At 35.3% G+C, this 72,089-nt stretch overlaps 2 protein-coding genes across 3 annotated transcripts; one reads left to right on the top strand and one right to left on the bottom strand.

The window, feature by feature from the left end:
- Nucleotides 1-14,434: 14,434 nt before the first annotated feature.
- Nucleotides 14,435-40,990, bottom strand: Arl4 (ADP ribosylation factor-like 4). Of its 2 annotated transcripts, none has more exons than XM_069835651.1 (2): nt 40,198-40,990; nt 14,435-38,930 (listed from the first exon to the last, which is right to left on the bottom strand). In XM_069835651.1, exon 2 carries the CDS (start codon nt 38,895-38,897, stop codon nt 38,241-38,243), a length of 657 nt encoding a protein of 218 aa, XP_069691752.1. In that variant the 5' UTR covers nt 38,898-38,930; nt 40,198-40,990; the 3' UTR covers nt 14,435-38,240. The 2 variants fall into 2 exon arrangements, with proteins under 2 accessions (XP_069691752.1, XP_069691763.1); XM_069835662.1 differs by having other exon boundaries at nt 40,203-40,980.
- A 20,782-nt stretch (nt 40,991-61,772) lies between these two features.
- Nucleotides 61,773-71,543, top strand: LOC138706396 (putative nuclease HARBI1). Its single transcript, XM_069835641.1, has 2 exons — nt 61,773-63,082; nt 69,828-71,543. The coding sequence occupies exon 1, from the start codon at nt 61,960-61,962 to the stop codon at nt 63,079-63,081; it is 1,122 nt and encodes a 373-aa protein (XP_069691742.1). The 5' UTR covers nt 61,773-61,959; the 3' UTR covers nt 63,082; nt 69,828-71,543.
- Nucleotides 71,544-72,089: the final 546 nt, after the last annotated feature.

Raw genomic sequence — 72,089 nt, 5'->3', positions numbered from 1 at the left:
CAATTGTACCTTGCTTATGAATCCGCTTGACGTAATAGATGTAGCTACCAGAAGAAACTACTCGATCAGCTGTACGTTTGGGAACGAAGACGCGCTGCCTGGTAATGACATTCTGTATTGTCTTAGATGGATGCTTTATTTCACTCTGAGAGTTTTTGTTTCAACGGGGAATGAAATTCGAAATTAGGTTAGAGTAGAACTAGTATTTCGTGGTGGTAACCTCTCGGACTATTGTCGGAGTACTGAATTTCACCTTGTAAGTGCCTTATCTCAGAAATGAGATCTAGTAACTCTACAAGACTAGAAGAATCCCAGAAATATATACATTTCCCACATGTAGGATCATTGGAAAAATCATTCCTACAAAATTATGTTTAGTATTTGAATTTTATGTGAATATATTTTATACTAGCCGTAACCGTGCGCTCCGCTGCACCCGTTAGAAATAAATATAAAGTAATTACATAATTAAAATAGGACATTTGATCCAGGGAACATTCGTATTTGATAGAAGGATAAATCGTTTAATATGTTACTTAATTTAAATAGCATCCAAATAATTAAAATGCGATCATTTTGGTCCAGAGACACTCATTTGGTGCAATGACAATTCCTTTAACATGTTTCTTAATTTTTATTACATGCAACCATAGTTTAATGAAGATTGACATCATTTAGATTTAATGTGTATATTGTATTTTACTTGTTATAGGTTTCCATTGAATTATGGTAATAACTTAATTTTAACCCTTGTTTTCTACGTATTCAGTAAATGGCGATTGGCCCACTATGGGTCTGAATCCTTCAAATAACTTAAATTATATTATATAATATTACATATTACATTATATTATATTATATTATATTATATTATATTATATTATATTATATTATATTATATTATATTATATTATATTATATTATATTATATTATATTATATTATATTATATTATATCAGAAGTTACTGTAATAACATTATAGCATTATATCCATCTAGAGAAACTACACTTTCGAATGGTGAAATAATAATTAATTATACAAATCGGTTAATTTAGCTTCCGATATTACTTCATACAAACACAGAAACATTCTCTGTAGGCTATCTTTCATAGCTTTCGATTATTGCTGTCCAAGGCCCCTTATAGACGAAGTCATTTGTTTTTTAATTCATTACACGGCCTTAGATGGCAGTTATTTTAATTTTAAAACTCATTTACCTCATTAAATATCAGTCCTACCAAAATTTTTCAAGGAATAAAACTTATCGCAAATTATGTTTAAAGAAACTTTTGTCATGTAACATTTTTCACAAAATCAATAATAAGCGCGATATTTCGATTTATTTAATTCAGGCCCCCTTATAACCCCCCTTTCAAATAATGTATTTTGAATGCCATATAGCCTAAAATCTAAGTTACAACGAACTTAATTTATATTCCAATTTTCATCGAAATCCGTTCAGCCATTATCGCGTGAAAAGGTAACAAACATGCAGACAGACAGACATAAAAACAAAAATTTCAAAAAAGCGATTTTCGGTTTCAGGGTGGTTAATTATATATGTTAGGACCAATTATTTTTGGAAAATCGAAAATTACCAGAAAAATTTCGGCTACAGATTTATTAATAGTATATATTTTGCATAGATATCCGTAGAGATGTACTGTAGAATTGGCATTAGCTCTCTAATAATACGACTCATAAAAAAAGTAAACAGCTTCATATTTTGTTGTTGAAGTATCCTACATTCGTGTTTTGTTTGTAAACGAAAGAAGGTTATTGACATGGTTACACTCATATTTACGTGAAGCATCAGTTGACTACGTTCATAGCAAGGCGCAATGTGTTATGAAGGTTATTAACACCCCAGGTCTCCGTGCATGTTCGTTTAGTTCCCAGTTTTTCTTCGTGGCGGCATGACGTCTGCTGTCACTTGGCACTTCAGATAAATTTTGACGTAAGCGAAAAGCGCTACAATTTTTTTTCGTGGAAATCTCTCATTAACGGATATGGTTTTTTACGTGTCACATTAATGTTTCTCGTCACTCTTCTGATCCATCGTTGTCAGCAACCTTAGTGACCGCGAACTTCGTCTAACGGAAACCACGCGACCGACAGGAACCGAACGATTCATGGAAGGATGAGAAAATAACATTTAGCGTATAATTACAGACTAGACTAAAATAAATATGCAGACATCCTTCAAGAACGCAAAAACTTTGAGTTATGGACCATAGCCCTATATCTACATACTTTATTTGAAACAACGAGTCAAAGTCAGAATAGGAAAAGAAATGTCTGAAGAAGCGAGATAGGGAGAGCAGTACAAGGATGCCCTTTATCACCTACCAGAGTGCTACAATGGAGCTAAATCGCCCGCTTGAACTCGATCGAGTGTCGCACCCTCGAGTGAGATACGATCGGTCGTGATACGCTCGTAATAAATAGAAGCACAGTACAAGGTCATCTCACCGACATGTCTTATCTTGTATGGAAGGCGACAGATAAGATACACATATGTTTTGCTCACACGGTAAAAATAAGGCTTTATTTTCTGCGTTTATGACAAACGTTTAATGGAACAGTCAATGGAACGTACCAAAACAGGAACATGAAGTTATAAATAAAATAGTATGAAAAACTTCGATTATACAGTTATTATTGCTAATTAATAATTGTTCAATATTTGATTTACCACATATATAATATAATAGGTCCATACATAGTGTTCCGCCTATATACTGCGACAATGTAGAAACGTTTTACAAAATATTATTGATATAGCAGTAGATTAATAACAATATTAGTACAGAGATAACGTCACAGAAAATATAATAAAACGAATACTCATGCTGCACAACTGTTACAGACGCAAATATTGATAAACTAATTATTAAATATTATTATTAATATTATTATTATTACTATTATTAATAGAAAACTTCTTACAGTTCTTGCATTATCGTGATTGTGTTCTCCGTTTATAATGATTACATTTACATCCAATAACATCTATCAGATAAGGCAAAAACAAAATCACTCCTGTGTGGGGGGGGGGAAGAAAAAAAACATTTACCTATAACATTTATATTACATTTTAAAGCAAGTTTTGTAGTTGTACTATGGAGAGGTTAGTTAAACACTGCAAAGTTTTGAGATGATAAACGTCTATGATGTTACTACACAGTTCGTCACTGTAACAAGAACGAATGTCTAACGCTCGGCTTATACCGTTCGAGGATTTATCGCTCGTGATAATTTTACCCATCATGCATGTGCGCTACCTATCGGATTATGCTATGAACTACTTGGCGCTCGAGCGAAAACGTCCGATGGAGACCACTGTGACACCTACCCCTGTTCAACATCTACTTGCAGAATTTGGTGAAGAACAGTTTTCAGAACATGGGAGGGGTGATAGTAGAAGGAAGGAGAATAAACAGCATAAGACTTGCTGATGACGCGTTGTTAGCAGAAGAGAAGACGATACTAAGGAATATGCTACTGGAGCTAAATAACAGTTGTGAGCAGTATGAAATGAAGATAAATGCAAAGACGAAAAATAAAGACGGTAGATAGTCCCCAACATTACAAGTCTAATAATTATGAAACTGAGGTTCAAGTTAACAAAGAACGAAGATAACAATCGAAGTCATCAATGAATGAATGAACCAATCATTCAATCAATCAATTCCAATCAGACGTCAATAAACATGTTTCAGTACCCGCCATTAATATTTTCAAATGTCTCAGTATGTAAATATTTTGTTTATCTATTCCTTATCTTTTTTCATTTTCAAAACATGTTTTAAGTATTTTACGATTCTGTTAAGGTGCGTCTACACGATTCAACTTTTCTTCCAACTTTACGCATTCAAGCAATAAATGCAAGATTGGTATTTAATATTAAGTAATATATATCTACGTAGTGAAGATGACGTTTAAAACGGCATACTATGTAGACACAAAAATCTTCATGTGTCTTAATTGAACGTACGTTTCAAACTTAATTCATTCAATATCCTTCCCAGACTGCATGAGTACGCGCAGGGAAAAATGAACCGTGTAGATCAGCGGTGACCAAAGCGGGTGTCGTGATTACATCGTGTAATCAGAGACATTCAAACGGGTACGAGGAGTTTCCTGTACATTGCTGTGTGTTTCATTCACGTACTGAAGGCAAGCAGTGGCGGTAACATGTCGCTCTACAAACTCTGTCTCTACAAGCAGTAAGAGGTGATTTCGTAAAGAATGAGGAGAAATTTTTTGTTGTTATGTCGAACAAAATGTAATATGTTTACTTTGCTCAACGGTTCAATTAGAAGTATATAGAAACATTAATTGCCACGCTGAATAATGTATTATTATTATTATTATTATTATTATTATTATTATTATTATTATTATTATTATTACTTACTTACTTACTTACTTACAAATGGCTTCTAAGGAACCCGAAGGTTCATTGCCGCCCTCACATAAGCCCGCCATCGGTCCCTATCCTGTGTAAGATTAATCCAGTCTCTATCATCATACCCCACCTCCCTCAAATCCATTTTAATATTATCCTCCCATCTACGTCTCGGCCTCCCTAAAGGTCTTTTTCCCTCCGGTCTCCCAACTAACACTCTATATGCATTTCTGGATTCGCCCATACGTGCTACATGCCCTGCCCATCTCAAACGTCTGGATTTAATGTTCCTAATTATGTCAGGTGAAGAATACAATGCGTGCAGTTCTGTGTTGTGTAACTTTCTCCATTCTCCTGTAACTTCATCCCGCTTAGCCCCAAATATTTTCCTAAATACCTTATTCTCATACACCCTTAACCTATGTTCCTCTCTCAGAGTGAGAGTCCAAGTTTCACAATCATATAGAAGAACCGGTAATATAACTGTTTTATAAATTCTAACTTTCAGACTTTTGGACAGCAGACTGGATGATAAGAGCTTCTCAACCGAATAATAACACGCATTTCCCATATTTATTCTGCGTTTAATTTCCTCCCGAGTGTCATTTATATTTGTTACTGTTGCTCTAAGATATTTGAATTTTTCCACCTCTTAGAAGGATAAATCTCCAATTTTTATATTTCTATTTCGTACAATATTCTGGTCACGAGACATAATCATATACTTTGTCTTTTCGAGATTTACTTCCAAACCGATCGCTTTACTTGCTTCAAGTAAAATTTCCGTGTTTTCCCTAATCGTTTGTGTATTTTCTCCTAACATATTCACGTCATCCGCATAGAAACAGCCGTGGCGAAGAAGAGTTCGTGCGCCGAGCCACTGTGTAACCTGCAACGTGCATAGCACCTGTGGAGGAAGGCTGACACCCGAAGGGGAAATGAAGCAACTGTCTGACTCAGTAACGGATTTTCATTTTCCTTACGTCCAGCATTTAAATATAATTTTATATAGTACAAGGCTACAAACTAATGTTTCGTACGTACAACGAAAAGAGAAATGTACAAGAAAACATAGGCCACATTATCACGACCTGAAATTGTCTTCAGAATGTCTCTGCGACAGAGTTTCAGAATCAGGAATTATGTCATTTACTGCCAGACGTAGTTGATCACGAAGGTGTTTGTCTGTCAGTCGTGATCTACATTTGGTTTTCACTATTTTCAATATTGAAAATAATTTTTCACAAACGTAAGTTGTAGCGAACATGGCTTCAACAGAGCAAGCGAAAGAACGAAGCTTCGGATACTTATTTTTTGCCAAAGATTTGAAAAGTTCAATATCTGTCAAGTCCTTACATCTAGCTTTCATTGCAACATCACATTGTAAATCTATGAGTTCAAATTGAAGATCTAACCGCATCATTCGTATATCTACTGAAAAAGGGTCGACATACAGAGATGATGATGATGATGATAATAATAATAATAATAATAATAATAATAATAATAATAATAATAATAATAATAACAATTACCTTTCAATGTTTCATAATGTGGGTGACATGTAGTATAATGCCGTTTTATGCTCGACCATTCCGAAATGTACTAATTATACATCTGGAAGCAGTCCTTTAATGCATGTCATTAAAGTACACCTACTCATTAAAGTACAGGTCTTCAGCCAATGATAACTCAGCTCACATGTGTTGAGCCAATGACAAGTCAGCTTTGTACTATTATAAAACAGCACGTATTGATTATTCTCGGATATGCAATCGAAAGAGAATTAGCGAAAAGTCACTGAGGCTGGAAATCCAATACTGTCGCAGAAGGTTATGTTCTGTTACTATAATAATTAGCGTTAATTGTAAATAATATTCAAATAAATTCAATTTGTCATCTCGTTTTTTCAATGTCGAATTCAATAATCAAGGTTATAATATTACAATATTATCAAGTTTAACGGAACTACGTCAAGGTCAATGACATTATTGTTCCTCGGAAAAAATCAATACTTTCGCGTTTGCGCACATCTCACAATTCACGACCTAGAACAAGGTCACTTCCGATCTTGTCAGTTACAAATAAAATGTATAATCTGAATACCGGTAATTTCAAGTTAGAAATATGGTCGAGCATAAAAAGTCGTATGAAACTCGCCTATAATGGTAATTAAGAAGCTCGTATGAAAATTATGAAACTCGCTTGCGCTCGTTTCATAAATATCCATACTCAATTCTTAATTACTATCATTATAGGCTCGTTGCATAATGTACTTTTATGTTATACAACCGTTTGCTCGTAATACTTGTGAACAAATCATACTTTTAATATTCTCACCATATTGGCAGCAAAAAAATGCGTCCTCCCATCCTACTTGAAACTTTCGTTTTTGTAGATGTACAGTACATGTATTGGAGAGAGACATTGCGACGATACGCCACTCGCAGGTCAGTGGCAAATACAAATGGAACGGAGTTTGACTCCAGTGAGTGAGAGGGTGGGGTTTGTGGGAGGTAGAAATGCACAGGTATCACTGCGAGCCACAATGTGCTCGTGAGTCGCATTTTCGCCGCGGCTGCCCTAGAAGGATAAAATTATTAGGTTTTATCTCAATTTTAATCTTCTTAATGTTTAGATGAGGGTAAGTATTTATTACCTATTCGTTTAATAATATTGTAGAAAAACTGATTCAATATTACGTGCCAACGAACTGTTAAACGTCAGGAAGAGAAAGATGAGATAAATAAATGTAAGGATGTCAGCTACCTAATAGGGTTTTAAATATATCGTGCTCTAAAGCCTTTTAATAGAACAGAATTTCTCAAAAGAGTAATGATTAAAATAACTTAAATAACTTGTCCATAAGAAGTTTTTAATTTTGAAAACCACGAGGAAGGTTAAAAAAAAGAAGCAAGAAAAATTGTATATTATTCACTGGCTCTTGATGACAGCAGTGACATTACTGATACAGCAAAGCTTGAGATTTTTATTCGCGGGATAGATCAAGATGTTAGTACAGGAACCACCACTGGTTGTAGTTTTCATGCCAACTACCTTTCCTCCGTCTCCTTACTTCAGCCGCGGCGAAAATGCGACTCACGGGCACATTGTGGCTCGCAGTGCATTTCCCTTGCTTCCTACCTACAACCCCCACCCTCTCACTCACTGGAGTCAAACTCCGTTCCATGTACAGTGAGTCACTGAATTATTCGGACATGAATGGCATAAGTGCACTAAGGACATTTGTCTCTTTACACATAACCTTTGAAAGGAAAAATATAATTCTTTACTCTTCTCACACATATACAATCATATCTTAATGAAACATATACGTTAATAGTTATAAACAGAAACAAAATTCACAATCAATTGAAACTTAAGTCATTCTTTGGTTAACAAAATTATTCGGACACAGGGCATCTTTCTAAATAAAATTAGTTATGTATCTGTATAAAAAATATTCAATACCTGGCTGGCTTCCCTTTGATTTTTATAACTTCTGCTAATCATTCAGACATACTCTGCACCAATTTTCTTGTGTAAACCTTGCACAGGTTTCGCAATTCTTTCTGAAGCCTCTCCTTAAGAAGTTGTTTTCATTTTATTGGAGGTTTCCTCACGTGTTTTTCCAACCTGTCCCATAAATGTTCAATCACATTCATGTCTGGAGACTGCGGAGGAGGATGGAGTACCTCGGGGCAGTGGTACAGCGACCAGAGTTGTACAATATAGGACGTATGCTTGTAGTCACTATCTTGGTAGAATGCGAACCGGTCATGAATCCCCATTTTTTCCGCACTTTGTTGTAGATTATCCTTCAGGAGTAGAAAGTATGAATACTTGTCTATTTTTCCGTCAATGAATACTAGATTTCCAACTCCGCTTGCGGACATACACCCCCATACCATTGCACTGCCGACATCATGCTTAACTGTTGCTTGCATATTTTGCTCTCTAAGCTCTTCATTGGGTCATCGCCATACTGTAATCTGGCCATCTGATTCGCTGATATTAAATTTACTCTCGTCTGAAAGGATAATTCGATTCCACCAATCCTGATCCTCTTCTAGGTACTTTTTGCGAACAGTAGTCTTTTACTCTCGTTTATTTTGTTGATGTAGGGCTGGTTCCTTGCCACCCGGCCATGAAAATTGTTTCTCCTGAGGACTTTTCTAACAGTCTCGGGATGGACTAGCTTCCCAATTCTTCATTGACCTCAGAAGCAATTCTTGGAGCACTTAATCTAGGATTATTTTTACCTTCCTTACTATTATTGCTTCTTCTCTCATGGAAAATGTCCTTGGACGTCCTGAGTGAAGATACGATTCACGTCTGTCTTCATCTCTGAATATAGCTAAACAATATCCGCCACTGTGCTTTTCTTCATCTGTAGTATATCAGCTATGTATCGATAAGATTTTCCCCTTGCATGGTGGAAGACCACTGACTGACGCTGCTCGAACATACTGTCTTTTCCTCTACGCCCCATTTGTTTCTGTCCACTACACAATACTGAGCTACTGAAGGCACACACTGTTGCTGACTATTCGTGTACCTGACTACATTATTCTATAGATTGCAGATAACTTACCTGTGGTCTCTGATTGGTGTCCGAAAAAATATGTTGATGTCACATTGTGGCGTATATGGGTTCGAATCCCATTACTGCTTCCTAATCAAAGTAAAAATATACATTAAACCCACTATGTATTATCTTTGAAAAGTAAACTTTCCAACAGTTCACTTAAAATTCTTTATTAATACTTTTTACACATGTGGCCATATTATTTAGTAATATATGGGCATTGTCCGAATAATTTAGTGATTCACTGTATATTTGTCTCTGACCTGCGAGTGGCGTATCGTCGCAATGTCTCTTTCGAAACCATGTACCTGTATAAAAACGAAAGTTTCAAGTAGGATGGGAGGACGCATTTTTTGCTGACAATATGATGAGAATATTAAATGTATGATTTGTTCACAAGTATTACTAGGAAAATGGTTGTATAACATAAAACGGCATTATAAGTTACTACATGTTACTGATGAAACATTAAAAGGTTAAGTGTTGTTGTTGTTGTTATCATCATCATCATCATCATCATCATCATCATCGCTGTACGTCGATCCTTTTTCAGCAGATGTACGAATAATGCGGTTAGATCTTCAATTTAAATTCACATATTTACAATGTGATGTTAAATGAAAGCTAGATATAAGGACTTGACAAATGTTGAACTTTTCAAATCTTTGGCAAAAAAATAAATATTTGAAGCTTCGTTCTTTCGCTTGCTCTGTTGAAGTCATGTTCGCTACAACTTACGTTTGTGAAAAATTATTTTAAACAATGAAAATAGTAAAAATCAAATTTAGATCACGACTGACAGACAAATACCTTCGTGATCAACTACGACTGGCAGTAAGCGACATAATTCCTGATTTTGAAACTCTGCCGCAGAGACATTCTGAAGACAATTAATTTTAGGTTGTGATAATGTGTCCTATGTTTTTTTGTTCATTTCTTTCTTCGTTACACATACTAAACATTAGTTTGTAACCTTGTACTGTATATAATTTTATTTAAGCGCTTGACGTAAGGAAAATTAAAAACCGTTAATGTCAGACAGTTGCTTCAATTCCCCTTCGGGTGTCCGCCTCCCTCCATAGGTGCTATGCACGTTGCAGCTTACACAGTGGCTCGGCGCACGATAGCATTTTCGCCACCGCTGCCTGACTTCATAGGCTGTCTGTTGCATATAATCACTGGAGTTCGAGTTTTGGTCACCGCTGGTGTAGATTCAGCGTTAGGAATGGTTCCACTTTCAATTATTTTTATAGAATTTCGTTATTTATTTTCTGGCTGGAATAATCATAGTCGTTTAGAACAGTGTATCCACTCTTATTCTTACGGTATTTTTACCGCTAGCATGCATGTATTGCTGCTTCCTGGAGAAAGCGAGAAGGAACTGTTAATTGCTGATGAATCTACAGCACAGTAGGTTCCCAAACAAATTCGTGGTTTATAAACTGTTGAAAAACGAGCAAGAAAACCTAACTACCCCTTTCGTTGTATTTCTTAGAAGCCCGTTTGATTCTCATTCCCTCACCCCTCGCGCGTGTGGGTTTGGTCCACGATTATTGGAAATCTGTAACAGCCGTGCATAAACTGGGAACGAGTTGCAAGGACTTGGCTGTTATGTATCCGTGAAAAGTTCTTAGTAAGGTGTACGCCTAAAGTTATGTCATTCACAAATGAAGGTCTAAGTAATTCCATCTTAATGAAAAGTGAAGGAAGGGACGTATTTGTAAGGGGGAAGGTACGCCATTGGCCTGAAAAAATTTAGTGGAATTAATTTTTTTCATATCTGAGCTACTATAAAAACTACATTAACAAAACTTTTCATGTTTAATACGCATACATTACACTTTATAAAACGCCTATTCAGAATATTAAAATAGCTAATAATTACCTGTAAAAATAATAACAAATCTGTATATTTTTTACAATCGTAAAGCATTTACATATTCGGAATATGTATAAGAACTTTCTTGTGTTAAGTATTATTAACGTACCTTGTTAACATGTTTCGACCTATTTTCGGTCATCTTCGGAACTGGTCGCTGTTGGCCTTGACGCCTCTTGTTTCATGTGTGGGTGCGTTCGTAGTGTAGAGTCAAAGAGTGTATGTGTTTTGAAATTGAGTTGTGTGTTGAGAATGTCGTTGGGGTGTGTTTTCGTGTGTCTGTATATTTCATATTGTTCTAGTGTGTTGAGTTTCTGGCTTTTTGGTTGGATGTGCAGTATTTCCATGTCTGTGTTGATGTCTCTGTAGGTGTGGTTGGCATTTGTGATGTGTTCTGCATATGTGGAGATGTTTTGTAATTTTGTTATGGCTGTGATTTGTTCTTTGTAACGTGTTTGAAATGATCTGCCTGTCTGTCCTATGTAGATGTTGTTGCAGGTGTTACATTTTAGTTTGTATACGCCTGTGTGACTGTATTTGTTTGTTTGTGTTGTTTGTGTGTTGAGATGTTTTTGTAGAGTGTTGTTTTTTTCTATATGCGATGTTGTAGTTTAGTTTCTTGAATGAGGTTGCAATGTAATGTGTTTTTGTTTTCGTATGTTAGTGTGATGTATTTTTTGTGTTCTTGTGTTTGTGTTGTATTCTTCTGTTTTTTTGTGGTTTTGTTTTGTCTTACATATTATGTTGTCTATTATGTTGTGATACAGTGTTAGACGTTGTGTAATCAAGATATATAATCAAGACAATACAAGGCATTTACATAATAAAATATACTATTAATTAAATATCTGCATGATTCTTTTCCTGGAATGTTTTAAAGACCTACTTCAACAACACAGTCTAGGATTTTTTTTTTTTTGCCTATTCCTTCAAGAAACAGTTTTTTTCTTAATCGTTACCTTCAATATTCTATTTTCTAAAATGTTTGATTAAGGCTCAAGTATACTTTTTCCCTACCTCTTCACTTGAATTGAAAGAAATAGTTCGGAAAAATCGCCACTCACCGAAAAAAAAAAATTATAAATAACGGACTACTTGTAGAAAAATAGAACATAACACCTAAAAAAAGTTAGATACCGCCCAACATTGAAACAAAACAGCTAAAAATCCCGTCAAAGGCTAGATTACATTTCTTCCGGCTGTTTTTAAGCTAAATCTAGCCGAAAAACAGCTAAATTGGCAATACCGCATATTCAGAGTTATGCCTGCCATATGAGAGTGCGTGCGTCAGAGAGCTGTAAAATAGCGCTTACAACCGGTTTACGTAGATTCGACCGGTTAGAGAACAGCCGTCCGGGCAGTCGACCGAATATTCGATTTTCAACCGGTTACCCCTTATGTTTTGCAGGTAGAAGAACACCAGGCGCACTTCATCATACATGAAATCGACATTTTCTGAGTACACAAACGGAGTAACAATTGAGGGAAATTTACTTTGTCTTGTTAAAAAATGAGTTTGCTTGATATAGGTCTACAATTATTGATTGGACACTTTAATACACTTATCTTCATAACTAATCTATGAATGAACAAATGGACACCGGTAACAACAAAGGAACTAAATATACCTAATGCAGAATATGAAATCCGGTACGTAAAGAAATGCAAGAATAAAATAAATTACAATTACTTACTAAAGAGAAGAGCAAATAAGTACACAGGCCTACATTCTAGTGTAATATTTACATTTTAAACTCAAAATTCATACCTCTAAAACAGTAATTGTTAATATAGGCTATAATGGCTTTTAATTACTCTAAAGAGCTGCATTATTATTTCATTAATAAATCATGTTTTAAGAAGATAGAGTGTTATTAACAAAAAGAAAAGTACTTTGAAGCTCAAATGCTTGTACTTTCACGAAGCATGTTGTTGCCCTTGAAGGTAGCCACCTGTAATACCTGGACTGGATGAATGAATCAATCAATGAATTTACGAATGAATCAATGAATTTATGAATGAATCAATGAATTAATCAATCACTGAATCAATCAATCCATACGTGAATGAATCAATGAATCGATGGATGGATGAATGGATGATGAACGAATCGATGGATGATTGATTGAATGTACTGAGAGATGAAGAATTATCAATTAAATGGTAGGCCTACACGATGATAAACGCGTCCTTGCAAGGGCTCTTGTAACTTCTACATGGCTCAATGTGGCCTGTCTTTGCCGTCCACCCACAAAGAATGAGGAACAACTCGAATGTTCGATAAACCGACCCTTAGACACTCCGCGAGATGGGAGAGTTTTGCTTACTGGCTATAGCATCAGGCGTTCAATTGCAATAGGCCTATACATTTATATATTTAACCGGTTGTGCAGGATTCTAGCGTGAGCAACTCAATGAGACGTCGAAGATAGACATTTCGTACTGTTACACTAACACACTGCCTAATCCCAAATAATGTTTATTTGATATCTTCCGAACATTTTTTTTAATGAACAATCCAGAAAATTTATTTTTTAGACACCCTATATATTGCAGTATTTAAGCAGATCAATGCTCAGCAAGACGATATGTGAGTAGTAAATACTACGCTACTTTTATAAATCCACTTTCTATTGGAAAAACATATTTTAAAATTGTTTATGCTCGACCATGCCGAAATGTAGTAGTTATACACCTGGAAGCAGCCCTTTAATGCACCTCATTAAAGTACACCTATTCATTAAAGTTCAGGTGTTCCACCAATCAGAAAACACCATTGTAGCAATATGAAAGCGCAAGTATCGATTATTCTCGGATATGCAATCGAAAGACAACTAGCGAAACGTCACGGAGGCTGGAAATCCAATACTGTCGCAGAAGGTTATATTCTGTTACTATAATAATTAGCGTTAATTGTAAATAATATTCAAATAAATTCTATTTGTCATCTCGTTTTTCAATGTCTAAATCAATTTCGAGGTTATATCAAGATTAATGTTTATTTTACTCTCTAGATTATATCAAGGTCAATGACATTTGTTTCTCGGAAAAAATCAATACTTTCGCGTCTGCGCACATCTCACAATTTACGAGATATTGCACAAGGTCAGTTCCGCTCCCCAGTCAGATAAGAATAACATGAATACTTATGAATAATTTCAAGTTATAAATATGGTCGAGCATAAAAAGTCGTATGAAACTTGTCTATAATGGTAATTAAGACGCTCGTATGAAAATTATTAAACTCGCTTGCGCTCGTTTCATAAACATACTCGCGTCTTAATTACTACCATTATAGGCTCGTTGCATAATGTACTATTAAAGTTTTACTTCAAACAAATGTCTTCGTAGGATGAAATACGTTAAAATATGGTATTCTTTTTCAGAAATACAAAACGATCATTCGAGTAGTCTAATAGTCTAGGGTAAGAACATGGATTTTTTTCTAGCAACATTATGAGATTTTAAGTTTTCCATACTCAGCAATCTGTTGAATATTTCATGCGTGAGGTTAGGACAGGAAGGACATTGGAGGAATGTATAAATACACCATAAGACCTTTTAAATAAGGCGTATATTATTTTATATAAAATTCACTGTACAGGAATTCAACATTACACAATTCTGTAACATTGCAACAATATAAGTAGTACGATGCGGAAACTGATAATAATATAATATGGTTACATTCGATCGAATTAGGTAAGGATAACAATGCACTTTTTCTATTCGATAACTCACTTAGAGGCGCGTGGTCACACATACATAGCGATTAATCTAAATATGGCCTTCTGTAGAAAATATCCACGCATTTCATTTGGTGGCGACGCAAGAACGATATTAGTTCCACCTATCAAAGACGTGATAAAATATAAACTTTTCTTTAGTTTATACAATTTTCACTCTATACATTGCGTTTCTTTCCTAGATCATATATGTAACAGATAGGTCGGCCTTATAGGCTTTGACGTTAACAAGTTTTGTCAGGTTTACTACAATGCCATCTAGTTGTTACATAAGGAGTCACGTCATAATTCCCATTTGAATTGCATTAGCGACTGTACTGCCATCTCGTGTTCGTATACGGCGGACGGGTGGCGATCCTGGCGGTTGTTCTTTTCAAACTGCTGCCGATTTTAACATAGCGATGAGTTATCTGTTACATTTATGATCTAGGGTTTCTTTGTCACTGCTAAAGCAGACCGTCCACACATCTATGCTGTCAATGGAGAGCTGAAGATGGCACAGATGGACGTCAGTATGCACAAAGAAACGCTCTGAACAGTATCACGTTATATATAGTACGTTTATATAAGGTATTCTTTATAATTTCTTAGATCGCAAATGTATTAAGAGAAAATCATTATTTTTAATCCTATCTCATTAATTTCAATTTATGATCCAAGAAATCAATTCAGCATGATAAAATAGCAAACTTTGTTACCTACTTTAGTGAGTGCCTTTTTAATAAAGAATGGTTCATTTCTCAGTCTTAATCAGAAATGGAAATTGGATTACAAGAGTTCCAAACTTAAATACAATATGTCTGATCAGAAATCTATGTACACAAAGGGTAACTCTTTGATCAATACATAAAACAACACACTAACATTGACTGTATAAACCCCAGTCTCACAATGTCCGTTTCTTCTTTCATATAGTTTCCAATAATGTATTTAGAAATTCATGCACGTTACTCAAAAATATGTCTTTCTGTGTGAAAATCAGACTCTTGCGCACAGACCAAAATACAAACATCGAACTTATATTTACATGTGGTTTTATTCTTTGAACGGTTGTATAATATAATATTTCACTTGTACAGTTCTCGATTTTCTTTTAAAATGTGGAATGTGACTAGAGATGTTGTTACAAATTGAATCGAAGTGAATAATTAAAACCAATATGAAGTGAGCAGAGGAAGTACAAGTATAAAGTGACAAAGTGATACAATAAATGTGTACTGCCTGGAACTACGTAGTATGTTTAATATGTAAGGAGCGGATTTCTATGTAATTAAATATTATTTCTGCGTGTGATAAAACACAATTAACAAAGTTAAAAATTCCGAACATGAAGTTTCAAGTTTAAAACCCGAAAAACACATATTTTCACAAAAAAATTATGTAAATACATATTTTCAGGAAATCTATTATAAACACATAAATCTTGGAGTTTTTTACTTAAATTATTTTTTTACAAGAACTTTTAAACATTTTAAAACTAAATCAATTATGTCACTCAGAAGTACGTTATCTTTTTGAGAATTCTTGGTTGCTTCCTGTTTCTAAGCGCTGTGTGGTGTATCCGTGATCCACTTTTGTAATAGTATCGCCTCAAGTTCTGAGAACTGCTAGGCAGCATATCAGTGTTATTATTAGAGAATAAATTAACAAGGACAAGGAGGAGAGATCTTGCAACACATAATTAGGAATGTTTATTGTTGCTGAAGATGATTTCATTCCACGCTTTGTTTGTGAAACACAACAGATAAGAGCTCGGATATGAACATTATTTAATTTAAACAAATCTCTCGCCTCTCGCTCATGTCCATCAAGTAAGGCAATACGTCTTGTTGTGATTCCCTGTTATCGGGCTTCGTCAAGATATACTGAAAGATGGTTGTTTAAAAAACGATTTGGCTTTCCTATTAGCCAATCTAAGCTTTTTGTCTGACGCCATAAAACAACTCGAAACATCCAAAAACCTGTTGTCTGAAACAGAGAGGTGCGTGCCATGGAAATTAAAGTAGACTCTCTACCAGGTTCAGAAACACAATTAGTAAGGGACAAATTTCAGAATGTGTTTGGGGAAAAACAGTGGATATAAAAAAATGTGTAAAGTTGCTCAAGTATTGGAGGGTGTCCCTGTAGGTGAAATTGACGGTGTTTGTGTTTGTGACATTCCTCTCTTTAAATGTGCACATCTGTTGTCCTGTGATGTGGAAAGATCGTTTTCACAGTATAAGTCGTTGTTCAGAGATAATCGGCATGCATTTGTGATGGAGAATTTGGAGATGACTTTGTTGTTCACTGCAATTCTCGGCCAATTACTAGCACACAAGTGTGGCTGGTGAGTACCGAGTAACATTTGTTTTTCCAAGCTAAGTAAGGTATTTTTGTCATATTTATATATATTTTTTATTTTTAGCAAATATTTTCGTACTTTTTAGCACATAAAAAATAAATATATTTAAATTTTTAGCACATAAAAGTCCGCTCCCTATTAATATGAATTATGGTTTCATCCTTTTGTCACAAATACATGCTATTCATAGTTAATTTCTTTAATGAGATAATGTTACTATCCACTTGCACTGGGGTAAAGAGAAATTTTTGAGACTGCACGACCGAAGTAATTGGATTACGAGAGCAGAGTTTCTTCTGAATATGAGATGAAACTGAATAAGTAGACATGAATGTGATACAGGACAAATAAGAATGAAGCATGTTTTTAGTAACAGATAACTCAAGGCGTACATGCATCACGATAATCCATTGCTGTTTCACTTTTGATTCATAGTAACAGCATAAGGACACATTCCGCCACATTAAATCAATGCTCACAATCTAGTAAAAGACAAACGAAATTAAAATCACGACTGTTGTTCATAGGTTCGTTCAAATGCTTATCGTATAACCACAACTACTGTGTTTAAAAGACACTTGACCAATGACGATGCGTGTCTCACGTCATCGCCAGTAACATATTTAAATCGGCGACATGTGATTTATCACGGACAGCCACTGGATTTATTGACGTAATCGTCAGTGACACCACAATTGTGACGTGTACAGGAAATTGAGTACCAAAATGAACTCTTATAAACACGAAATACGAACTTACACCCATTAAAATAATCCAGCGACCGTGATATCTCCACAGCGAAAAGGACTTACAAACTAGATGCACAACAATCTGTCAATCACAGACAATTCCAGAGATGTAACACACATTACAATATAGCACATAAACTTTCAGTCAGGTGTGTAAAACAATACATAGTCTTCTCACAAATTATAATTAAACATTACAATTCATATAATACCTGCTTATTAGCTTTCCTGGGGCCTGTTTCACAATCTTTGTAAATTGTAAACTTCTGTTTCATAATCTTTGTTTGTAATGTTGAACTTTACACAGGAAATCAAATCTTTACAAACTACATTTTGCTCACTTCACAAGTATTCTGTTTCACAATGAAGGGAAATTTTACAAACGTGTAAACTTTAAAGTTACCGTAAAGTGGGGTGACTTTGAACGCCGAGGTGACTTTGAACAGTAATTTAGCGCCTTTCTAAATTAAATGCTGTACCCAATTGCGAAAAAACTGAACTAATTTATTGACAACTTAAACAGATTTTTCGCAATTGGGTACCGCATTTAATTTAGAAAGGCGCTAAATTACTGTTCAAAGTCATCTCAGCGTTCAAAGTCACCCCACTTTACGGTACCACATTTTTCTACAATACCTCTGAGATGTGTAAAGTTTGATACTGTAACAAAAGATATGAATAAATACAATAAGGAAATACTTATTAAATTAATGTTTGAGTAACTGGATAATATTAAGAATTAAACTAACAAAGTTTTGATGTTATTAAGGAGTTCTAATGACTCAAACGAAGATATTGAATTTAGGCCTAATCAAACGAAGACGTATACGTAAAATTCTCCGGCCAAGAAATAATAACACGTTCGTATCATTGTATGAATTTAATGGAAGGTTTCGAATGAGTCCCGCGCTATACTTCATAATACCGCGTAAGTATTTATATATGAAGACTGTATTTAATAAATACTCGCACTTAAAAAAAAGAAGTTCCCTGCACCAAAAATAAATAATTCAATAATGCAATAACGACACTACTTACGCGGTATTCTGAAGTCGTTTCGAGTCCCGTTTCGCTGGAATCTCTCCTACAAGATATGGGACAACATATCCAACATCCAAAAGGGAAAAGTGATGCCCTAACCTCAAAGCGAGAACTATATTGTTTTTGCATTGGTTGCATACTAGCTGTCAGTTCTGTGCGTTAGCAGATAAGCATGGAATTTCTAAGATATCAGTGTGCAAAAGTGCCCACAGGGTAGTTGATGTTGTTAAAAGAGTTAAATTTGAGACAGGATTTTTGATCACCAAAATGTTATTTACTATAGCACAGAATGTTTATGCTGCTGCTGGGATCACTAATGTTTGTGAGGTTATGGATGCAAATTGATGGATCAACACAAAAAATGAACCTGATTTTGTGGTTAGACAACGTAATTATTTTATCAATTGCATATTTATACGCGGACCAAATCTGTTATTTACTTATTTGACTGAATTTGGTGCTAACTTTGGTAATTTAAGTAATAGGCGTATTGGTCTACTCGGCCAATCACATCACATGAAACTCCATTGTCGCCAATATAAAAAAACCTAAATACTTTTAATCTTTTTAACAATACTTTACATTTTCTGTTGGTGAAATATGAATCAGCAAGCTTAGAATAATACACTCAGGGACAAAAAAAAACGGACACTTTAATATTTGCTGCTACTTTGCAAAACATTATCTTCTCATACAATATTATGGTAGCCATCTGTTGTTATGGAGACGTGTATACATTGTTGATTGTTTTTTGTTTTATAAACAAGCCATTACAACCAAATATTCCAATTTTGCTCTCAGAGTCTCAGTTATAACAATTTTGTCTCAAACATTTTGTGCTTCATTATCGTTATCATTCGTTATTTCTTTATTTTTACATTTTCTGAGTTTAAGTGGAGTTGTAACATTTCTCTTAAAACAAGATGCGACCTGAAGATATGGCTCGAGCTGTAGCCCTTTACGATGATGGACGCAGTGTACGTTACATTGCAAATGTTATGAATATGGCTAGAAGCATAACCCATGATGCCATAAAACGGTATAGAGAGACCCTAGAATATACCAGAAGACCAGGTTCGGGTCGTCCAAGAGCTACAAATCCAAATGAAGACAGGTATATGGTGTTGAGAGTTCTTAGGGAGCGCAACCTGCCAGCTACTAGTGTAGCCCAGCAATTTGTTAACATGCATGGACGCCCAATTTCGGCCAAAACAGTTAGAAGGAGGTTGAAAGCAAGTGGACTGATATCAAGTAGACCTGCAACTGGTCCCAGACTTCTCAGGATGCATCGAGTTGAACGACTGCGTTTTGCAAATGATCACAGGGATTGGAGAAATGGACAGTGGAGCTATGTTCTGTTCACCGATGAGTCCCGCTTCAATCTGTGCTCACCTGATGGACGTAAAAGAGTTTGGAGAAGGAGGGGACAACGATTTTCACAGTGTTGCATTTCCGAAAATGTGCAGTATGGAGGTGGTGGAGTGATGGTTTGGGCAGGAGTGTGGACGGATGCTCGTACAGAGTTGGTTTTTGTTGAAAATGGAAGACTAACAGCTGATAGGTATATAAATGAATGTTTGGCTGATCATGTTGTGCCATTTGGCCAATTTGTAGGCGATAATTTTGTTTTAATGCATGATAATGCACGGCCGCATATTGCCCATGCAGTCGGAGATTATCTCCAAGAAGTGGGAATCCATGTTCTTCCATGGCCAGCAAGGAGTCCAGACATGAATCCAATTGAACACGTGTGGGACATGCTGGGACGGTGTGTTAAGAATAGACGATCGAGACCAGAATCGTTACAAGAGTTGAGGCGAGCACTTGGCGAAGAATGGGAACTTATACCTCAAGAAGACATTGCTAACCAAATTGAGAGCATGCCAAGACGTATGGATGCAGTTATTCAAGCCAAGGGGGTAATACCCGTTACTAAAAAGAGTTTTTAATGTTTAAGGCACCATAAAATGAAAAAACAGTTAGACCAAACGATGCCATAGTTATACGCCCTTTGTAATTTTTTGTAAATTTTCTCATCAGAGATTTTTTTTCAAATGCTGTCGTATAAGGTGCTAAATGGAACATTATTTTGTTTAAATGGGTTTTGTTTCATTTTGAAATAATTGGCAACAAAATACAAGCAAATATAGAAGTGTCTGGTTTTTTTTTTTGTCCCTGAGTGTATATTTCAGTACAAAATATAAACATATGTATCGATAGTGGTAAAAATACAGCGACTTTAGCTCTGCTCCTTAGCGATTTTTGTAAACTATCGTTGGCGATATTGTGTAACCAATAATGCTTATTTGTAAATTTCTTTAGCTGATTTTGTAAAGTTCGTCAAACTTTACAAACTAATAAGATAGCATTGTGAAAACACAATTTACAAGCATTTGTAATCTTTTACTTGTTATTTGTAAATTGTTAATTTGTAAGGATTGTGAAACGGACCCCTGGTCTATTAACCTTCGCGATTTTACATTTCCAACAACGAAACTTATCAACTTCACTTTAAATACTAAACAGGTTCAACACTAACAATAGAACTGTAACGCTTCAACAACAGTGGCATCATCGTGTTGTTAAGAGTTCATGTGGTTTATTGTGCGCTTACATACATTTAACAAACCGACAATATAATTTTAATAGGAAATTAAATATACACATCGTTTGTTCGCCTGTCATATCAAGTCCCTATAAAAATGTAGTAATGTTCATTGATTGGTCCACTCAGCTGATAATCTTCACTGCTAGGGCGGCTGAACTGTCCTCTCGTCATGATGTATTAGTATGTGACACGTTAAAAAAAACCATCGCTTACAATAAACAACTCTATATTTATATCATCAATGATTGCTTGACATCAAGATGCTGGGACGACACGTGCAGTGATATTGCTCTCAAGGAGTTGTCACTTCTTTCTGTTTTAATCTTATTCTTTGCAAAATGCATACAACACTGACATCACAGTCATTTATAAGAAGTGGCAACGCCGAAATACTTATATAAATACAATAATCATAATTTGAGTAGTTTAATATCAAAGACGGACATCTGTCTCTCCATAGTTTTGATCTAGATCACAGTGTTCTTTGTAGTATTTTAAAACAATTTATTTTTATAAATGTAGTGTATATAGTTTCACCATAACTGAAAAAAGCATGAAAAAATGTACAAGAATGCACATTATCTAAATTTCATCTGAAGGTCAGATGTCCGTCTTTGATATTAAGCTACTCATTTCATAATACACCCACTTCAGTTATTGTATGTATTTCTTGCACTCCTTGAAAATTCTATCGGAGTTTGTAAAGACTCATTCACAATCAAAATTAAACATAACATAAGCGTTGACTTAAGAATGTAAACGTTAGGTAAAATCAAGAAGTCATACCATCATTCACGATGGGAACATAAACATAACAGCCAACATACTTGGTAACCATGGAAACATAACAACGACGCCATTTCCTCATATTCTGTCATATACTTCAGCGCTCCACGATTGTGTTCTGTTTGCAAATCACGTAAGCATAAGCATGAAAGTTTGGAGTTTGCAAACTTTCACGTTAACGTCTTACGGTAATGTTAATGTCAATGTTTATGTGAATCATTGTGAATGATCCCATTTGAAGAGTCCACTGCAAGAATGATGGATGTAATTTGGAATACATTTTGCAGGAGAAGCAATTGGAAGTTTGAAATGCTTAGCGCTCAAAGCTTAACTGTGATTTTCCGATCATTACTGGACAATGACTATCAGTGTTAATGCCATATAACTCTCTATATGTCTTAAACTATGCACTGACAGTCTTGGTTCATTTTCGACAAGAAAGTGACATCCATCATTCTTGCAGTGGGCTCTTCATTTGGTAGGTTGGCCGGAAACTTGTGTTTATGTTACGGTTATGTTTAATTTTCATGGTTGCGTTATCTTCAGCACATCCTCCGTTATTAACATATAGAGTTGTTGATTAAAGGTGAAGGTTTCTTAAAACGTAGCACAAACTATACCTTAACGTCAAAAAAAAGGATAAAACTTCCAGAGAACACTACATCGTTGTGTGATAGGCCAATGATTATTTATATTAAATTTCAGGTTAGCGGAAGTAGATATACAGATCTCGGATTTTATCTCTGACTCTGTGCAACGTCACATTTGCGGCGGGGAAGTGAGGGGATGGGAGGAAAGTTGTAATGTTTTTCAATACGCTGACGCCCACGTTGTAGGATAAGCCATTTGAAATTTAACGGCCACTGAGCGACAGAGATATAATCCGAGATCTGTATATACCTACGTAAGTTTCATCGTAGCTAACATATCACCACGCATCGAGCCAAGTTAATAACACTTCAAGTGTACTATGGCCACTATGTATTGTTCGTTACTCACGAGATGAAGAGCGGGAGGTGAGGCGGCAGAGGGAAGAACGTTAGTGATATGAACGCTTACATTGTGTGACTCAGTAGAGATACTGTTTATTAAAAAATATGCAGACTTCATTAGTTTCTGCTCATTACTCAAGTGATTAAGAAGTTAAAGGTTCGTACTACACTGTGCAATTATTAATAACCCTTTATTAAAATAATTACTATAGTCGCGTCGTTGTTATTTCCGGCGTGGCTCCTCTTCTTTGCTTACGTCCTACGAAGTTTAGGCTCTAGAAAGACTAGGTAGATGTAATCGTTCGCCATTTTAGTTCTTTCGTTGCCAGTTGCGGTTAGCAAACGACGCTATTTGCCGCATCGTTATACATTATCGTATTTCCAATGATAGTCAATAAATTGCGCTGTAATTTTTAGGATTCACAGATAGATGTCTAAGGAAAGAAAGATTGAAATGGAATCTTGTATATTTCAAATAACCTGGAAATTCTGGGAAAATATCAATAGGAGCAAAAATAACGAATATTACAAATATTGTGTTTGTTAAAGTACATGAAAAGTATAATCTATTTCGATAATGAAACTCATTTCACCAAAAATGTCCAATAGAATCCTGACTCTCTTAGCCCACGATTTTTTTTAACACTAAAAGCAGCGCGAGGATTTCTATAATAAGCAACCGTCCGTCCTTTCTCCTTTAACAACAAAAATTGAGTCTTCAGTTCTTCGCGAAGCAAACTCCTCCTTTGTTTAACTCGCCGTAACTCGCAAACCAGTAAAGATTTTCAGTAGCAACCACTTTTAAAAGTAATTTACATTTTTTCTAAACATTTCTCTCACTTTGACCCTTCATCTAACGTGAAAAATAAAAAAGTTTGTCGCTTATAAACTTTTGAAAGTGTTAATGTCTATTTTGAACGGGCCACTTTGTAGTAATTTTTTTTCTCACTTTCAAAAAACGATTTTGATTCCGAAATTTTTCCTGTGCTTTCCTTAGACATTTATCTATGAATTCTAAAATTACAGCGCGAGCTGTGAACGGCAACGAAAGAACCAAGATGGCGGACGATTATACCAGTATTTATAGAGCCTTAGCAAGTGCATAACGTCATCAGCAGCGAAGGACAAGACGCATACGTTTAAATGTAGCCGACCTGCAACGTGATTGGCTGCCGGAAATAAGAACGATGCGACTATAGTATGTTTTAATTTCCATACGCATATTGTTGCTAATGTTTTCGGCATGAGTAATAGCCTTCCTATTGGACTGCTTATCTGAGGGATATTTATAACAATCAGCCCTCACCATTCCCTCCGCTCGTCTTCTCCTCAGTAACCACGATCCAATGCTCAGGGAAATTTGTCAGAGCTTCTGGATGGTGTTTTCTATGCTTACTATGTACATACAAATGTTAGTTTTTTCTCGGATGAAATCACGCACAAGTTGGAAGAATGTTATTAATTTTATATCAGAATTATGAGTCAAAATGATACCAGTCGATGTAAAGAGAAATTGGTAAAAGTTGGCTTTGAAGTAATGACCTACATCCTGCCTGAGTATTTCAGTACTTTGCAGCGAATATTTACACTTCAAAAAATCCTAATGGCTGGTTCACAATAAACCGGGAACGGAAAACGGCAACGAGAACAAGAACGGAAATATTGTTAAAATAAATGTATTTAAATGTGAGGATTCACAATTAACTATTGTGAATGTTCACATTTAAATACATTTATTTTAACATTATTTCCGTTCTCGTTGCCGTTTCCGTTCCCGGTTTATTGTGAACCAGCCTTAACGGTTCACTTTGCTGACTAGTCATTTAAATACAATCCAAACAATCTATCTCAATTTTCAATTCGATGTTGAGACTCTTCCTAACGGAAATAGACGTTACGCCATTTTGAAGCTGATCAACTGCAGACATTTTGTGTTCAATGGAAGTACTTATCCTGAGAATATCACTGTTAATACAAAAATATTGCATTTTGGATTGACGTGGCAATTCACGACAGTCCCGCAGCCCTGCTGCCCTGTACACAAGATTCTTTGGTGTGGAACAGAAAGCGGAAAATGCGGAGGAAGTCTTTAGAATAATCAAGTTGGTTATGTATTGTATATACAGAATACAGACATTAACACATGTCTTCTAGTGACATAATACAAATATATAGCCTATATGTCACGGTTGTACTAATCTATTTAACAAACAAATCAATTTCAATACAATTGCCATGGCGTTGTTATAAAACATACATAAATATTTTCAAGTCACAAATATGTATCGAAAAATTCTGTATTCACTGAATAAATATTCATAGTGAACTTATACGTGTAATAAAATTCTGGTACGAGTGCAAATTTTAATTACAAAACAGGCCATGACAGAATTTTTGGGTGGAATTTAAATCATTGTTAACCCTCTCGAAAGACAGAATTTTATAGTTATCATACAAATATCATCATTCATTACTCACAGGACGTTCATATATACGTGAAAGTTTTTGTTCTTGGTTTGTCGACGGATGTCCTCTACGGCGTTTACTACTCGTATGAAATGAACCACTATTCAGTCAATTTCACTGTAGATTATCACGCAGTCTGTATATATCACACTGGCCGGCTTGGTGGTTAGTACACAATTATACAAGGCTTAAATGTCCAATGCATGACATTTTCATTAATGTCACGAGTATGGCCACACCGCGTACCAGCCTGTGTGCCGCCTTCATCCACCGGGTGGTCTAATAATCAATACAGAAAGGGAAAACAAATCCGCAATCGGTAAACCTTGTACAAGCTGTAGTGTAACCAACCACAACGAGTAAATAATAAGTAGAGAACGGAAGAAAGGCAAATAATTAAAGGCTAGTTCACAATAAACCGGGAACGGAAACGACAATGAGAACTATAACGGGAAAATTGTTAAAATAAATTTACTTAAATGTGAGCATTCACAATTAACGAGAAGCTTACCGGAGCCCGGGAACGGGGACGTGAAGGTTGGCCAAGTTTTAACTTTGCCGTTCTAGCAAATATCTTACTATAATAATACCGGACAGCTGTAGCTATATTAACAGCATTGACGTGAGTACGAAATATCGCAGACCTGACATCTAGCGAAGCGGCCACAAATACAAATGAAGAGTTCGCGGGAAAAACGATGAATGTCACATTTCTGTTAAGGATTAGATAATGATATAATTGAGTCTATAACTGCAAGATGTAGTGCTGTTTCTATAGAAAATAAAGGAAAGGATTACTGTATTCGTGGTGATAATTCTCCTTTTTACCATTTTTCATAAGAACAACATTAAATTTCGTACTGATCCACTGAATTAGATAATGACATCAACCTTAACAAAACTGTGACATTCATCGTTTTTCCCGCGAACTCTTCAAATATTAACATAGTAGGATTCAGACTATTGTTTAAAACGTGAAGTACTAATGTGGAGTAATATACGAGCACTTAAGGAATGTTGAACAGTATTTAATGTAACATTATTATTTTGTATCAAAGCTACATATTATTTTGCACACTTCGTATTACTTTCCGCAATTAATTGTTGCGTATTTTTTATTTGCTTTAGTGAGACAAAATTAATTTTGACATTAAGAATGAATTTACAATAACGCTTTATATACGCATTGCTGACAACTGCAACGATAAAACTGATAGTAATGTGATGCTTGTAATAATTAGTAAAGGCATGTGGACAACAATAACCTTAAAATTTTCAATATATTTTAACTTTTATTCATTTATTAGGCCTAAATATCTATCAATACAGAGACAAAGGCATTAGGCCTAATAAAGAATTTTGTTGATTCGCGTTTTATGAACTCTCGGAAATCGAAAGTACGATTTGGAGCAATTTGTAATGCTGTAATTGTAGCAATAAAATTATAAACGGCACATATACACCCTGACATTTTAACACAGCACTAATTAATAAAACTATTAACTAGCCCAGCAAGAATATACATTGCAGTTGATTACAGCTTGTTTCGCGGGTTTCACCACACCGGTCGCCTAGGTAGCAGCACCAGCTTCGTTCGCACGTAGAACTGTTAGCTGTTCGGTATTATTATAGTAAGGTATTTGGTTATAGTTTCCAATCACAGCCTATTAGATTCATTCTGTTGCCATCAAAAACTATTTGGTCGTACTATATTTTGTAGCAAGGAGGCCGTGACATAATTTCTTGTCAATTCATTGCTTGTAACTAAAGCAGAAATTCAGCAGAATCACTTTCCATATATGCTACACGTATATATGACCAAACTATCGCGTAAATTGAATTCTTAAATATTCCGTGTCTTAAATTTCGAAGTTGGTTAATCTGTGTTTATGTTGGCTGGCTTGTAGCTTACTCATGAGAGAATGCCATTGGACAAGTATATACACAAATAACATCAGAATGCGTAATATCGACTTTATAAATATCGTTATTGCCATACATATCGATATGTATAGCCGTTTCTGTTCTCGATTTGTGAATAAAAAAATCTTCACGTTCACGTTCTTCGCTTCCCGTTCTCGTTTCCGGTTTATTGTGCATAAGCTTTAGTTAAACAAAGCGCATTGCAGTACAGATACCTGAGAGAAGTGAGGAAACAGATGGGATGAAGTAACCGCAGAATATGACTGCAAATAAAAATGGAAATAAGTGAAACACCTTTGGTATTTTATAGCAATAACTTAATCCAACCTCCTCACACTCACGAGTCGTTATGCAACCAAACAACTTGGAGGCATGTATGCGGCCCTGTTACACACCAAGACGTTCTATTACACTTTCATGAATAATTATACATAATCTGGAACGTTTTTCAAATCGGAAAATACAGTCTACGATTATGTATTTGTGATAATTCATGAGTAAAATTCATAGCAATTATCTCGATTTCGAAGAACGTCTGTTGCAGCATACCGCCTGTCTGAGTGGGCAATGATTATCGTCATTCATATTTGCTGTGGATTCTTGGCACTGAATCTTAATAAAATGCATGCAGCTGGATGGCATTAGTTTGATGGCGTGAATGTGAAACCAGATAGTTGGTGTAGCTCGCCAGCAGAGTATAGCCGCTATACTATCCCTCGTCTCAATGTTCAACTCAGCTGTGGGATGATAAAAGTCACAATATTGAGTAGTATATTTGCGTGACTATTCAATTGGTTATTATATTTAATGACAGGGCAAACTAGAGATTTGAACACATCATATCTTCTGGTTAGAAAACTGATGGTCTAACCTGTGGGGTACAAATTAAATGAATGATCGTGGTTATTATATAAACAAACTTTCGAAACGAATTGAACCCTAGACTTCGAGAACAGAAAGACAGAAGGGAGCATAAGCTTGAGACGGTGGAATCAAAAAGGTGTACACATGACCGTCAAATTACCCATACTCCAACCAGGAGATCAACCGTGAAAGGAATGTGCTTACTATTGCGTCATCTATTGGAGCGAAGTAGATAGATAATATTACCGTTATAAAGTCAGTTTAAAAACCGTGCGCTCTCCTGCATATGTTATTTCCTGTATGGAGAGATTAAAAGACCAGGGGCCGTATTCATAGACATTCTTAGCGCAGGCTTTCGGTGGATGATCAGCGAACTAACGTTTTTCGTACTCATAAACCAGTGTTAGCTATATGATATATGAATCCTGTTCAGCACGCTCGTAGCGCGGGCTAGCGAAATGTCTATGAATAGCACCCCAAGAGATTAACAGTGATCTAATTTTGTAACTAGGGTAGTATCAATATGTGTGTATCAATGTTATTGTTTGTGCTGTGAGAGCTAGCCAATACAGATACGAGTACCACGTGTGTGACCTTATGACATCAACATTCATTCACAGCATTACTCCGCTTCGTCTCAGTCCCCAAAGACTTTCTCGTGGTTGGAGTACAGCAGTTCATATCTTTTTCCGGTGGTTTACCAGCCGTTTTGTTCGTATTACTGCGATTACGAATTGTTTCGTCTTGTTGTGAATATTACAAAGTAGAATATGTCCGTTGATATGTCCCCTATGCTTAAACATATGAAGGAGTGCCAACATCCTTCTTGATAAAAATGAAATGTTCACTCCATGTCATAACCATAACACTTTTAATAAACGTACAGTGAAATGTGCATTGATATAATAATCTGCTAGTACTCCCGTTACCTCCACATCCATTCTAAACCGTTTACGTACGACCGAAACCGATAGTAGCAATTGAATATTTGGCGGTATTTTGCGGAGGATTATGGACCGTAGAAGGTGTAGTTTGACGTCATATCCGTCTCACCGATTTCAAGATTTGTATGGATTGCTCCCTCCTGTCTTTTTATCCTCTCAGCTAGTATGTAGAATGCAAGAGAGTAGAGAATTTGTCACTTCTTCACTTTGGCTTGGATCCTACTAAATTTAAAGCATAAATAAGTATAACGAAATGAATTTTAAAGCTTCAATTATAACAGTTTTCTGAAATTTTCATTTTCGCAATATTTTCTATTACAGATGATATAAAACACTAGTAGGTGAACTGTGTAACACTAAAATCAACCTATTACTCGAAACATATGGAAAACCAAGACATATAAAGTATTGCATCGCTTCAGAGTAAATGAAATCCACTGGCAAATGCAAGCGTATCAGTTCCTATAATACTACTGTGGTTAATAAGCTGGCAGAAGTGTTATTTCTCAGCTAAAATGAACCTATATATATATATATATATATATATATATATATATATATATATATCAAAAGTTGGCTTGTAATGGAGCTATGTGCAAATTTAGAATGTCCAGGCTTAAGTTTTGTATAATTATTATCTTTGTATGTAGAATAAAATTGACATGCAGCAATAAATAAATTACTTTCTAAATAAGTAACTGCCTCGTTGTTTTGAATTTAAGGAAATGCATAGGTGAGTTTTAACCCTAATGAGCTGAAATTTTTACTAGATATGCCTCTCCTAATGTGTATTTAGTGGTACAATTTTCATTTTTATCGGTGTAACCATTTTTAAGAGATATATTAGTTTTACATTATTTAAAATATAATATTATATAAATGGTTCCAACACAAAGAATTTCACTTTTTAAAAATATGTATTTTATTCGTTCTATATTTATATAAAATTTTGTCATATGATTTTGTTCAATTTTTGTTAATTTCGAGTTAAGAAATTTTGAATGTGATGAATACTAATTTTATTTATTTTTTTGTAATTTATTCATTTTTATCAGTTGAAACTTATGAAATATAAAGAGTTGAAAAATATTCACATGACAATTTTTTCAGTTGTATTTACTGAATATACATTTAAAATTTGAAGCAAAATTCTTTAAAATTCCATCAGTGGAATGTTTCACATATTAAGAAAAAAAACACTTTCGAGAAGAACGAATTTTAAATTAGTCTAGAACTAGTGTTTTCTAAATTTGGCATACCTGTAAATACTTTAAGTAGTCGCTAAGACGAAAATTAAATTAAATTTAGAATATAGACAGATTGTGCTTAATAATATAAAAACAAAAAATCACATTTTTTTTTTTTTGCCAAACTTCACCTATTCCTTCCCTTAATGTTTGATATTGCACAAACAGTAGTTTCCAGTTAAACCTGTCACTTAGACATTTAAGGAAACGTGATCAAATAAACGACGCAGGATATTACAATGACAACAAATGTAGTAAATACTATTGGTAGCATTGAAGCCAGCAACCATAACTTCCACAGAACGCCCACATCGTGTCTTGCACGACACATGTATCACGGCAAATTTAATCGTAACTTCGTAATATAAATTATCAATACAATCGCACTGGCGTGTCCATGAAACAAGTCAGTTGAGGAAGAGGGCAATGTCTCTAAGGTGTAATATCTGCGATCATAAATTTATCTAATTTAACATTATTTTGTGAAAGTAGCGGTACTGGTTAGTTTATCGCTTTCTACAAAGTAGTTGTTTACCTTCGAACTAAACAAGATCTTTTCATCAGATTACAAACCTAAACTCTTGCGTTCTGACTGCCGTAGGCCGAGGTTCCAAATGCTACTGTTCCTACAGTATGGACGTCTGCTTACCACTTTAATTAATTGGAGTTAACATTGTATACTGAATTATCTTCTCACCACTTTGCTAAATTAGAGGGAACGCAATGTGTAGGAGGACGCTATCTTGGAACTACGCTTCGAGTGCACAAATGAACTAACTACCACCAAAACAAGAAGTATATACAGAATGTAGACTCAACACCATGCTGAAAGTTACAAGCACGAATAGAAAGTGGAAATAAAAAATAACCAACTCGCCAAAATTCTACTTATTTCATTACATTACCTTCTTGCCTCTTTGAAAGTGTTTCGTATTTTGTAATTAATGAAGTAGCCTATGTGGGATAGGGTCATATTGTGTGTGGAATTAAAAAAAAACTTATCAACATAGTAAGAAAATTAAAACGTTTTAACGTAATGAAATAGTACATTACTGGTTGGCAATGGATTTCAAAATACGAAGGTGCTAAGTTAAAGAAAAAAGAGCTGTTATATCATGGTCAGGGTTGCCTGATTCTGTCGTTAGGGGTCCAGGACAAATGATAATACTGATTACCTTAACGTGACTACACATTTGGATTAATTCAATTTGCAATACAATTGATTTTATTCGTTTTATGTATTTCAACTAATTATATAGAGCCTAAAATTTAATTTTGTTACGTTTTTTGCTAGATTATGAAATTTCTTTCAAATTATTTATAAAGTCTGAAAAAATAATGCCATATTACAGCTTGATCTATGCAGAAAAACTGCACGATAGATTGTTTAAATCCTGCCAATAATAAATCAACTTCCAAAGAGAGTAAAGAATAAAGATACTGTATAGTACCTAATACATACAACAATATTATCGTTTTTATTTAAATATGTCTACAACCCGATTGGAGGCGCCAGACTGCGCTGTCGACAACGTTGAATGTAGCTTGGACAGGATTTTGAAAATATAAATAAGGAATTTTTAAAATAATTTTATAGCAATAAGCGAAAGTATTTTTCCAGTCCTTTCAACATTTTGGGACAAATATAACTCAATCCAGGACACACCATTAAAATCTAGAACAATCCTGGGAAATCCAGGACGTCTGGAAACTCTGATCACGGTACCACCTATACAGACTGGCAGTTGAAAAAAATGTCCGAAACTTATTTAACGCATTTACTACCTCGTTTATTTTGCATTGTCATAATATGAAATTCAAAATCACAGACAGTTAAATTCCAAATAGACCAACTTACTATTGCATCCTAACACAGACTTGTTGCGGTTTAAGTTTGCAAACAATACGTAAGTACACTATGGGTTTAACACCACGAAATAATTTCCATTTTACAAGACGATCTCTTAAGAACAAACTGCACGGAGAACAAATTCAGTACTACCACAGTCTAGTATATATAGTCACGAAACTCAATACGTAGTAAATATGCATCCATAGACAGATGCTAACCACTAGGATCGCTAATATCGCCTCATTAGACTATGCGAAATAGTACCAACACAGTCTATTGTTCCTAGCACCCTCAACAACTCAAGCTTCATGACTGTATATACTAGACTGTGGTACTACGTCTGTATCATTTTTGACGTTCATTTGTTTCAATTTCTATCGAGAAGAAACGCATTGTCACCAGTTATAGGTTAAAGGTGACCATTACATGGTATTAAACGGCATTTTATGCGCATCTGACGATCCTGAGTAGAATCTTAATAACGAGGCTAAAACTTTGTAGATAGTGTAGGTACTTATATTACTGACTTACAAATAAAGTTTACGAAACAAATTACTGGACTATTTGTAGGTGTTCGCCTGCTGTTGTGTAATGTGTTAGGCGCAGGTCTTACCTCGTGCTAACCTTATGTGAGTGAATTCCATTCCAGTGGGCTTGGGATGAAACCCCATCAGGGGTATGAAAGTTTTTGCTAAGAACCTGTTGAAATGAATCATACACTCTACTCCTTTCTGTCGTGCTAATAATAATCGTGTATGACGTTGAAGTCGGTGAACAAAGAAATCGCGCCTGCCCATATGTTTTTCAAGGCCACCTTCTCAATAAAGTCTACAAAAGCGTCCGCTGTCAACAAACTTTTTTTCTCTCACAGAAACTTCATACTGAAGCTTAGAACCTTCTCGTTTACATTTCGTATTTGATTTCAGCACCTAATTTTAGTCAAGGAACCGTTCTCAACTGGCTACTGCATTCTGCCACGATGTGTACCTGAATTCCATTGCTAGATTGCTGGCAGCGGTCTCATCGCAGAGGGGTGGGAGAAGAGTTCGGCTGGTTCAGGTAGTGCAGGTAACGGTCCTTGTAATACCCATCAAATACAAACACCGTCGTGAAAACATTTCAAACCGTCTTCATATTCAATTTCCAAATTTAAACATCGTAGTTTCTACGTTTTCGTTTCTTAAGCTACAGCTTATATTTCACAACGAAAATTCCATTCTACTTATAAGTATAGAAAGCAAAATTCGTAATTATAAAGCAAGTTGTAATACTAAATTTGGTACACATTACCAAGAAACTAGCAGGTTGAAGGCAGGCAATGCTGTTGCTCCTATTGTAACACTTCTTCGCTCTCTTGGACGATCGATACTTCGGTTTATTTCGGCTTACAACAAACGTTTTATTACAGATCGTGTTTTTTTTTTCATAATGAAGAAGAAAAGGTGACTCATTATAATATGTGAAGAGGAAAGACAAATGTAACGATTACAGAATCGAACAAAATGAACTAAATCGAAATTCGGTATCGATATTGGAACTACATATAATTGTACTCAAATAAGAATGTTTGGAGTGTGCGTCGTTCTTTATTTTTAGAGACTTGATACTAATACCGCAATTCGATATACTGGAAAGCATGAAATGTAAATATAAACAATTTCGTAACTCAATTTAGGATTTCCATCAGTCTTTTATACCTGCAGCTTTTCAACCCAGATTGTCATAATAAAATCTTTCGACTTTGCATGTTTAGCAAGAAATGTAATGAAATTACAGTCCTACGCAAGTCGTCAAGTTTCTTAGCCTACAGAATTGAAGAGGTGGATTCCAAAGTGTGCTAAGTTCCTTTTTTTTAACTTGCTTTATTCACGCTTTAATTTATCCTTTTCAAGCCCTATATAACTGTGTAAGTTCATTTAAAAGACTCTCCTAAGTCTTGAATTAGTGTGTCTGCATATGTTTTTTCCAAACAGATCTAAGCGCGTCAAATTTATTTTATCAGTTTTTGTCATTTTATTTTCATAACTTGTCCTTTGGACTTAGGCCAGTTTGGAATGCACCTTTTCAATTGCGTCTATACCTAGCTAGCATCTTCAAACATAAAAGTAATACTATTTTGTCTGTTACCAATAACAGTACGTTTCCCATGAAAATAATTCAGGTTCCATAAAGTAATTTTGTACGAGTTATTTTAAGCATTTTTTAAATCTCAATTTAGAGATTTTTGGAAATAAATTTTGTAATTAAAGGTAGAGGAAAATTAACAATACTATAGGCTACATTACAATAGTGATAGGTGATATAATGTTTCTAATACAGACAGGATATTAAAGGTAACAGAAAACGAACAATACGAGGTTAGAAGCAACTGCTACAATAGTGACACGTTTCTAACAACGGCATATAATTAAAGGGAATTATATCAACACCTTCATTGATTTAGGTTCAAAATCTGTGCTGCCAAGAACTTGGCAATGGTAACTATCGTGGTGGAAAAACAATCTCTTGATGAAAAAACAGCCTTCTATGACTTTATATTAAAGAAATGGTTTGTAAAACAACTTTTTTAAATCTCGATATAGCATTAAAAATTTGGAAAGGCTTTGAAATCACATGACTTTACACGGTGTTCAATTTTCTTTATTTTGATCATTATACAGTCAATTTTTTTAAGAAGCAATTCTTGTCACAGATTGCCTATTCAGGTCAAATATCCCAACAAAGATCTTACATTCGTTGCTTCTGTTTAACAATTAATGGGAAAAGTAATACCAACACAGCTAACTCTGCTTCAATTATACCATTTTGTACATTAACTGCATCAGTTAAATTTTAATTCGGATGACTTGTTACGAAATGATAAGGAATATCTCTACAATTCTTCGTTTCGAACATATTTCCTAACAAAACTGGACATTTGTAAATGAATAGTGACTTGAATTTCAACACGTAAGAAATGCTAATCAGCCTATATTATTACTCGTACTTAATAAATTAGGATCTAAAATAGGGATCAAACGAGCGCTGAGGTAGTTCCTTTCCATACCTTCAGCTGTCTTCTCTATATACCAACATAACTTTGATGGCAATTCGAAAGTTTCACGCTAGTGTATATTCAGACTATAGGTGAAGTTTTATTTATGTGTTGCCAGTATAGGAAACTAAAAACAAACACTCAAAATACCTTAGTTTTGTAGTGTGGAGTATTAGAAACTCCATGTGATCACTGGGAGAGCTGTGGTCCCAACCAACCCGCCCTAAATAGGTTCCTTACTTATATAGGAAAATCGTCGTACTGAAGGAAGAAGGCGGCCATATTTCGTCGTTGTGATGTTATTTCAGGTGGAGTAGGAGAATGATTGCAGTGTTGCCAACTGTGGTAAGCATTCATATTATCTTACACACCTAATAAAACCTAACGTGCTACACACCTATTGTAGCATTCCTAACGTTTAGCACACCTGTAGTAACATTCCTCACAGTTTAATTTCGTTTGCCGATATTGGCATCCCTGCTACACCTGTACCATATTGTCTGCTGAAATTCTGAGTCATCGAAGTGAAGTGAAACTGCGACTCTGTTAATTACGTTTCCGAAGTTGTTTCTGTGTTAACTGCATGAATTATTGTGTCATTGTAGTGATAATTGCATTTATATTGTACAATAACAATTGAAATGTGTCGTGGCTGAGATAAAAATGTTCTAAATTGATTTCCAGCGCCACAATCCCAGTGATAAACGTGTGAATATTCGTTAGGAGTCCGTTGGAAGTGGCCGTAGGGTACTAAAACTTGACCAAAATGGGTAACAGGTTATGTTAGTTTAGGCTTTTGTTATGTCGTATATACTAATCTGTGACAGGTTGTTAGTTCAGGCTTGTTAAGGCTTGCATATACGAATCTCTGTAGGAATTTCAAAGCCTGGTGATTTTTGTGTAGTGTTGTTGTCAGTACGGGCTACCGTAATGGCCAACGTGAAAACGAAGTAATAATAAAAGTTAGACATTTTGTGTATATTTCATTATTATTTTTTGTGCTTCACTGTATTACAAGTTTCATGTTCTTCGCGTTACATCGCATCGTGTGTTTTATGTCCCTACGTTGCTTTCCTTCACTAGAAACCACAATGTTTGCACTTCCATTACCACGCACCTCTCACTTCACACGTAATTTACTACATTTCCGAACAATTTCCTTTTCCTTGAAATATTTCTCATAAAATCCTTTACTTTTGAAATCCATCTCCGCAAGAAATCCCTTACAAGTTGGACCATTTTCACTTCGAACAATCACCGGAACTACCTCAACGCTCGTTTTTCCAAAAATAAGTTTTCCGCAAATGAAATTCAGTTTTGAGGTCCTCATACTTTTTTTTTTTTTTTTTGCTAAACCATGACCTTTTACTACAGTAATGCAAGATTGTGATTTTACACAATTTCGTCAGGATTATTATTTTGACTAGGCAGGATACTTGTTTGACGATGTAGTTCGAAACCAATCTCTGCTGGCGAACTGTTTTCAGTGACAATAATTTTGAGAATAATGAAATTATTTTTTGATAGGTACAATACAGTACATAAGACATTAAATAACTAATATTGAACAAAATCACTCTGCAAATGTTAAAGTAACAATACGATTTAACACATTCTGCCAATTTAACAAGGTGCCAGAATGAATCCTGGACGAGGAATGGAACAATATTTACAAAATCTATCACAGACCCACGTTAAGCTTACATCTTCTTGCAATAATTATCGTATCTAATTAGGCAGCACGAAATTTTGAAGATCACAAAATTCAGTAAATTCCAAAGACGTTCAATTTGGATTGCAATTAATAAAGATGTTAAAAAATTCAATGCTGATGTGTGCACTCGTGAAAGATATCAAAACCTGGTGCAAAATTTCTTCTCTGGCAATTACTTTACTTATGAAACCCCGTTATTAAAAGCCACATATTAGTGCCAATTTTATCACAGTAATAGCTGCTATGTTTGTTCAATATAAAAGCCCATATGTGAATTTATAATAATATATTTTTAATAAAAATTACTTGAGACATTGCTTTATATTTAAGAAATGTGGTTATTTATCCATGGCGCAATTATTTACGCAATTAAATCTTCAGGGAGCAAAAACATGTATCAAATACGTGTGCCACAAACATAATTATAATTAAGAAATGTTCTATTGTTTTACGCAGTCTTATAATCTATTGTAGGTACCAGATTCAAGTGTATTAACATAACTGAATAACAACCCAGGAAAGAGAGACTTATTTCATTCATCAATCTTTGCTCTTACCGCTAATCCACGAACTTTTCATGGCTGTGTGAGGGCCAAAACCTGACTCTTACGTTGTTTGATTGCACTTTTAATACGACCCCTCATTTTGTTACATATTTGGCCTCTCAGACTGCAGATATTTCACCTGTCGCTTTACCAACACACACAATGTATTATCGACATTCCCAGTCGTCTACTTCATACTAAAATGATGCAGTAGTAATTAAATAAACACTGTAATTCACGATTTTCTACCATTTACAGATATCACGCCGCAATGTAACTCAATACATTGTCAGACGTTTTGCTAATCCAAATGACGAAAGTGCCATAAGAAAGGAACATCACAGGTTGTTGCAATCTGCGAAGAAAACTGCTGCTCATGTTGGTTCCAGTTTTCTCGGATGATTTTGGTACCACTGCACACCTCTTCAGCTGTCTGCTTCCACAAAACTTGCACACACAAAACAAAACAAAGAAGAGCTTAACTACAGCGACACTCACACCGCACACCTCTACCTTTTCTTGTTCTTGCACTGCTTGGCCAGTTTCCGCCGCTTCAGTATCATCTCGTATAGCGCCTCCATGCCCTCGTGCAGCCCGTCTCCCGTGATGGCGCACGCAGGTTGCACGTGCCACATGTGAACCGGAGACCCCCCACAAGAAGAGTTCTGTCCCCCCGCACTACTACTTCCTCCTCCTAGTTCGTGAAGTCCTAAAAGTTTCTCCAATTCTCTCGGCTCTCTGGCACCGGGCAGGTCCTGTTTGTTCGCCAGGACCAAAATCGGCACTCCGGTGTTATCCGGAGACTTCGCAGTTCTCACCAACTCCATCTTGGCCTCTTCCATGCGTTCTACGTCGACGCTATCCAGCACGAACACGATACCGTCGGTACAGCGGGTGTAGCTCTTCCATAATGGGCGTAGCTTCTCCTGACCCCCAACGTCCCACACCAGGAAGTTAATACCCTTAGCGCGTCCCGTCGTACCCTTTACTTTCTCACAGTTGAAACCGATGGTGGGCACAGTGTTGAGGTACTGGTCGAACTTGAGGCGGTAGAGAGCAGTGGTTTTGCCTGCACTGTCGAGACCTAACATCACCACGTGCAGAGTGGCCTGAGTGGACGGCAGGGCGTCCAGGAGGGACGAGTTCTTGCCCATGTTGGCTCCCATCTCCGTCACGTTCCGTCACCCTCCATCAGAAGCCTGAAAAACACCATCACAGTCTACTAACACATAACATGATCAAGTGGAGCAATAGAATTCATTCCCCGGTAATTTGCTAGGAGACGTCGTTGCATATAGACCACTTTTACACTAAACCTAAAATTTGTTTTTGCAAGATATAGGCCTACTAAAACCCTGTCCACACCTGTGGAGTAACGGTCAGCGCGTCTAGGTGCGAAACCAGGTGGCCCGGGTTCGAATCCCGGTCGGGGCAAGTTACCTGGTTGAGGTTTTTTCCGGGGTTTTCCCTCAACCCAATACGAGCAAATGCTGGGTAACTTTCGGTGCTGGACCACGGACTCATTTCACCGGCATTATCACCTTCATATCATTCAGACGCTAAATAACCGAGATGTTGATACAGCGTCGTAAAATAACCCAATTAAAAAAAAACTAAAACCCTAAACTGACCTAACCTACCTTTTCCTTAATCTGTGACAGGTTAGATTAGGTTAGTGTTTTAGTATACGTTGTATACACGTTACTGAGTGTAATTAGTTACCACTGCCACCGGGTATATAGGCCTACCCATTTGCAGTGTGAATAAATACATACATACATACAGACAGACATACATACATACATACACTAAGGCTAGGTTTAGTGCAAAAGTGGTCTATATGCAACGACGTCTCCTAACAAATTACCCATTCCCCGTTCACTTACACAAATCAAACATAACCTAACTTAACCTAATTCCCTCCCCCCACACCGGCAAATGGGCATAACGTTGTAAATTACCGAACACATGATTATATCCAAAGAATAATCAACTCTGGTAACAAATACTGAATTCAACTTGTACAGAACTGACAAAAATTAGGCTACGGGATAACATAATACGATAGGTAGATTAAATACCCTGATAATATGAAGACTAGCGCCGTGCTTTCAGACAGTGAATGAAATCAATCTCGCAAGTGAGCAGTAACTAACGTTCCACAGACTTGGCGCAATATTAAAATAGCCTTATTAACATAAAATAAAAGCAAATCGTGAACAGTTACGTATTTCTGCCTCCCACATTAAGTTCCAGAGTTCGGCAGCCATGATGGCATTTTGAACGTAGAAAAGTAAATCGTCTTGCGCACACGATAACGTTTTTTGATAAGGCAAATCTGTGAGAAACTTATGATATTCTTCATGCAAATATGACGTCATTCCGATAAAACGAGAAACAATATATTGTATAATCCTCTATACCTTAGGACTGATAGCGGTTGTTGACAGACATAAGAATACAAACCTTACACATGTTTCCTCTGTCGTGATTGTCACGTCTTTGTCGCGATTTGTGTTGACCCACTTGAGATGTGTCCCCATCAACTGATGTTTTCTGGAGCAGTTTCAGGGCACGGAGCCAACACAGACTGTATGCACATGCGCCGATGTTCTTTGATCCACGAGACACTAAAATCAATCACTGCGTCCCGGTCAGTTAATACTTCATGTTCTTCCTACACCCACTCACATTCAACATATTAACAGTTGGTTCTGACTAGATTGATTCTACCTGCGTTTCACTTTTATTATGCAACCTCTCGTAAAAATGACCGTAAATTTGCTATTTCTTCCGACAAAATTACCTTCCACGTAGCACACACTGCCTGCAACACTTCTTGTAGCACAAAACAAAACACAAAGCGTGTAACTTCACAATTAAGTATTGTTATAGTCTTGCTTCGTTTTAAATGTTATGTGAAAACTGTTCCTTTTGCTAACGTAAGTCACGATTTCGTTGCTTCCGCATGCATCGTAAAGCAAGCCACGAACCGAAGTTATTATTGTCTTGACTAGTAACGAAAACGACAATCATGTCGTTAATAATCCCTTGTGTATCTTCTAGTCCGTTTCTGTTTACATTTCGGTAATGGTTGTTTTGACATGGCTGCTGCTTTCTTGAGCCTGCAATTCATTTGTTTAATTGCAAACAGCGCACTCAGCATTACGCAACGTTCCGCCTACCGCCATACTATCACTCCCATCAGAGTCCGACACTCGACTGACATCGGTCCGCACAGGCACTGCTCCTCGGCTCATGTCGGTTCTGTGTAAAACTCGTCGCCGATAGAGGCGCTGCAGGATGCTGTGGCAGATGAATCAAGAGGGAGCCTGGATTAATGATGCATTCAACGGATCTTTTCAAGGTCTAAATTTGAAATGAGAAAGTTGTCCTACTCCTTCATGTATTACAAATTTACGGTTATATTTATGTATTTGCTATTGTGAACTGGCAGGTATTAACTTCGTACACGGGCTTATAATAAGATCGGGATTTATCACCTGGATATGGAGAACATAATCTCGTAGTTATACTCTTTTTTTTAAGAAAAAACCGGAGAGTAGGGGAGGGTATTGCATCTAGGGACACGCGTTTCATTTTAGACTTTTACTAATCTGGTTAAAAACTTCGCAAAACTTTCCACAAATTATATTGCTCTTAATTGCAGCTGAAAAATTATATTCTTCTTCTTCATTCCTTGACCCATTTTTACTATAATTTTTTTTATTATTTTTACATGTCTACAAAGTAAGCCGCTACCTACTATAGGTACAGAAGAAGTTATTATCTGAGATGAGCTATGTTGTTTCCTGACTATTCTCAGGAGCTAAGGAACAAAACAGCCTGCATTGAATAGAAATGTTAATAAAGTTGTATTTTAATTTAAAATAAGAAAAAAGCATCATACTATTAATGTTGAGAATTGCAATAAGTACGTAATATGGAATGGACTGACAATATGGTATAAGTGCCGTCGTTTTTACAGTCGTCGGGAACGATCTACAGAATAAAAAAATGTCCATACACATAGGGTCAAAACTTCATAGTTTTCCCAGAAAAAATTTTCTTTCCTTATTTATTTGCGTTATATTGCTTATGTATGTATGTATGTATGTATGTATGTATGTATGTATGTATGTATGTATGTATGTATGTATGTACGTATGTATTTATTAACACTACAATTGGATATAGACCCAGTGGCAGTGATATATACTGTAATATACAATAATACCATTATAATTCTACAATAATTACACCAATAAAAGAAAATAAAAAACATAAAATAAAATAAACCTAAATTTATTTCTAACTATAAATAAATAGATGCAATAAACCTAGGACTACAAATATAAAAACTATTCTATAATAACGCCTACAATAAGCAAAAGTAAACCTAACTTACAAGTAGTTCTATTTAACCCAACTATTACCAATTTAAGTAATTAAATATCACCTTAATTAATTACAAATCAACTTAATTTATTTACATATCAACTAAATTACATACATACTAGGTTCAAAAAGTTCCCGGAATTTGCTAGCATCATAGAAACAACGTACCTTAAACACTATTCTACAGAATTCCCTTCAAAATAGTCGCCTTCCGCAACTACACACTTTTGCCAACGCGTGTAGAGTTCCTGGAAGCAGGCCTGGAAGCCATTTTGTGAAACCCGTCTTAGTGCTCTCGTCGCGTTTGCGATAGCCTCTTCAGCATTGAATCTCCGTCCTTTCAGATGACTTTTCAGACGGGGAAACAGATAGTAATCAGGTGGTGAGAGATCAGGAGAGTATGGTGGGTGATCCAAAGCAGTTATGTTGTGTCTGGCAAGAAAATTCTTTACAATAATTGCGCGATGAGCAGGTGCATTGTCACATGCATAAGGAACCAGTTTTTTTCTACCCACTTTTCTGGACGTTTCCTTCTCACTGCGTCCCAGAGGCGACGGAGGGTTTCTACGTACAATTCTTTCGTTACAGTACGACCTTCTGGAATGAACTCATGGTGCATGAGACCCTGAGAGTCGAAGAAAACTTCCAACATAACTTTGCTTTAAGTGTGCTTAAATGCGACAGGCTCATGTCAGTAGATTTACTGGCATGTGAAAGAACTCCTGCGGGACAAAATTCCGGCACATCCGGCGATGCTGATATAACCTCTGCAGTTGCGAGCGTCGTTAAATAAAACATAACATTTAAAATAACTTTGCCTTTGGAAGTGTCCCTAGGAAATTTTTGCTTCCGAGGAGATGTTTTCGATTTCCACTCAGATGACTGTCGTTTAGGGACAGTACAAGTAGCACCAGTTTCATTTAGTTTAAGAAATCACCATCTTCATCAGCCATACTGATCATGTCCCCAGCAAAACACAGAACTTGATGTTTGTACTTTGCTCTGTGGACATAATTACAAAATGCGACGAACAAACAAAACACTATGATAAACAATTGCCTACAACTCAAAACCAATAATTGCCATTATCAACAAACTTTAAGGAAATGACATCATGAATGTTACCAACAAAACAAATGTATAATATCCCTTGTTATATATTAATACGAAAAATGGTAGTAAAATTCCGGGAACTTTTTGAACCTAGTAGTATAATCTTAATTACATATCAACTTAATTAATTACGGGACACAACTTAGATATTTACACTGCACCTACAATTACATTGTCAGTCTAATCTTCTCAACCTTTCCTTAAATGTATTGATTTTGAGAGGACCGCCCTGAAAGATTGCCGCAGGTAAGCTGTTCCAGTCTACTATTGTGCTGTTAACAAAGGAAAATTTTGCCACGTCCGTTCTTTGTTTTCTACATTTAAACTTCCTAACATGATCTGTCCTGCCTAAGTATGATGGTGTTGCTAATCTAGCATTGATGTCGGTCCATGCTTTGTGTCCCATTTGTGCCTTAAACAATGCGGTGAGTCTGGTTTTTCGTCGCCTTGATTCGAGAGATTCCCACCCTAATTCTTTTACTATCTCTTCACCATGTCCCTTTCCCATTTTGACATATATCGATAATAAAATTACGAAAACAATTACATCAGTAGGTATATCTAGCAAAGAGTTAATATTAGTTTAAATAAATATTTGTGATGATTGGTTGATTGGCAAACTTACTCGTGTTAAATTACATAAGCAACTGCGGCTTACAGCTGTTTCGGTGCTTCTTCACAACATCCTCGGAGCCTACTTCTACTAGATCTCGGCGTCATCTCGAACTTCGCTGCCTGTTGTGGGGGTGCGTTTGCGTGTTGAAAAGTGGAGTCAAATAGTGTGTGTGTTCTGAAATTGATCTGTGTGTTGAGAATTTGATCGGGTGTGTTTTAATGTGTGTATGTGTGTGTGTGTGTATTTCATTTATATTTAAGTGTTAAAAGTAGTGTACGCAAGATTCAAGATGAAATATTTGTGTGTTCTATTACGTTTTCGTGAAATTAAATAATAATGCATGCTTAAATTTGTTAATATTCTGGCGTGAGAGATGTGGCAACATGTTTAGCGGGATTCATGTTGCTGACAGCGATCTGCACAGACGTACAGCTCAGCTGAGTTCAAGCTCCCTGTCCATAGGTCTTCTGCCGAGCGGATGACAGTTCAGTACAGGTATTCGATATAAAAAACTTACAATGTCATTCACAATTCAAGAATATCATGATATGTTAATAATTTATGGAGAAAGTCTTCGTAAATCAAGTGCGGCAAGAAGGATGTACCATCAACGTTTTCCGCAAAGGTTTCATTGAATTCATATGCAACAGTGCTGTGTTTGACTTCATCCGAAAAAAATGTTTTGTAATTTAGTACACAGTATTAATAATAAACGTTTCATTATAGTTACTGAAACTATTCATTATCAACAATTGGTTATTTAATGTAATATTTTGGTTCTTTATAATTAATACGTAATTTTAATTTATTCAGGATGGAAGTAAAATAACCCTGCAGGTTTTCAGAGCTAATAGCTCATGTTGTACGTAACAAAAAGTGTAATACCATATTGGAGAAAAATGTATAGTTTTCTCGGAAAAAAAATGTTTTATTTTTTCCAAATGTTTAACACCATCTTATTCGGTAACTACTGAGAGTAAGATCGAAATCTTTTGTTCATATCAATAGAAAATCTAATAAGAAATAATTAGGCCTATTTATCTATCTGGCTTATTTCAAGAGTATGGACGGTTTTCGTGTAAATTCAATTTAAAAACCACTAATTTCAAGCCATTGAACAATCCGACCAGATTCCAACTTGTGTCCAGAGCGAGAGGTAGGAAGTAGTTCACCTAGAGCAGTGATGTCAAAGCAAGCGCATTTTTCTGACCTTGACGTCGTGCGCGGGTAGCAAGCGCTAAGTATGGAAAGAGGAAGAGTTGTGTATATGAATAAGCAACCTGTTGGATTAAGAAAACAATGGTGCACAAACTTCAAACGGAACGGGACATTTTATGTCGTTATTTTTATATGGCTTCTTTCTGTTTAATATTATCTATATTGTCTGTAAAACAAAACTGCTAACATTGATTTCTTAATATTGCACTTGTGTTTTAAATCTTAATAACATAATAGAGAGTTAAGAAGGAATATTCACTTAAATTCCATAGTAGTATAATATTATACTGTATTAAGTGGATGAAACACATCATTCATAAAGAAAGTGATATTCCAAAGAAAGAGATTGAGTATGACATGATAAGTTGGAATTTATATTGATGGTATCTTTAGCCTTACAAAAGTAATCAATAAACGAATCAAAATAATATTACAGTACAAAGAAAAGTTACCTAGGTACTGTATCTGTTTTAAGTGTAACTAATATTACATAACAAAACTCTTATCGCATTATGCTTTTAAGGTGATATTTGTGAGCAACTTCCTATCATCAGAATATTAAATTATTTTCTCGAAATCTGCTGAAGCTATAGAGCTGACATTTTTACAACACATGGGCACTATCTTTTGCTTATGATGTAACAGTAGTTGCTTTGTTAATTTATTTCCTTACAAACAATATCCATGCGAATATTTTCAAAATGTTCAATACACAATCTTCAGTAATACGTATATACGGTATATTATATTTACGAAAACATTCTGTAAGGCTACTAAATAAATAGGCCTATACCTGAAAATGTCACTTTTCTATACGAAAAGTTGAGAAAATATTTCTTTTGAATAAAAAAATCAAACTTGTGAAAAATGAGCATTAAAATTAAAACTTACATTCTTATAATGCACTTATACTTCTCAGGCAAATCTAAAAATTAACATGGATACAGTTTTAATAAGTTCTCTTTCCTTTATCTGTTGAATCAATGCTGGCCATCCCTGAATATAGCTCGACCAAGCAGCATATACCACGTCTTTCGTCTGTCTTTTTCCTTTCCGCTGTAAAGAGCTCAGGTTCTCCTGGGCTCTAAAGCGCGCGCTTGCTCCTGTGGGCATCAATTGACATGCCTGACCTAGGGTAAGAGCCCTGAGTTCGTTGACCTCTTATATCTGTATCACGAGAAGAAAGGGCAGTGTTCTAGCGGCAATGTTGTAAGAATATTGGAACTTCCAACTTAATTTTCTAATAAACCGTGCATTTAATCACAATCTATTCATCGCCCCTATCAATCTGCAGGATTATTTCATTTTCACTCTGTATCGAGTTTAAATTGCCACCATTCCTTTAAGACTCCTGTAAAATGTGTTACAGATACAACATTTTTATAGAATGAAATATTTGCGATTTGACTTTCTATATCATCTTTGAAATTTTATTATAATCGTTTAGAAAAAATTGTTTCGGGCATATCTGGGTTTACAGCGCACTGTGTAAAACGCCGAATTTTTTGGTACTTTCCACTCCAACAGAAACAAACAACCTGTTGGCTTATGTTATTAACTGATAAGATCTCATCTGAGCTTGACTCACTCGTTTTTATCTCTATACTGAAATATTCTCAGATAAAGGACATGAGTCATATAAAACATGCAGATACAGTAAGAAAAAAAGTAGAGGGGGGACAAGTTATAATTAGGGCTAGGATTCTTAGGTAAATATTTTATTTGCACTGTAATAGAAGCTCGTAATTGTGTTTTAAGTTTCGAACAAGGTTACCTGAGCGTATATTTTAAATCATATTTCACATAAAAAAAAAAACAAATATTTTGAATTTTTTATGTAAATACATATTTTCAAATATTCACATAAAAATTAAGTTTTCATTAAATAATTTTCGACAAAAAACGCATTTCAGATTAATCATCACTCGAATGTTCAGTGCAGTTTCTAAAGACGTGACAGCTGTCAACTGTTTCTCGGAATTGCCTATCTGTGGTCCTGTGGAACTGCAGTATGCTCTCTCACCACAAGCGATAAGAAACACTTTTCTGTAACTATAACACATAAACATTGATGTGTCATTTAGGAATGTCTTATAAGTTATCATAACGCTGATTCAGGAAGCAATTATAATTTTATAAACATCAGCTGCCTTTGTTTTCGTTTCCAATCATAAACATTTCTCTGCGGAGCGCATGTTGTTTCTCAATGGCCATGGCGCTCTTTTTTCCGGTGCAAGGCAGTGTTCAGCGATAATCGTCAGTCATTTGTGATGGACAACTTGAGGATGAATCTCATTGTGTACTGTAATTCTTCAGCAGTTGGCGAGACAGCATAATTTATGCTGGTGAGTACTGCATATTGTTTATATTTACATAACATAATTTAAACAATTAAATATTTCTCCTTTTTTGTTATATATTTTCCCGACTTTTAACACATAAAAATAAATATTTTCCCGACTTTGAGCACCTAAAATCCGAGCCCTAATTATAATAGTGGAAAACGAATCGGCGGTGAATGGCACCGGTAAGAGGTAATAAGAAAGCGTTATGTTTTAATTGGGTAATTTTACGACGCTTATCAACTACTTTGGTTATCTAGCGTCTGAGTGAGATGAAGGTGATAATACCAGCGAAATGAGTCCAGGGTCCAGCGCCGAAAATTACCCAGCATTGCTCTTAATGGGTTGAGAGAAAACCCTAAACGTCTTTACCTTTTACCTTTTATCAAAGTATACGTTGAAAATGATGTCCACCTTTCTGGATGCAAGACTCACGTCGGTATAGAAAACTCTGAAACTCCTTCTGTAACTCTCTATCTGTAATTTCATGCAGCACTTGCCTGATTTTACTATCGATCGCTCTCTTAAGGGGACTGGGTAGTCTGAGCTTATGACTGTTGTGTATAAGTGAAATATGTGATGAAATTTTCCTATTACTCTTCAACTTTTGAACCTATCAATCTACAATTTTTACAGCATACATGCAATATTTGCAGGTATATTTTCGTTTTTATAGTATTTTTCTATCTTATATACTAGATTTTATAAAAAATTTTGAACCTGAAAAATATTAATGAAATTTAAGTTAAAAACATGGATAATTTAGGAACATTTTTCTCCGAAAGTACTGGAGCTAGGAGGCCGAAATTTTTGTATACTTCTTACAATTTTTACAGCATACACACAATATCTGCAGGTATATTTTCGTTTTTAGAGTATCTTTCTATCTTATATACTAGATTTTATAAAAAAATTTTTAACCTGAAAAATATTAATGAAATTTAAGTTAAAAACATGGGTAATTTAGGAACATTTTTCTCCGAAAGTTCTGGGGCTAGGAGGCTGAAATTTTTGTACACTTCTTACAATTTTTACAGCATACATACAATATATGCAGGTATATTTTCGTTTTTAAAGTACTGTATCTTTCTACCTTATATACTAGATTTTATAAAAAATTTTTAACCTGAAAAATAGTAATGAAATTTAAGTTAAAAACATGGGTAATTTAGGAACATTTTTCTCCGAACGTACTGGGGCTAGGAGGCTGAAATTTTTGTACACTTCTTACAATTTTTACAGCATACATACAATATATGCAGGTATATTTTCGTTTTTAAAGTACTGTATCTTTCTACCTTATATACTAGATTTTATAAAAAATTTTTAACCTGAAAAATAGTAATGAAATTTAAGTTAAAAACATGGGTAATTTAGGAACATTTTTCTCCGAACGTACTGTGGCTAGGAGGCTGAAATTTTTGTACACTTCTTACAATTTTTACAGCATACATACAATATCTGCAGGTATATTTTCGTTTTTAAAGTACTGTATCTTTCTACCTTATATACTAGATTTTATAAAAAAATTTTAACCTGAAAAATAGTAATGAAATTTAAGTTAAAAACATGGGTAATTTAGTAACATTTTTCTCCGAAAGTACTGTGGCTAGGAGGCTGAAATTTGTGTACACTTCTTACAATTTTTACAGCATACATACAATATTTGCAGGTATATTTTCGTTTTTAGAGTACTGTATCTTTATATCTTATATACTAGATTTTATAAAAAAATTTTGAACCTGAAAAATATTAATGAAATTTAAGTTAAAAACATGGGTAATTTAGGAACATTTTTCTCCGAAAGTACTGTGGCTAGGAGGCTGAAATTTTTGTACACTTCTTACAATTTTTACAGCATACATACAATATATGCAGGTATATTTTCGTTTTTAGAGTACTGTATCTTTCTACCTTATATACTAGATTTTATAAAAAATTTTTAACCTGAAAAATAGTAATGAAATTTAAGTTAAAAACATGGGTAATTTAGGAACATTTTTCTCCGAAAGTACTGGGGCTAGGAGGTTGAAATTTTTGTATACTTCTATTTCATAAGGTAATGAAGAAAATGGCCACTTTCACATGGTTATCAAAATTGTTATGGGTTTTGCAGCCAGAAAAGTACGAAAAAATAATAACATTTTTAAATAATTCTTTTCAGGATGGAGAATGATTTTTTCTATTGTACGAATATTCATAATGTTAGGAAAATCGCGCAAATATAGTGAATTGCATTGGAGATATTCTTGAAATTTTAGGAATCTGTAGTGCAAAGGGTTTCTGGGAAAAATGTTCCTAAAGTACTGTACTTATTTTTAAACTTAAATCTAATTAATACTTTTAAAGTTTAAAATTTTTTATAAAATCAAGTGCATGAGGTAGAAGGATAATCTAAAAACCAAAATATACATGCAAATATTGTGTATAACTGTAAAAATTGTAAATTGATAGATTCTAAAGTTGAAGAGTAACCGCAAAATTTCTTCACTCATACACAACAGCTCAGACTACCCAGTCCCCTTTTAAGCCTTGCCTTTACGGAAAGAAAACGAATCGCCAGTCGCCACGCTGAATTCTTCAGATTTTGAAACGGCTGTTTCCTGAGCAAGCCTACGGAGAGATTTTTTTTAGGGGGGTATATTTCAGTGGAACCTATTTAATCCAATTTCCTTCCGCAAGAACTCAGCAGTGTCTTATAACAGTTAAGATATCATGTTAGTCGTAATTTTTTAACAAGTTTCCCTACATTAAACGTGTTTACTTTCATATTAAGAGAACAATCCTTCAGGCTTGGATTGTACGTAATTAATTCATTTAATACGGAGTGATCCGAGCTCAAGACTCCATAGGGAGAGACCAACGTTGGGTCACAGTATAAGAAGAATCAGTAGGGACAACTCTTGTCGGCACCTTTGATGTTGTTGGTACTAAATTCAAGCTCAGTAACGTCTAGTTCTCAATGAATCCAACTATGTCGCTAGCATCAAACCTCTATCACAGTCTACTATATACAGTCGCGAAGCTTGAGGTGATTTTTTGCAAATCTCGTGATAAAGCGCTCCAAGCGGTTAGCAACTAGAAACTATAGACTGTCCATGGTCGACTTTGGACTGTGTCGTATTTCCATCGAGTGCTAGCTCGTTGCGTATTTCACATTGATGCTTGTGAAATGTCCATTATTGGTTGTAATGAAAATGTTAATGGCTAAAATACAATAATTGGAATAATAATATTTTACTAGAGACGTAGAAAAATTAAGTTTGTTTTAATGAAATTTATTGATCACGTTTTATTTTCAATTCTGGTGGGATTATTATTGCTTAGGCCTACCTTTTTTTTCAAAGGATGTGTTTTTAATTATAGCTGTTAATTTTGTTGTTATTTTTATTTGTTACTTTACTAGAGACGTAGAAAAAGTAAGTCTGTTACAATAAAATTTATTGATCACGTTTTATTTCCAATTCTGGTGTGATTATTATTGCTTAACCACATCCCACTTTGTTAACTACGTAAGCTACACCACAAGTACCGGTACACGTAAGTTACTCCATTAATTCATATTTCCATTATTATTGTTGTAAAGAGAAATGCGAATTAATATTTATTGGTTTCATAGTTAATTATCGCTATAATCTTGAATGAGTGAAGCTATTATAGTAAATTTCAGTTCGTTTTGCACAAATAAAAATTATATTAACTTATTTCTTGCAGGTATCTTCGAGTTTATGTTGGAATTTAATATACTTCATTAAAATTATAAATTAACTTTATGCATTTAATACTGTATTTCAATAATGGAAGGAAGGTGTTAATTTTTACAAAAGAACACGACAACGAAAGTGTAACATATTTTGTCGTCTGCTAGGAGAGAGAGATCTGCGATGATGAGGCGATAGTAGCGATCCTAGTGGTGGGCAACTACCCATGTTTGCATTTTTACTACATATTGAGCTTCGCGACTGTATATAGTAGACTGTGCCTCTATCAAAATATTAGTAAAATATTTATTTTATTGGTCAGTAATACGAATAATCTTGTAAATATATTATCTGTCATTAATATTATGTCGCTAGGAGTCAAAATACTTATATCCATTGTTGACGTTCATGTTCGCACTTCACCGCAACGGACGCCATGATGTATTATGTTGTACTTGGATCAATTTTACCAACATAAGCCTCAAACAGTGACTTGAACGTTAGCGTCAATTAGTGAATATTTTCACGATGATTGCATACGGAAGTTATTATTATTATTATTATGGTTATATTGCCATTCCTTTGCCTCATGTCTTTAAAATTGTTAAAAGATGAGTAATGAATGTTTTCAGTTAATATTAAATTATGCCAGCCCTGTCGTAGATGGAGATCCACCTGGTGGAGGTTCCAGATAATACACCCGGTTTCGTGACATGCGCACTCAGAATTTGTTCCAACGAAATGGCTTAGGTGTCTTTACTGTACGCTCTCTATACTGTGGTTGGGTCATACCAGCAGTTCAGATAGGGGTTCTGCCACTTTGGTTTCTCGAACTAATTTCTTTCCCCTTAAAAAATCCGCAGCAATCCCTTCATAGCACGCGAAGAAGAGCTCAGCTCCCTCTAAACTAACAGAATATGGCTTCTTTTGATGATCCTGTTAACACTGTCGGCTTCGAGATTTGGAGATGTTTCATGCTGATACGGAAAAGAGTGTTTACTAGATCCTTTTTGGGTTTTCACATTAAAACGTAAAGGTCTTAAATTAATCATTCACATATGCGAGTGAGTTTGTAATTCAGTGGAGTGATCGAGCTGTACACTTTTATTAAACCAACTTGGCTCCGCACAAAGACCCGCGGAAATGCGAGCCACGTCTCGTTAATGAAAATCCTCCCCTCGATAAAGAATCCGCTTTTGGCCACAAGAATGAGGAGCCTTTATGTTGGGACAATGAACGTTCACCACAAAGAGAAAGCCTTATGAGGTAGTCGTCCATAGGAAAGTGTCCGTGAATCCCTATGAGTGATTTTGTTCTGCTGACTATGGTATCAGCATAGCGATGAGTCTGCATTAAGATTCTTTCTTGCTCACACAAATTTTTGTTACTTACTTACTTACTTTCTTACTGGCTTTTTAGGAACCCGGAGGTTCATTGCCGCCCTCACATAAGCCCGCCATTGGTCCCTATCCTGAGCAAGATTAATCCACTCTCTACCATCATATCCCACCTCCCTCAAATCCATATTAATATTATCTTCCCATCTACGTCTCGGCCTCTCCAAAGGTCTATTTCCCTCCGACCTCCCAACTAACACTCTATATGAATTTCTGGATTCGCCCATACGTGCTACATGTCCTGCCCACTTCAAACGTCTGGATTTAATGTTCCTAATTATGTCAGGTGAAGAATACGATGCGTGCAGTTCTGTGTTGTGTAACTTTCTCCATTCTCCTGTAACTTCAACCCTCTTAGCCCCAAATATTTTCCTAAGAACCTTAATCTCAAACACCCTTAATCTCTGTTCCTCTCTCAAAGTGAGAGTCCAAGTTTCACAGCCATACAGAACAACCGGTAATGTAAATGTTTTATAAAATATTCTAACTTTCACATTTTTTGACAGCAGACTGGATGACGAAAGCTTCTCAACCGAATAATAACAGGCATTTCCCATATTTATTCTGCATTTAATTTCCTCCCGAGTGTCATTTATATTTGTTACTGTTGCTCCAAGATATTTAAATTTTTCCACCTCTTCGAAGGATAAATCTCCAATTGTTTGTTTGTTTGTTTGCTTGTTTGTTTATTTATTTATTTAATGTATTCTCTCTTCCGACATTCTCATAACTTGTCCATACCATCTCAGTCTTTACTCTTCTATCATCACCAAAGCATTATTTTTAACTTCTAACATTTCCCGTATAACTGTGTTCTGAATCTTATCCCGTATTGATTTTCTCGCTGCCCTTCTCCAGAAGTCCATCCCAGTGGCTAATAGTTTTCTCGCCTGTTGGAAATTAATTGTCCATGTTTCTGCATCATATAAAACATAGATATCCAATTTAACTCGTACGAGGTAACCCCTGGCGTAAGCAACCCGCAGCGGATATTCTTTAAGGTCGTTTTTCCTATTTTATATGGAAAGTTATTGACCTTAGCAGAGCATACTTGACGTGCAGTATCTCCTGGTTGTGTAGGCGTTTGGAGACCCAAGATATAAAAAAATGCTCTAGAGCAGTGATTCCCAAACTTTTTTGATCCCGGATCCCTTTCGACTCGAAAAAATAATCACGGATCCTCAAATTAAATTGCTAATGTGAAAAATGGTGTTGTTTTCTGGTCTCACAACTCACCCGGTATGACTCCTCTGTAGCATTTTCATTGTCGTTTTCGCACTTTTCACCAACGTATTCTGACACTGTTTTAACTCTTCAAGTTTACGTTGAAAAAAATGTATGTTCTTGTTCTTATATCCGGTACGGTTTGTATCCAAATGTATACAGGGTGTAACATAAGGTAGTAGGGCCTACATTAATTGTAGGATGTGATTCCTTAAAATATAACGAACAAAAAAGTCTAATACCATTTTGCTCGTTTTTGCGAGGTTTCTGAAGAAATAATACTTTTATGCCGACATTTCGATCGCGAATTTTACGAATACTGTTTAAAATACGGTTTAATTTCTTGTATAACAACCAAGAGAACGTTTGTTATGTTCATATTGCAGCAGTATTTTAATTAGAAAATTCACAGATAACGAATTAATCGATTGAAGAAACATTGGAAACATTGATTGCCGTGTCACGTACAGAAGGTCTAAAAATCTGGCATCGCTGTCGAGACGGCAGACGGTTTGCGTAGTACTCGCAACTGATCAGCTGTTGTGATGTTTACATTGCATTAGTGTGCAGTTGGACGTACAGCGTATTTTAAACAGTATTCGTAAAATTCGCGATCGAAATGTCGGCATAAAAGTATTATTTCTTTAAAAACCTCGCAAAAACGAGCAAAATGATATTAGACTTTTTTACAATAACTCTTCTCGGGTTCTCAGCCAGGTGAGTTGGAGATTAGCTTCCAAGCTTTCGATGGCTAGCTCTGCCATCTTCTTCAGGGAATGAAGTGATGTGGGACCACGTCTAGCCGGTATATATGCAAAAGTAGGGCTTCCCGCTGCGGGCCAATCAGGAGCTACTTGCTGGTCCCGACTGTCTGCCGTGTGCTGGTGGTCTAAGCGTATTGATGGCAGGTTTCCATGTTGTATTCAGCTGTAGACCCCCGTCTCTGTTGAAATTATTGCCATCTAGCTGGATTTCGATGGCTTCTTTGATAACTAAGTCCTAGTAACCTGATGTCTTGTCCAAGATGGTGGTGGCGCCGAAATCTATCTTGTGACCAGTTTCTAGGCTGTGTTGGGCTACTGCAGACTTATCAGGGTAATACAGTATAGTCTTATGCTACGTTCATGTTCCTTGCAGCGTTCCATAATAGTGCGTCCCGTCTGCTCGATGTAGCATTTCCCACACTCGAAAGGTATTCTGTAGACACCAGGTGTCCTAAGACCAAGGTCGTCCTTAACTGGTCTCAGCAAGTTCTGGATCTTTGTGGGCGGCTTATGGATGGTCTTAATCCCGTGATATTAGACTTTTTTGTTCGTTATATTTTAAGGAATCACATCCTACAATTAATGTACTACCTTATGTTCCACTCTGTATACAGTTTTACTGTTTACTTAACACTTTGTTACATCGCACACAAAGGACGTCCGGAGCAATTTATTTCCTGTAAATTCAAGAGTCAAATATTATTCATCATATTTTCGTTTTTTGGTTAATCCACCCGTTTTTAAATTGTTCGGATTTACATTTACTTTCTAATAGGTGTTGCAGCGGCGGATTTTCAGGGGAGGCAAGGGAGGCCGTGCCTCCCCTAATATTTTACCAGAACACAATACGGCAATAATAATTTCAGCTGAATTGATATCACAGACAAGTTACAGAAAATGACGAACATTTTTCCTTTTATATTAATTTTACTATTCACTACCACTAAGATGTACTGTAAGTTACGTAAAATCGACCACATCCAGTTGGTGATGCCCGCTCGCTATACTGTAGATAGCACAAATAATTCGTACTGAAAAATAACAGATAGCGCTGTAACCTGTATAGTCGACATATAGCAGCCTGCTATATCTATGCGAGAGCGGGAGAGAGGAGTGGCTACATGACGCTACTCCCCGGTAACTATGACAACATCAGTTCAACCAATAAGATAGCTGGTTAGAGAAGTGTTTAAACCTGATAGAACGCGCGAGGGGAGCCGATTTGGAGACGTCCTACCCACCTCTGACAACTGTACTGCTTATAGTCACGGCTGGTTTCTGCTGTATTGGGAAGCTCTCTCTCTCTTTCTCTATTCTTGGTTTAGAAAATTGAGTCATGTGTTGTTAGTTTTCTCTCCCTGCGTAAAAGTTTTCATTTATGTTGTTATATTTTCTCTTGTTTGCGGGTGTTCTTGTTATTTTATTCTTTTGTGTTACGAGATGTATTCCTTATAGAGTACTTTAAATATATCGAAAGTTTAGAAACAAATGCAGATTTGTCTCTAGCTTCTTCTAGTAGCAGTTATTCAGTATGTTGTGACCTATTTGATCGGTTTGCGAAGAAAGAGGAACTTTGAGTTAATTTGCTGTAAAATTAGACTATGTAATAGTAACGAGCAAGCCCCGGATTCTGAGGTTCGAATCAATTTTGTTGCTATCTCGTTACTGTCGAAATATTGCTTTTCTTATTCGTTTTATGTAAGAAAGCGTAACATTCTTAAATTCAATATGACCTAAAAAGACCTAAGTCGTAGGTTAGGACTTGGAGAGTCCTAAAAAGAGGCAATCTTTACCAAGACGTTGTAATATATTAACAGTAAGCTGTTTATTTTTATTTTTTCCCGTATAATCATATAAATTCCTAAACATAAGATTTAAAATCCTAAAACATAAATTGGAAAACCTAATTTTAATTCCTTAAAACCTATAACTTCTGTGCTTGGTAATGAGGTATGTCACAGGCCTTAAATTTTTATATTCTCATTATTTACGTCTTGGCCTCCCCAACTTTCAAACCCACCGTCCACTACTGAGTTGTTGGGAATTTAAGTGGTAATAGACAGTTTGCTTTCGTCCATGAATTGGTGAACAGAGTAGGCTATATGAGTTCAATGATAAATTTCGTTCCTACTGACATCAACACAAATCCAAAGAACGGTTTAACAACACAAGAAAAGTTTTAATTCTATTCTTCTAGCAGGTGCCTAGTTCGGTTCAAAAGAACGTTCGTCGTCCCCTGAAGGGAGACGCATGCGTGTTTTGAAAGTCAAAATGGCGGGACGCGCGTGGCACGCAATGTAGCGTACATAGCAACATCAGGCAGACGAACTGCAGGTGTCTGACGATTCGTATCGACGTTTCCAATTTCTTCCCCTTTCTGTAATGTTCTTAACATAAGACATACAGTTAGCCATATGGCAGAAAGTCGGTTGTCCATGCCGGAGAAGCGGGTCTTAACCCTGGCAGCACAACTGCTACCAAATTTGTTGTGAACAAAACCCGCGTTGCAGCAGGCTTCATCGAAATACGTCCATTTTCTCTACCACCATTCCAATGTTCCCCTATAATAATTCAAAACCATCGTTAGCGTCGTAGGAGGACGTAATGAAAAACATTGCACTGTACAATTCACTCAGGAAACAATTTTAATATATATTCTTCGACGAATGTCATTCTCGGTGGTCTAGTGGTTATAATCATGGTCTTTGGACCCGAGGTTCATGGTTCAAATCTGGCTGACGACGATGAATTTTAAACGGTGATGGTTCCTCCGAGAGGGAAGTAAAGCTGGGAGGCCCGTGTCGTACATTTACGGCAAGTATAAGAACACTAGCCCTGATAAAGTGCTAAAGTGTCTGCCCATTATTACCCACCTGAAATTCAACGCTAGAAAAACTGTAGTAAATGACTTTATATATCTCTGATACATTGCAATTTTGTTATAAATGAGATTTTTTCATATTTGAATTGGTCATTTGAGAAACAACATAAGTCCATTTTTTTACCAAAATGAGTTACGGGTATATTCGTATTTTATAGTAATTCCTTCATTAGCAATGAAGCTTTAAGACGTGGAACAAGTCAAAATTTTACAATATTACAATTACAATTTTTACATGTTTTTTACAATATTTTACCATTTTTACAGTTTTATAATTTAGTAATTTTCTACAATGATGAGGTGAGGTCCGAGGATTCGCCAAAAGATTACCCGGCATTTGCCTTTTGGTTGGGGAAAACCTCGGAAAAACTCAACCAGGTAATCAAATCAAAGGGGTGAAATGAAGTGATGCCGAGGACTCGCCATAGATCATCCGGCTTCAGTCCCACGGTGGGGAAAACCTTGGAAAAAACCATTCAATGAGAACAAAGGAGGATCCAACCCAAGCCCGAACGCAGCTCCGGATCAGCAGCCCTAGCGAGTCTGCCGACTGAGCTACATCGATGGTTCTACTAAAAATATACAATACATAGCCAATCAGATTATTAAATTTACAAACGCAAACGATCATTCATCGGTTGAGCTATATGTATAATACAAAACAAGTAAGTTAATTAAATTTAAGGCATAAACCATTCAATCAGTTATGATATACAGAAATTGATAATACATATCATGCAAACTACTTCAGATTACAAACACAAACAATTTATCAATAGAGCTATACAGATTACTATTCAATTTGAAGCATATACAATTCATCGGCCAAAACTATATATTCATGTCCCGCGCCGTGTGTCGCGGTATAAGACATCCTGCCTAGGATTCGCGTTACGGAATGCGCGCTGGTCCAGGTCCTCATGGAGGAAGAAATTTTCTCATGAAATTTCGGCCAGTGTATGGGACCGGTGCCCACCCAGCATCGTGATGCACTTGAGGAGCTACGATAGGTAGCGAAAGTCCGGTTTTGCAAATCAGCTACAACAGCTGAGGGGATCATCGTGCTAACCACACGATACCTCCATTCAGGTTGGATGATCGTCGACCTCTGCTTTGGCATGTGAACGTGAGGCCAGCAGCCAGCTGGTCGGTCTTGGCCCTTCAGGGCTGTAGCGCCATGGATTTACTTACTTACTTTTTACAGTAATATATTCACTGTTTCCGTCAGTAATCGCATAAATCAGGGTCATCTGTATTGTTTTGTAAGGCATTGATTTTTGTGTTCCTTTATAAGTCAGTGACTTGTGTTGTTCCTCTGGTAAACAGTGGTAAACAGCTGATTTGCGTCACAATAACAGCTGACTTACAGTATATAAGCTGTGAATGTAATTAAGGATACTTTATTATAGTTTACGTGTGTTTTGGTGCAGTTTGGTAGAGTTTGCAAATATTGTTTGTGAAATGGATGTGTCGGAAGTTGCTGTATTGAAAAGCGAAATAAACAGAATTAAAAATATATTATTTAATTATTGCAGAAGACTTCAATGCTAGAATCGGAAATAAACAAATAAAAAATACCGCTGGAGTTGAAGCATAACAACAGGCATTAAAAATTACTAACTAAAATGGAGAGATCATAATGTACAGATTGAAAGAAATATAACTGCACAGATTTTAACAGCTTAGGCCTATTCCTCGAGTAAAGTACAAAAAATTCTAATACCATATTAATCCCAAATGAATGATTTCTCGAAAAAGAAAACAATTTTCTCCTAAATGTTAAGGCTGTTTTACTCGACAAGTACTAATCGCTCGATTATGAATTTTATTCTCATCATTAGAGAAACTGATAAGCGATGATTTATCCCATCGCAGTTTTTCAATAAAATGGACGGTTTTCTTGCAAATTAAATAAAAAAAAATTAACATGAATCGATTTTTTCTGCCATTAAGAAGTCTAGAAACTACAGATGTACAACGATCGAAGAAGTAAGACTAACAGCGCCCGCAAAGCCGAAAACCCGCACGACGATGTTGTATACGTCGCGTTGTTGACGTAAAGACTGCTTGTGAGTGTTTCGAGACGTCGAGCTTGATCACTCCCGAAGTCCCGAACGTCAAGCAACCTTGAATCGCCAAGTTGTTTATACCTGACTCAACTTTTATCTACTTTGGCAATTATTATATAGTGTATGTATAAACTATGAAGTAGCCTATTTGAAACATCATCTCTACCTTTCAGTGTATAATAATCCGTTCTCCAGTCTTTATTTAATTACTAAGCCCTTATCAAAAGGCTAGGAATTTTCTTTCCATATGTTTGAGATCAAGTGTGCAATTTCAAGTAAATAGATATTAATGTTATGTTTTATGTTTCTTAGAAATGCAAATTTATTTGACAATTATTTTTTTCTATCTATGGGTATATAACCATAGATAATATCATATAATAGAACCAGAACATTTGGATAAGTAAGATACTGTTCTGTTTTGTCTTTTTGTCTAATTTAAACATTTATAATCTTATTTAATTCAATGATATATTTTATTCAAAGTTACGAAATCTTTCCACGCCGACCAAAGAATTGTGAGCGAAACTCGAATAGTACGAGAATGATGAGACGAGACTCGAAAGACAAATGCAACGAACACAGCGAGCGAGAGCGGCAGTTAGTTTTGTTCATCTCTACCACAGTCACGAAGCTTGAGTTGTGAGGGTGCTAGGAACAATAGACTATGCCGGTATTGTTTCGCATTGTCTGTAATGAGGCGATATTAGCGATCCTAGTGGTTAGCAACTATGTATGGATGCATATTTACTACGTATTGAGCTTCGTGACTGTATATACTAGACTGTGTTCTCTACTAGAAATCCTACTATAGTAACTATGCTGTTATTCCGACATGAGTTCATGTGAGTATTCGTAGGTGGGCCGGCGCGAAATTTTCAGCCTAATTTTCTAATTGTATTAGTGGCTTGTACAGCAAATGCTGCTGCAAACTAAGTTCGTTAGACGTTCAAATAAAAATTTTTCAGATTTATTTTCAATGAAGAATACTTGTCTTTTTGATAGTTATTTGCTTCCATAATAATGCAACATACTCCCTCTGAATGGATTTTTTTAGGCCAAATACTTTTTCTTGAACCTATCCAACTTCAGTTTTTGAGTTTCAACGCGAAAACGCAAGTATCAATGTCAGGACGATAGCAGTAGCTATTTCAGGTCATTGTGGATTGTAGGCAAAAGTTAAAAAAATGTCAGGTTTGCTAAGCTTTCGAACAATAGCATTTTCGTATAGCTGATGCATGTAGAACTTTAAATGTAGAGCGTAAAATCATTTTATCCTACTAAGAGATCTTGCTGAAATGGTCTGGAGACTACAAAATTTTCTAGGCCTCTTATTTTATCAGTAAGTAATACCTTTTGATCTTTCCTTAGGAACTGTAATTTTTGCGCTCTCTCGAGCCAATACTGAAGACAATGACACATATCAATATCTACACTACACCGTCATCAAGTATATGAAAAAGACACAACCCCACTGGGTTAATAAGTATAAAAATTATTGATTTTTAATAAAAATATTATTATCTTAAGTTTTGTAGTTATATATAGCAGTCACTCAGTAAATTATAGAAATGAAGATCTAAATTAAGATATTCTCTACATTTACTTACATAACCTCAAAACGTTTCACTTTCATATCATTACTATAGCATCAATATTATGTACAATTAATTAAAAATATACGTATCATGATATTAACTATAATAAGATTTAATTTATAATGTAATAATGTCATCAAACCACCTCAAGTTTCGTATATTTGAATATCCAATACTCAGAAAATTATACACTGCAGAATCAGTTTTTAATAACAAATTGAATTGAGCTCTAAATATGTCGGCAATCCTGCAGGTCATGGCCTTCGTGTAATAGCCTATTGTTTATTGTAGTGTGTGTTTTGTTCTGAAATTCAATCAAGTCGGCCGTGATGGAATAAAATTAGTTCTCAAAACTGACAACAGATGGATTTTGGAAAATTGGAAAATTATGTAAGAAAATTGACATTTCACTGAAAACTACTACTTTTCCGAAAAACTTTGGGTTCCAAGCTTCAAAATGAGGGGCCAATTATTAAAATCCGTTCAGCCGTTTTCCCGTAATTTCCATTACCAGTTCATTATATATATATATATATATATATATATATATATATATATATATATATATATATATAGTTTTTTAATTGCATGTACGTAATTTCATAACGCATAATAGTGTTTTTATTTATTTTAATATATTCTGTTCCTCCCTTCAACCTGCACAGTTATATCATTTCCGCTAGGTACAGAGAATTTCGTCTCCCTAAATTACTGACTCATGCCCGTGTGCACCATTCTCGATCAAAATTTGACCAAAGTTAAGTCGGCACTTGACCGTCTTCAACGCCAATTTGCGGAGTATCAATCTCGATCAAAGTTAAACAAGCGAGTTGATGATGATCAAATTTGATCACGGGTGTGGGACTGATTATCTTGAATTGAACATGGTCAAGTCGAGAAAACCAAAATGGCGGCACGATTTGACGTACTTGATGGAATCGAAGATGAAATGATGTATCTTGAACACGCAAATCACTGCGGAAATAATAGAATTGGTGTTATTGTAGAAAGAGGAGATCCTTTCGAAGATCTGGGAGACAGAAAATTTGAAGAGAGATTTCGACTGAGTAAAGAAACAGTGTGGTGGTTAGTGGACCAAATGAACGATAGGTTAGAGTTCCCTACCAACAGAAATAATCCCGTTTCTCCTATGAACAGAGTTTTGGCAACTTTACGATCGTATGCCACAGGTGCTTTTAATATTGTTATCGGGGACACTGCTAATATACATCGAACAACAGTGCAGCGTATCACCAGTGAAGTGTCCGAAATCATTGCATCGTTCTTTCCACGCTTCATTGTTTTTCCAGCAAGGGCCGATTTACAAAATGTAATGGATGGATTTCATCAAATAGATGGATTTCCGGGTGTGATAGGAACAATAAATTGTACACATATTAGAATTCAATCTCCTGGGGGAGACAACGCAGAACACTTCCGTAACAGGAAAGGTTATTTCTCTTTGAATTGTCAGACAATCAGTGATCACAATCTATTGATAAGGGATATTGTGGCAAGATGGGCAGGATCTGTGCATGATAGCACCATATTTCGTAACTGTGCTCGTAGAGCACAATTTGAAAATGGTGAAATACCGCATGGGTATTTATTAGGAGATGGAGGTTATGCCTGCAAACCATATTTATTAACTCCACTGTTAAATCCACTAACTCCAGCCGAACAGCGATATAATAGAGCACACATCAAAACAAGGAACACTGTAGAAAGGCAGTATGGTATATGGAAAAGAAGGTTTCCAATATTGTCAGTGGGTTTGAGATGTGGTCTGCAGAAAGCCATGACTGTAATAACAGCTACTGCAGTACTGCATAACATTGCCAGAAGCACCAGCAATGAAGAACCGCCTGAAGATCCACAGATGGTGCGACTACTAGAGGAGTTACGAGGTTTAAGAGGCCCTGACATTGATGATGATGAACCTGTTCCCCAAGGAGAGTTGATGCAGCGCAATGATGCTGTGCCTGGGAGAGCATTTCGTCAAGCTATAATTAACCAACATTTTCAATAAGGTAAGTCAGTCAGTAGCATCAGTGTAATAACATTGAACATTAATTTTTGCTTTTAATTATGAACATTAATTTTAACTTTATATTTAGCAATTTCTGAAACACTTATTTTTTAGACAAAGCGCTAGAGTCATTCTGTGTCAGTGCAACTAAAACATGTCACCCACTGATAGCGATTGTTATGATATTTGGTCATGAGTTTTATGTGTACCAGTACAGAAATCTGGCAGAATTTAGATTATTCCGTTGTTGCATGAGTGAGTTACAGCCCGTTGAAGTTCATGTGTTCTCACTCAGTAACTGATATTGATGAGTGCAGAGTGGAACAAATGTAGATATAAAAAGTAAAGAATGAACGCCAGAGCCTTGATTCTTCCTTTATTTTATTCAATATACATTGGAGAATTTCACAATATGGCTTCTTGGTATCAGTATACTGGTAATTTAGTTACCTAAGTGTCAAATTACTTCAAAAATTTAGATATGTATAATATTATAAAGAACAATTTGCTGTATATTCAGAATTGTAGATTTTTTTTAAGTGTGCACCAGTCTTTACTAGGGAAGAAAATTGTTTTTTTAGAAATGAGAGGTTCTCGAGAAAAAAAAATACTTTGATAAAATCTAGAAATTAAGCCACATAAAGCATATGTAAAATTATAATTTTCAAACTCTGCTTTGCATTATATTTCTGAAAAGTTTGGGTAATTCACTTAGGCTATATATGGAATATTGATATAGGCCTACGAGTATTTTAGATAGTGTAAACTTGCTGTTGGCTTATTACTTTTTTTATTGTACAGGTATAATCTTTAATACTATAAGTCTCAAAGGCAATGTTGTTTGGTTGTTAATGCTCTGTGTATTGGAGTTCTTCCATTTGCATTCTTGCTTCCCAGTATTATGACAGATGTGTACTGTTAAATTTGTACAATTCTTGAGGTGTGTCATATCCATTATAGTATTTTCTTCTTTACAAAATAAATAATTAGGAGTATGAAAAATATTTATTTTATATAGATAAGCAGCCAAACAATCATATCACATATATAATTGAAAAAGTGCGACGACAGCTTTCATTCATGGGCAGTCTGGAATTAAATTGTTATTGTTTAATAAAATATTCCATTGCTTATTTATACTCTCATGTAGGCCTACTAATTTTTTGTGTATTTCTTGTTGGATGATTTTCTTAATTATTACTTTGGAAAATTGAAATGATAAACATGAATTTTTAATTTGTTGGATCATTGTGCCTTTTTTAAATTTTTGTTAAGAAATCTGCTATCTCATTAACAAGAATTCCACAGTGTGAAGGAATCCATTGCAAAACTATTTATTGTGAAGAGATAACTTAGTGTTTGATACTTTGGTGAATTTCAGTAATTCTTTTTGTTGCATAGGTGTTTGCATTAATGGCTTGTATAACTGATTTAGAATCGCTAAATATAACAGCTTTATTAAAGAGGTTACTGTGATAGAAAAGTTGTTTTCATGTAGAATTGACTGCTTCAAGTTCTCATCAAAGTGAGTTGAATTTTGACCTAGAAATATATAAAAGCAAAATAATTTATTATATATTCCAGCACCAGTCGTATTATTAAAGTTATTGCTGATTTTAGAACCATCGGTGTAGATGTGTACCCATTCAGTTTCTGGAATCTTGTGTTGATAGTGTTATATTGTAATTTGGATTTTTAATTTATTGACAGGATAAGATGGAAGTTGTAACCTTTCCATACTATATTTGTCTAATGGTAGGCTATATTGGGTTTTTTTTTAGATATTTAACTTTCTGTATGAAACCTTGTTGGATCTCTAAGCTTGTACGAGTATCTGAGAAGGTTCTCCAGTAGTCTACGTTAGGTATTCCTTTCAGTCTTTCATATAAAATAAGGCTGCGTTGATTTCTGTGTGATTGTAATGGAGTGTTATCTGTAAAACCTTGTCATAAAGTCAATGCATATGCTGCCTTTTGTTCAAATACTGATACCTGTCAAGGATCTGTTAATGACAAATAAACAAACAAAAGAAGAGGAGAATTTCTGTTATGGAGAGAAGATATAGCAATATCAAGTCTTGTAACAAAGGCAACATGCTGTGATTACCATAAGAACAAATAATTATCTCTGGAGGTTTTCACTCATACTGAGCAAGTGTAATTTGTTTAAAACACACAAAAAAACATATCTGGTTTGAAAGAGATATAGCCTACCTTGTTAATGCCAGGAAATTACAGAGGAAAGGACATAATGCTGCACTTGGCATAAAGATGTGTCCAAATTGCAGGAAAAATGATACTTACTTACTTACTGGCTTTTAAGGAACCCGGAGCTTCATTGCCGCCCTCACATAAGCCCGCCATTGGTCTCTATCCTGAGCAAAATTAATCCATTCTCTATCATCATATCCCACTTTGAAGGAATCGTATCAAGCTGTTTTTTTACGGTGATGGGTTGTTAGCTCTTCGCCCAACCCCCAAGCTGAGGACCATCCCTCATCGGCTGTCCGCGACTGCTTATTCAATATATATATACATATGCAGGAAAAATGATAAAAAAAATAATAGAAGTTTCTGAGGAAGCAAACAGTCCAGTCCTTTGGATGATCTTGTAGTCAAACTGTTATGGAAATTTTCTTTAAAGAGGGTATAAATGAAAGCCTTGTTAGTTTGGGTGTCTCAAGATCCATGGCATCCCACAACACAGAACGGCATCTGTAGCCAAATATAAAATAGAACTTGCATCAACTTCTCTCAAAGCAAAACTAGGTAAATTTTATATGGGGGGGGGGGGGGGGAGAATCCTTTACCCTGATTCGGCTTCACTACCTGAAGAGGAAACACTTAGAACTGAAATAAAGCAAAAGACAGAAGATTTTGATATACTTTTAGACCTAATAATGCAAAAAATTCAAACTGTAACTAGCAGGGAAAAATTTAGTTACTAACACTAGTTTCTTAAAGTTGGTCAAAAAAGAAAGAGAGTGAAGCAATGAAGAAAACTTGTGAAAGAGAAAGGGAGACTTTATCTTCGAAACATAAAAAGAGGAAAGAAGCTAGCAGACGAAACAGTGAAAATGGTAACTGGCTTTTATAATAATCTGAATTTACCAGAATATTGTCAGGCATCAGAGACAAAGCATTTAAAAAAATGTACATGAACAGAAATGCCTTATACTTTGCAATCTGCAAGAACTATACTCTACTTTTAAAGCAAAACCCTCTTCCACAATAGTTTGTTTTTCTACATTTTGCCAATTTATTAAGACCAAAACACTGTGTCAGCAGGATCACCAGGAACACAATTCCGTGTGTATGTAAAATACACAAAAATATCCAGCTCCTATTGACCAGTACAGAATTAAAAAGCAGCAGTAAAAAAGGAGAAGCGTATCTGAAAATGTTAGTCCTTTTTTTATATTTTTCTAGAAAGGGGGTCCATAGCTTTCAACATATTTTCAAAGGGGCCTCTTTTTCCAAAAAAAGATTAAAAACAACTGTCCTAGTGGAACTGACAATATTTTATCACTTTATTTCAATATCTTTTTTTCAAATTAGAGTGTTGTATTTATAATATATTTACATTATGTGCACAACTAAATGTTATCATTATGATTTTGCTTTAAGCATTTTCTTGTTTATATTTTTTTCCGTTTTTTTTTTTTTCAGTAACCAGGGAAATGTCTGGAATAATGCTTTACTTCCCTATAACTTACTTCACTGATGACAGTCTTTTTAAATTTTATATTACTTGCATACGCTCATCTCGAACAGTAGAGCGTTCGCGTGCTAAGCGAAGGGTCCCGGGATCGATACCCGGCCCCGGAACAATTTTTTCTTGAAATTATTCAAACCTGCTTTACAGGGAGCTACTACCTGAAAGCCAGATTTGCATGATTTGCATAGTATCATATGTTTGAGCATGCCTGATGTTGTAATGTGGCTCAATGTTATATTCTGTCCCTATAACAGAGTGCCCGCATAGTAAGTGTTTGGCAAGTTTGTCAGTTTGAACAAAAAGAGTCACTTTAAATGTAGTGCTGGTACTTTTCTGTTCTCTTTGTAAATAGCTTCCTTACTGTAGCATAAAATACTTCGATCTTCAGTAATTTCATCCCTATTTAATTATGCTATGTTTAATTTGTACTTCAGTAACTAATTCTTTCTTTGGTCTTAACTTCTATAATAAATTGTCCAGTCTTTATTATACAAGTAATGTTTAGTACTTTGATTTTATTGTAATTGTAAATTTAATATTAAATTATATTTTTGATATTGTAGTTGTAATCCCCTGGTAGAGGGAAAGAGAAGGCTACGGCCTTATCTCTCTCTACCAGGTTAAATAAATATTGTATCAATAGGTCTATCCATGATACAAACCGCAAGCAACCTTACTGCTAGGTTACAATAGGTCTGAGTGCACGACACTGTCTGTTTGCATGTACAGAAGTTTCCAGCACCCGCCCATCTTCTGCACTGGGCGATGTGCCCACCATGAGTACGTCTGATCTACAACTTCTGTAGGGAAACACTTAAAGAAATTGAAATTTTTCTTTGTACCATAAAAGACATCATGAACTCGTGTCCAACTGAATAAACGATTTCAGCAAGCTTTTATAATTTCTGGTACTCACAGTCTACATCAATTTGTGCCCTTGTCAATAAATGAAATTGGTGCGAAAAGGTTAGTGCTGATGAACATTACAGCATCAGCTCACAATGGAAGTGCAATAATTACAGTTGGAGTGCAAACTCCAACGTGGCTTGTGTATATGATTCATACTGGTGCAAAAGATTTGCAGAAGCAGTAAATACTGATGAAAGGGATATAACTGTTAAATGTATGCGTCCACATGGCCCAGCATTATCATATTATAGGTCTCAAAGTGATACCTGTGAGGTTGCTTTTGAGCATTACACTGTGTGAAGGCAGTATGCACACAGCAACAGGAAGAACATAACAAGTGACCAAGGAAACAAATGAACCCATTAATTCCAAATGACAGGAATATTAAGGAAATAAAATGTCAACAAACATTTGTGTGAAAATTATATTACTAAACTTGGACCCGGGGTACAATTATAAATGTCTATTTTTGTTTGTATCAGATATGTAGTGGTTCTAAAAGCTATGTTGCTCCACATTTAGACTTTATTATGATGTATCATGTACAACCTTAGACACAAAAAATGATGGGCCGCCATACAAAGTCCCCTTCGGAAGACTTCAATTGATTCAATGAGAGCTTAGGTTAACACATGAAGAAATTTCTTATGCATGACTCCGCTCTTTTTCTTCTTTGTTTTGTTAGTTGCTTTTATTTGTCTGTTTATAGGTGTTATGAAGATATATGTGTTATAAGGAAGATATATTCAAATAATAAATTAAGTGCAAAATAAATATCCTTTCCCTAGTCGTGTAAACCAAGTGCTGTCCAAAATGGACTTAGACAAATTCACACTACAGGAGATCTGTCATTTTTTGTGTCTAAGGCTGTAAGTATATACAGTTAAAATACGCACACACACACACACACACAGATATATATATTTTTTACAAATAGCAGCGCATAAACTGAATAAAGTTATACAAGCTTATGAAATGGCAATTTCTACCATAAAAAACAAAAATGATGACATTCATAGGCCAAGAACCAGTAAGAAGTGAAATAGTTACTAATAATAAAATCACTGAGCAAACAAAGTCATTTAACTATTTAGGATGTTTACTGTCTCATGAGAATGAAAAAAATTACATCTCAAAGTTCCTAAAAATAACAGGACTCATAAATAATATTTTTTAACCTACAAAATTTTCAAGGAGTACCTACTAGAGTAAAATTTATAACAATTTGGCACTTCCAATGTTAATGTATGGTAGTGACATATGGACTCTAGAAACATCTGATAAATCAAGAATTAGAGCGGCTGAAATGAAGTTCATGAGAAAAACTGCGCAGTATAGCTATTTTGTTAGATCACAAGGCTAATAAACAAATTTTAAATTACCAGTAACTGAAAGTTACATCAGTGCTGGATTAAATACAAAAATAACTAGTTTGAACACATCCAATGGATGCCACGACATTGTCTCCCAAGAATAATGAAAAATTTCCAACCTTGGGGAACAAGACATTAGGAACGACCATTGAAACAACTACTGATAACTGATACTGAAACGGATTAACCATTTGGCCCAAATCCATGGAAAGTGTTATAATGTGTGTGTGCGTGTGTGTAAAAGAAAGCAAACAATTATAATTTCATATCAATAGTAATTTCAAAATCTTCAATAACAAACAAACAATTAAATACAAGAATCAAGTACAGTTATTCCATTTTTGCAGCAATTTTTGTTTCTGGAGTACCTTATAAACCGTGTTTGTGACATATATGCAATTTTTATATTTTCATGAAGCTATAACAAAGAAATGGTGCTACAAGTAAAACAAATATTTTGGTTATGTTCACATCTCAGGTAAGCAAACATGTTCACCTAATACGAAGATGATCTGAGATGGTGGGTGACATTTTGAAAGAATATTGGTTGAAATGACACGGAATGACCCAGTTGAAAACTGGAAGAGACAGTGGTAGGCATTTCAATTAACAGAATTTTTTTTTTTCCAGTATTTTAGTTTCTGTCGTAACACTGAAATTTTTAAGTTTTTTATCCTAATTTCTTTTAGATGTTCTTCCTCCATCATTCGTAATTGATTTTCCAGTACATTTATTCTTTTTTTAAAGGTGTCAGCTACAGCATCACATGAAGGTTTTGGTTTTTGAGGCATCCGACGACGATTCCATTGGTACTGCTTGGAGCTGGCTGGGGTCTTGGAGTGTGCCACTTCCTTTTCTTGGAAGATATTAGGCGATACCATATCGACTGGTGTCTGTACATTTACTCTCTGTGTGATGTCCTGTATTACAGTAGCTGATACTGTTGATGCCTGCTCAACTGGTTCCATTTCAGGAGCAGTTGATGTTGATGGTACCTCATACTGTGTAGTTACTACTGACAAACTACCATCATACAAAACGTCACCCTGATAACTAGTATCAGAGTCAAAGGCATTTTGTAAGGGTCTTACAGAATGGCCCATAATTTCTAGTAGTTTAGGGTCAATGTTTGTGGTTTTAATGTTCTTTTTTCCTCCGCCAGTCTTATATGTCTCTACTTTCTCATCTGCAAGGTCTTTGCGTAGACGTCTTTTTAAATTCTCATAGCATACTTTTAGATTTTGTGTAGACCTTTTTGTTACACCTAAAACATAAAGAAACATAAATATGTAAAAACCATGTTAATAATTATGCTGCTATATAGAAAATGTGGGTTAAATGTATTCACAGTCTCTATTAATGTATAATTTTCAACCATAAGTACAATATACTTCAAACTTTGTAGGGGACCCTGCATAATAAGCTTATTTAATTTTAGAAAGAAAGGAACTTGTGTAATTTTATTTTACTCATCACAGCTTCCAATAACTCCACATTATATTACATATTCATTATTTACAACGAGGTCAGTACTGGATTTCGTAACTTTTTTTTTCTGCAAAACCTCGATTTAATTGCTGTTTTACAAAAAGAATGTGAAATTTTTTTTGGAAATATACTCTCACTGTACAGCAAGCCTGGCTTGTCACTTTAGTTTAGGTTTGCTCAGCTTAACTTAGGTTTAGTGTATTTTATTAACAGTTTTGCCAAGTGTCAGGTTTTAAAACTGACCAGCATTTTCTAAAGTTTGTCAGCTTGTCAGTTCATATCTGTTGTCAGCTTTTGTCACAATTGCTGTGCCAATGTCTATTTTGTATTAATCGGTTAATTTAAGTTTTCAATACACATTTTTATAGAAACGACAAAATGAAACTCAGAACTCTCTCTTCCATTGCATGTTGCAAATTAAACTATGTTGGAAAGTGCCCTGAACAAGTGTTTGACAAAAAATATTTTAATAAAGTCAGATGTACCACACTGAAGAGTATAATAAAAATAATTCATAGCAATCTGGCTGTATTTGTTGTGTGTTTTACATTTCAAATGCTGAATAGTTTGTTATTGTATGCATGGTAATGTATTTACTTATTTTATCTTATGAAAATAATAATTAATGGTGTCAGCTTATTTTTGTTGTTTTTAACATGAATTTCAGCTTTTTCAGAATTTTAACTCGGCAACCCTGTATTAATAGAAAAAAAGAGAAAATTGTTAAAAAAAATATTTTTTTTGTGTGTTTTTGTGAAGTAAAAAGTAGTTCAAAATAGTTTAATACTGACCTCACTGTAAATAGGCTATTTACCTATTACATATTATGTTCAATTGATGTAAATTATTTAATTTATCAGATAACTGTCATGTTCATTTGTATTAATGTAGACCGCTGGAATTTTTTAAAATTATAATACTACTTGATTATGATATTGAACACTGATATAAATTGCAATAAATTTATTTTATTCACTTCTGTCTAATCTTCAATTTCATTTAATCACTCCTTACACTACCCAACAGTTTTCACAGGGAGGTCTAATAATATATCGATGGCTAAAAAGTGATATGTCTCTGCAAGTTTGCAGATGAATAATAAAAATATATATATTTTTTTTGTAAAAATAGACTAATATTTTATATATGTTTCTGGGGACTTTACTTGAGGACAAAATATTATTTAGGCTTAACTGTCCAATTTAATAATAAAGTAGTTATTATATGCTGGTAATAATATAGTAAAACTAAATGACCATTTTGTGGAATGCGAGATTATCACTTATTAGCTATAGATTTGCAGTTTCAAACTATTAGGACCTACATGACGTTTTGGACAATAAGGCTATTGACGCTTGAATTAAGAGAAATTACACGGATACCTTCCTTTCCCTCTTACTCCAAAATTCCAACCTTGTGAACACAAAATAAATGGATAAATTTCAGAACAAGGATACTTTCCTTTCCCTCTTACTCCAAAATTCCAATCTCATGCACACAAAATAAATTGGCACTAAAAAC

This window comes from Periplaneta americana, chromosome 1 (genome assembly GCF_040183065.1).
Source record: "Periplaneta americana isolate PAMFEO1 chromosome 1, P.americana_PAMFEO1_priV1, whole genome shotgun sequence".
NCBI classification, from domain to species: Eukaryota; Metazoa; Arthropoda; class Insecta; order Blattodea; family Blattidae; genus Periplaneta; species Periplaneta americana.
This window is presented reverse-complemented; position numbering and strand designations above follow the sequence as displayed.

What these genes read in the sequence shown, in the direction of transcription:
- LOC138706396 (XM_069835641.1), top strand. Translation starts at nt 61,960, where the DNA reads ATGGCGGCACGATTTGACGTACTTGATGGAATCGAAGATGAAATGATG.
- Arl4 (XM_069835651.1), bottom strand. Translation starts at nt 38,897, where the DNA reads ATGGGAGCCAACATGGGCAAGAACTCGTCCCTCCTGGACGCCCTGCCG.